Source organism: Scyliorhinus torazame, chromosome 8 (assembly GCF_047496885.1).
Source record: "Scyliorhinus torazame isolate Kashiwa2021f chromosome 8, sScyTor2.1, whole genome shotgun sequence".
Taxonomy (NCBI): domain Eukaryota; kingdom Metazoa; phylum Chordata; class Chondrichthyes; order Carcharhiniformes; family Scyliorhinidae; genus Scyliorhinus; species Scyliorhinus torazame.
Genome location: NC_092714.1, coordinates 69905554 through 69977642, shown reverse-complemented (window position 1 = coordinate 69977642; position 72089 = coordinate 69905554). Strand labels below are relative to the sequence as shown.

At 47.7% G+C, this 72089-nt stretch overlaps 1 long non-coding RNA gene across 1 annotated transcript; it reads left to right on the top strand.

Annotated features, from left to right (window-relative positions):
• The first annotated feature begins 30075 nt into the window (after positions 1-30075).
• Positions 30076-68686, top strand: LOC140428745 (uncharacterized). The gene is made up of 4 exons (XR_011948852.1): positions 30076-30258; positions 47861-48037; positions 65793-65901; positions 68453-68686. It is a non-coding gene; the product is annotated as an uncharacterized lncRNA (long non-coding RNA).
• Positions 68687-72089: the final 3403 nt, after the last annotated feature.

Genomic DNA, 72089 nt, shown 5'->3' with positions numbered 1-72089 from the left:
GTTTTATTACTGGGTGGCCAACGCAGACAGGTATTGGGATGGTGCAGGGATCCGGGGACTCTCTGGGTTCAGATAGACTCTGGGTCACGTGGAGGGGCAAGTTTGGGGGCATTGGTAACGGCGCCATTTCCGTTGGCGTCGGCAAGGTACTTGGCAAACCCAGTGGTGGTGTCCATGTTAAAAATATGGAGACGGCTCTGCCAGCATTTTAAATTGGGCAGCCTCAAGGCTGGCTCCCATTGATGCCATCCATCTGTTTGAGCCGGCAAGGCTGGATGCCACATTTGGTGCCTGGAAAGAGAAACGGCTGGAGAGTGAGTGATTTATTCCTGGAAGGGTGGTTTGCCAGCCTGGAGAAATTGAAGGAGAAATTTGGGCTGTCAGGCTTGGACATGATTAGGTACCTCCTGATGTAGAGCTTTGTTAAGAGGGTGTTCAGTGGATTTCCCTGTGGTGCCATCGTCGGTCTTATTGGAGAGGATTCTCTCCTGTTCAGGGTCGGAGGAGGGCATGTATGAACAGACTGTAGGGTGAAGAGTTAGATCGGTTGAAGGAGTAAAGGCTAAATGGATAGAGGAATTGGGGCCAATACTGGAGGAGTAAGCATGGACTGAGGCACTGCGGAGGGTGAACACCATGTCGCCGTGTATGAGATTGAACCTGATCCAGCTAAAGGTAGTGTGTCGAGCGTACCTCACTAAGGCTAGGATGAATCATTTTTTTGAGTGGGTGGAGAATGGGTGTGAACACTGCTGGAGAGGGCCCGCACACCACACACACGTGTTCTGGTCCTGTTCCAAGCTGGTGGGTTTCTGGAGGTCCCTTTTAGCACCATGTCGGCGACCTAAATATTGAGCTAGAGCCCTGGCCTTTGGGGGCTATCTTTGGGTTTCAGATGTGCTGGTGCTGCAGACGGGGGCAGGGGCTGATGTCATTGCCTTTGCGTAATTGGTGACGCGGAGGTGGATCCTGTTGGGCTGGAGGCTGGCAATGCCACTGAGTGCTTCAACATGGTTAGGGGATCTAATGGAGCTTTTGCACCTCGAGAAGGTGAAATACATAGTGAGGGGTCGATTGGAGGGTACTGCCAGAGATGGCGGCTGTTTATATTGTATTTCAGAGAGTTGTTCACTGTTAGCTGTTAGAGGGGGGGGGGTTGGAGGAGTGCAAACAGGGGTGGGGGTTTAGTTGGTGAGTGAGTAAGGGGGCTTGTTATGGGCCAGGGTTTAGAGAACCCCACAGTGTATCATGGAGTTCACCTGACACACGACTTTTACTAGATTGTGCTATGGGGAGCACACGGCCCACTCTACAGGTGTGGTACAGCATAAATCGAAAAGTATTTTTTTAATGCAAAATAATGTTTATTTTATGAAATCAAGTTACCCTTTTTAAAACATACAGTGAACATCTTAGCAACCATTAATTCAAATACAACCCCCAAAGAATACAACACTAAGTAATCCTTAATAAATTCCCAAACAACATCCAGATACAAAAGAAACACCTTTTAACGGAAGCACATCAGGTTTACATTCACTACTGAGAACATTTCTAATTCTGAATTCACCAAATGATCAAAAGATAGTCTTTTCATGGCAGAGAGAACAACAGTACACCTGCTTTGTCTGGCTTCAGCTCCAACACTGAAACAAAACCAAAAAAACACAGACACACCCAAGCTTTTCTCAAAGTGAAACTAAAAATCAGAGCCAGAGCTCAGCTCCACCCACACTCTGACATCACTGCAGTAACATGAGCAGACAAACATTTCTTAAAGTGACATTCTCATGACAGGCTTTTCTTACTTGGATTGATCGGTCGTTTTTGGGGGTTCTGCGTTTGGTCAAGGGTTATTCTTTGTATTTTTTGTAATTTTGTATAAAATGTTAAAACCTTAATAAAGACATTTTTAAAAAAAAACAAACAACTTTATATGCTGTGAAATCCAGATTTGACACATTCGCAGAAAGGTAGCAAAATACAAGAGATCGCTGACAGAATTTCACAAGTGACGTGCACGCATGGCAGATGGAACTGGATTCATTTCCCAGTCCCACGTGAGATCAATTAAAGATGATGATATTACGCTAGCTGTCCACCCAAGTGTCAGTCAGGGTCATTCGCATCTGCATTGGATCAGCGAGGTCGGCGGGCGCAAAGCGGCCCAGGGTATTTTGGCGGCCTGACGTGAAGGCGCCTCCCTGAGGCTTCCGAAGGCATTGGAGGAGCCAGAGGGAGCTATTAGCAGCAGCAGGAAGTCATACCAGGTGGGGAGGAAGCTCAGGCAGGCAGTAAGACCCGCATTTCTCCGACGATTGCCTGCGAACCATGATGGAGGCAGTGACAGCCGGGAAGGATGTCCTCATGCTCACGGATGGCAGGAGGAGGATACTCCACATAACTAAGAAGACCTGGGCAGAGGTGGCAGCCAAGGTTAGTGGGCATAACCTGATCCAGTGCACCTGGATCCAGTGCCGGAAACAGTTCAGTGAACATCTGCGCTCGGCAAAGGTGAGTTCTGAGTGGGCATTGTCTAGTGTGGGGGGGCTGAGAAAAAATGTCCGTCCATAGTTGCAATTAAGTGTCTGGAATTTAGGGAGTCTCAGAACACACATCTGCCAGTGCATCTCAAGGTTGGAGAGAAGATCTGAAGCCCTGGGATCATCAAAGGGTCAGGTGTCCAAAGGGGTGGGAACATTCACAAGTTCCCCTGGGGTGATCTGGGCTGGGGAAAAGTATGGTGCGTCACTGAAGATAGAGAGTTGGATATCCAATGGAGCTCTGAACTTACTGGAGAAACAGAGCTACATCATCAAGGAGAGATCTGTCACTGGTGGTTGGGTGCCTAACCTGCCGATCCTCACCACCCAAGAGCTGGGAGCACTGAGCTCAAATGCGAGCAGGGAGGGAGGTCATAGGTTGTTTTTTTAAAAATAATTTTTATTAAGGTTTTCATAAAATATCAATAACAAAATGAAAAAGGATCCCAACACGGTTAAGTACAAAACACGGTCTAGAAAAGCAACCCTCCCTCCCCCCTGTACATAAATAATAAATTAACATTAACACCCCGACTTTACACAACTGGTATATACACCCCCCTGGACCCTCCAGTGTAAATAACAGAAACAGAAATAAAGTAAAGTAACCCCCCCCCCCCCCCCCCAACCCCCGAGTTGCTGCTGCCATTGACCAATGTTTACCGTTCTGCCAGGCAGTCTAAGAACGGTTGCCACCGCCTAAAGAACCCTTGTACCGACCCTCTCAAGGCGAATTTCACCCTCTCCAATTTAATGAACCCCGCCATATCGTTGATCCAGGATTCCACGCTTGGGGGCCTCGCATCCTTCCACTGAAGAAGAATCCTTCGCCGAGCTACCAGGGACGCAAAGGCCAGAATACCGGCCTCTTTCGCCTCCTGCACTCCCGGCTCCTCTGCCACCCCAAATATTGCGAGCCCCCAGCCCGGTTTGACCCTGGATCCTATCACCCTCGACACCGCCCTCGCTACGCCCTTCCAAAATTCCTCCAGCGCTGGGCATGCCCAGAACATATGGGTGTGATTTGCTGGGCTCCCTGAGCACCTAACACACCTGTCCTCACCCCCAAAAAACCGGCTCATCCTTGTACCAGTCATGTGTGCCCTGTGCAGCACCTTAAACTGTATGAGGCTGAGCCTCGCGCACGATGAGGAAGTGTTCACCCTCCCTAGGGCATCTGCCCACGTCCCTTCCTCAATCTCCTCTCCCAACTCCTCCTCCCACTTACCTTTCACCTCCACCACCGAGGCCTCCTCCTCCTCCTGCATCACCTGTGAGGTACCCTCAATAATGACGCTTAGAGATTAAACTGTAAAAAAGGCTTTATTAGACTAATAACTATGCTACAGCTAGAGACGAGAGCTGACTGCTACACAGACCATGAGGCAGCCCTTTATGTATGGCTCCCAGATGGGCGGAGCCAGAGGCGGAGTCACCAGGGTTCCAAGCCCGGTCTTAAAGGGGACATCACCTTACATGATGATAAGGCAGTAACCGTTCATCACATTCACCCCCTGTTTAAAAAGGAGTCCAGCGGGGGTGAAGTGCCATCATAGTTCCATCCGTCTCGGTGGCCGGATCTTCCTCCTCGACCTCCTCAATTCGGGCGGTGGTGCGGCGGGCACGGACATCCCGGTTGAGGGCATATCCGGGAGCACAGCGGTCGGAGCTTCGGTCCGGGTCGGGGCAGAGGAGCTAGGCAGGGCCGGGGGTAGCGGAGCCGGCGCCGGTGGGGTGTGTAAAGGAGGGGCTCACCAACGGGTGGTAGGGCCAGAAGGGGGTGTGTTGTAGAGGGCAACGGGTCCTGCAGGGGAGCGGCGCGGGAAGGGGCGTCTGTGGTGGAGGATCCAGCGGGTGCCAGATCCCGGCGGGAAACCGTATCTTGCCTGCCGTCGGAGTACTCCACGTAGGCGTAACTGGGGTTGACGTGGAGCAGTCGGACCTTTTCAACTAGGGGGTCCGTTTTATGGCTCCTCGCGTGCCTCCGGAGAAGAACAGGTCCCGGAGCCATCAGCCAAGGTGGAAGCGAGACCCCGGAGGTAGACTTCCTGGGGAAGAGAAACAATCGGCCGTGAGGGGTCTCATTCGTGGCTGTGCAGAGGAGTGACCTAATGGAGTGTAGGGCATCGGGTAGGACTTCCTGCCAGCGGGTGGTTGGGAGATTTCTCGACCGCAGGGCCAGAAGGACAGCCTTCCACACGGTTGCGTTCTCCCTCTCCAACTGCCCGTTTCCCCGTGGGTTATAACTGGTCGTTCTGCTCGAGGCGATGCCTTTGCTGAGCAGATACTGATGCAGTTCATCGCTCATGAACGATGTACCCCGGTCGCTGAGGATATAAGCAGGGAAACCAAACAGGGTGAAGATGCTGTGCAGTGCCTTAATCACCGTGGCTGAGGTCATGTCGGTGCAGGGAATGGCGAATGGGAAACGGGAGAACTCATCGATCACGGTGAGGAAATAGGCATAACGGTTGGTGGACGGGAGGGGCCCCTTGAAGTCCACGCTCAGTCGCTCAAAGGGGCCCGAGGCCTTCACGAGCCGAACCTTGTCTGGCCGATAGAAGTGCGGTTTGCACTCCGCACAGACCTGGCAGGCCCTGACCATGGCCTTGACCTCCTTGGTTGAGTAAGGTAGGTTGCGGGACTTGATGAAATGGACGAGCCGGGTAACCCCGGGTGGCAGAGGTCATTGTGGATGGCTTGCAGGCGGTCCTCCTGCGCGTTGGCGCATGTGCCGCGGGACAGGGCATCTGGGGGCTCGTTGAGCTCCCCTGGCCGATACTTGATATCGTACGAGTAGGTGGGGAGTTCGATCCTCCACCTCAAAATTTTATCGTTTTTTATTTTGCCCCGTTGCGTGTTATCGAACATATAGGCGACCGACCGTTGGTCGGTGACGAGGGTAAACCTCCTACCGGCTAGGTAGTGTCTCCAGCGCCGCACAGCCTCCACAATGGCTTGTGCCTCCTTTTCGACTGCAGAGTGTCGAACCTCGGAGGCGGTGAGGGTTCGGGAGAAGAACGCGACTGGTCTGCCTCCTTGATTGAGGGTAGCAGCCAGGGCGATGTCTGATGCATCGCTCTCTACCTGGAAAGGGATGGTTTCGTCCACCGCGTGCATGGCGGCCTTGATGATGTCGGCCTTGATGCGGTTGAAGGCCAATTGAGCCTCAGCCAAGAGGGGAAAAGTGGTGGTCTTTAGGAGTGGGCGGGCTTTGTCCGCATACTTGGGGACCCACTGGACGTAATAGGAGAAAAGCCCCAAGCACCGTTTGAGGGCCTTGAGGCTGCGAGGAGGCGAGCATTAGCGTCTCCTGGAGGTCTTTTGCCCCGTTTTCGAGCAGCCGCTGCCGGATGTAGGTCGAGCGGATGCCGGACACGAAAACATCCCTGATGTGCAGGTTCATATGGACTTCCCCTGACACATCCTGATGGTCACAGTCCCTGGCAAGCGCGGTGAATTTTTCAACAAACACGTCGAGCGATTCCCCCGAGCGCTGCCGGCAGGTAGAGAGCAGATGCCGGGCGTGCGCCTCATTGACGGGTTTGACAAACCGCTTGCGGAGCAACTCAATCGCCGCATCATAAGTCGTCGCCTTTTCGAGCGTGGCGGAGATTCTGTGACTCACCCGGGCGTGGAGTAGACGCAGCTTGCAGCTTGACTCCAGGATGGGAGTCTCTGCGGAGTCCAGGTAGGCCTCGAAGCACCGCAGCCAGTATTTAAAAATCTCCTTTGCCTCCGGCGTTCATGCTTCCAGATTGAGCTTCTCTGGTTTTAGGCCTGCGTCCATCCTGAATCTAGTTTAGTCTAATAAATTGAGGTACCCTCAATAATGATGCTTAGAGATTAAACTGTAAAGAAGGCTTTATTAGACTAATAACTATGCTACAGCTAGTGACGAGAGCTGACTGCTACACAGACCATGAGGCAGCCCTTTATGTATGGCTCCCAGATGGGCGGAGCCAGAGGCGGAGTCCCCAGGGTTCCAAGCCCAGTCTTAAAGGGGACATCACCTTACATGATGATAAGGCAGTAACCGTTCATCACAACCTGGTAAGTTTCCGAGATCTTCCCCACTCCCACCCACCCCCCCGAGAGCACCCTGTCCTGTACTACATGTGGTACTTCTCCTCCAGCTCACCCAGGCTCGCGAACTCCCCGTCCACAAACAGGTCCCCCAACTTTCATATCCCTGCCCTGTGCCACCCCGAAAACCCTCCACCTGTTCTCCCTGGGGCGAACTGGTGGTTCCCCCGTATTGGGGTCCACGCCGAGGCCCCAACTTCCCCCCCATGCCGCCTCCACTGCCCCCAGATTTTGAGGGCAGCCGCCACCACCGGGCTCGTGGTATACCTCCTTGGAGGAGCGGCAGCGGCGCCGTTGCCAGCGCTCCCAGACTCGTACCCACACAAGACACCGTCTCCAGCCTCTTCCATGTGGCCCCGTCTCCCTCCATCACCCACTTGCGCACCATCGTCGCATTGGCGGCCCAGTAGTACCCCCAGAGGTTGGGCAGCGCCAGTCCCCCCCTATCTCTACTCTGCTCCAGGAACACTCTCGGAGTCCCTCGCGCCCACACAAACCCCATTATACTCCTGTTAACCCGCCTAAAAAAGCCTTCGGGATAAACACGGGGAGGCACTGGAACAGGAACAAAAACCTTGGGAGCACCGTCATTTTGATTGACTGCACCCTACCCGCCAGGGACAGCGGCAACGCGTCCCACCTCTTGAACTCCTCCTCCATTTGCTCCACCAGCCTTGTAAAATTAAGCCTATGCAGGGCCCCCCAGCTCCTGGCCACCTGGACCCCCAAATACCTGAAGCTCCTCTCCGCCCTTTTTAGTGGGAGCTCGCCAATCCCCCTCTCCTGGTCCCCTGGGTGAACCACGAACAGCTCGCTCTTCCCCATGTTGAGCTTGTACCCCGAAAAGTCCCTGAATTCCCTAAGAATCCTCATTACCTCCGGCATTCCCCCCACCGGGTCCGCCACATATAGCAGCAGGTCGTCCGCATAGAGCGACACCCTGTGCTCCTCCCCACCCCGCACCAACCCCCTCCAGTTCCTTGACTCCCTCAGTGCCATAGCCAGGGGTTCAATCGCCAGTGCGAAGAGCAGGGGGGACAGGGGACACCCCTGACTCGTCCCTTGGTGCAACCGAACGTACTCGGACCTCCTCCTGTTTGTGGCCACACTCGCCATCGGGACCTCATACAACAGCCTAACCCACCTGACAAACACCTCCCCAAACCTGAACCTCTTCAGCACCTCCCACAGGTACCCCCACTCTACAATATCGAAGGCTTTCTCAGCGTCCATCGCCACCACTATCTCCTCCTCCCCCTCCCTCACCGGCATCATGATAACGTTCAAATGTCTCCGCACATTCGCATTCAACTGCCTCTCCTTCACAAACCCTGTCTGGTCTTCATGGATGATCTGCGGCACACAATCCTCAATCCTCGTGGCTAAGACCTTCGCCAGCACCTTGGCATCTACATTTATCAAGGAAATCGATCTGTAAGACCCACTCTGCAGGGGATCCTTGTCCCGCTTCAGGATCAAGGAGATCAGTGCCCGGGACATCGTCGGGGGCAAAGCCCCCCCCTCCCTTGCCTCATTGAAGGTCCTGACTAGCAACGGGCCCAACAGGTCCATACATCTTTTATAGAATTTGACCGGGAAACCGTCCGGCCCCGGTACCTTCCCCGCCTGCATGCTTCCTATCCCTTTGGTCAGCTCCTCCAGCACAATCAGGGCCCCCAATCCCGCCACCAGTCCCTCTTCCACCTTTGGAAACCTCAATTAGTCCAGGAAGCGGCCCAACCCTCCCTCCTCCCGTGGGGGCTCGGATCGGTATAATTCCTCGTAAAAATCCCTGAAGACCCCATTGATGCCAACCCCTCTCCGCACCACACTCCCTCCCCTGACCTCCCTTGCTGCATCCCGCTTACGAAGCTGATGCGCCAGCATCCGGCTTGCCATTTCCCCATACTCGTAAATCGCCCCCTGGGCCTTCCTCCACTGCACCTCCGCCTTCCTGGTGGTCACCAGGTCGAATTCAGCCTGGCGGCTGCGCCTCTTCCTCAACAATCCTTCCTCCGGCACCTTCGCATACCTCCTGTCTACCCTCACCATCTCCCCCACCAGCCTCTCCCTCTCCCCCCGCTCCCTCCGCTCCTTGTGGGCCTTAATGGAGATCAGCTCTCCCCTCACCACCGCCTCCAGTGCCTCCCATACCATCCCCACTCGGACCTCCCCGTTGTCGTTGGTCTCCAAGTACCTCTCTATACTTCCTCGGACCCACTCGCTCACCTCCTCGTCCGCCAACAGCCCCGCCTCCAAGCGCCATGGCGGGCGCTGGTCCCTCTCCTCCCCATCTCCAAGTCCACCCAATGCGGGGCGTGGTCCGAACTGGCTATTGCCGAATACTCAGTATCCTCTACTCTCGCTATCAGCGCCCTACTCAAAATGAAAAAGTCGATTCGGGAATAAGCCTTATGGACATGTGAGAAAAATGAAAATTCCCTAGCCCCTGGCCTTGCAAATCTCCAAGGGTCCACCCCTCCCATCTGGTCCATAAACCCCCTCAGCACTCTAGCCGCCGCCGGCTTCCTACCCGTCCTAGACCTGGAGCGATCCAGTGCCGGATCCAGCACCGTGTTAAAGTCTCCCCCCATTATCAGGCCCCCCACTTCCAAGACTGCGATCCGACCCAACATACGCCGCATAAAACCCGCATCGTCCCAATTCGGGGCATACACATTGACCAGTACCACCCTCTCTCCCTGCAACTTACCATTACGTACCTACCGCTATTATCTGCCACAATAGTCGACGCCTTGAATGACACCTTCTTTCCCACCAAGATCGCCACCCCTCGATTTTTGGCATCCAGCCCCGAGTGAAACACCTGACCTACCCACCCTTTCCTCAGTCTTCCCTGGTCTGCCATCTTCAGGTGTGTCTCCTGGAGCATAACCACATCCGCCTTCAGCCCCTTCAGGTGTGCGAACACATGGGCCCGCTTAACCAGCCCATTCAGTCCCCTTACATTCCAGGTTATCAGCCGGATCAGGGGGCTACCCGCCCCCCCTCCCCCGCCGACTAGCCATGACCCCTCCTCGGCCAGCCACGCCTGCACCCCACACCCGGCCCGTTCCCCACGGCGGCACCCCCCCGTCTCGACCCCCCCCACTCGCTCCAGCTCCCCCTTGACCATAGCAGCAGCAACTCGATTTCCCCCCACCCACCCCCCCACCTCCCACCACCACCCCCCCCCCCCCCCCCCCCCCCACCCGGCTAGGACCCATCCTAGCTGATTTACTCCCCCCATTGCACTTCCGCAAGTCAGCTGACTCCGGCTGACCCCGGCCACTCCCGCCTCTCCTTCGACTCCTCCCATTGTGTGACACACCCCCCTCTCCCGTTCCCCATCCATAGGCTCTCCCCGCCCCCCCCTTCCATTCTAAGCACGGGAAACAACCCTCGCTTCCCCACCCCGGCCCCGCCCCCTCCAGTCTTCAGCACGGGAAAAAAAACACGCTTTCCACCTACCCGGCCCCGCCACCTCTGATGCAGCTCCTTTTACAGGCCCAGTCCCCTCCCCCGCGGGGCCCCATCTCACCGCCGGCCACCTCCCCTGTTCCGTTTACCTACCCCCCTCCAAGAGCCCCCCCGACCAACCCAACCAAAACAGTGCCCAACCAGCCCCAACCACCCTCACCGTCCCGAAAGAGAAAAACACAGAGAAAAAGAAACCAGGAGCAAAGCAAAGGCCCCCTTCTCAAAAAAAAATAACATATGAACCGCAGTCCCCAAACACCCATCCCGACCCTCAATCTGTGTCCAACTTCTCGGCCTGAACAAAGGCCCACGCCTCCTGCGGAGACTCAAAGTAATGGTGCTGGTCCTTGTAGGTGACCCACAGTCGCGCCGGCTGCAACATGCCAAACTTCACCCCCTTCCTGTGCAGCACCGCCTTCACTCGATTGTACCCGGCGCTCCTCTTCGCCACCTCCGCACTCCAGTCCTGGTATATTCGAACCTCCGCGTTCTCCCACCTGCTGCTCCTCTCCTTCTTGGCCCATCTGAGCACGCACTCCCGATCAATGAAGCGATGAAACCGCACCAGCACCGCCCGCGGCAGCTCGTTAGCCTTGGGCCTCCTCACCAGCACTCTATGGGCCCCTTCCAGCTCCAGGGGCCCCTGGAATGTCCCCGCTCCCATCAACGAGTTCAACATGGTGACCACATAGGCCCCCACGTCCGGCCCCTCCAGCCCCTCCGGGAGGCCCAGAATCCGCAGATTCTTCCGCCTCGACCAATTCTCCATCTCCTCGAACCGCTCCTACCATTTCCTGTGGAGCGCCTCGGGCGCCTCCACCTTTACCGCCAGGCCTAAGATCTCGTCCTCGTTGTCGGAGATCTTTTGTCGAGCCTCGTGGATCACCACCCCCTGGGCAGTCTGTGTCTCCAGCAGCTTATCAATAGAAGCCTTTATCGGCTCTAGCAGGTCCGTTTTAATCTCTCTGAAGCAGCGCTGGATACCCTCCTGCTGCTCTTCCGCCCACTGCATCCACGCTGCCTGGTCTCCGCCCACCGCCATTTTGTTCTTCTTCCCTCGCACCTTCTTCGGGTCCACCACCACCTTTTTAGTCGCCCCAGCTCCTAGTAGAAGCCATATACTATCAGGGAGCTGTTATAATCTCCTTCCCACACCGGGAAACATCAAAAAAGTGCAGTTGGGGGCCCTGAAAAGAGCCCAAAAGTCCGTTTTTGTGGGAGCCGCCGAATCTGCGACTTAGCTCCGCATAGCCGCAACCGGAAGTCGGGAGGTCATAGGTTGTAGAGAGGCTGCAGTCTCTGGGGAAGGTAAGAACCCAGCGGGCTGTAGTGGAACAGGCTGAGAATGAAAAGAATGTATCGGCGTCTCATCCCTCATTGGACTTCACTAATGCGCCAATCACTGAGGCACTGTGTACCATTGAAAGTAATTGCACTGGGCAGTGTGTTGTGGAAACTAACTCTGTATGAGATAACTAATAGTTATGACTGATTGTTTTCATCCCCACCTGAGCCATCCACCAGAGCCAGCCAGGAGCCGATGGCCCTCCATTGACACCGAAGCGGGCGACAATAGAAGATGCACCCGTGGCACACCCTCTCTCAGAACCAAGCACCAGGGCAGATGGTGGGCAATAGTCTGTTGGTTTGGATGGTAGTGCACAGTGCTGCCAGATCATGTTCGCTGGGGCAGGTGGTGGAGGCAGAAAGTGCCCAAGGTGCCGGCTGTTGGAAGACAGTTGGAGACCACGACCATGCTGAGTCCAAGGATGTTGATGAGCCTCTGGAGTTGTCAATCAGGCAGCTGGATGTCCTGTGGGATGTGTGGGAGACCTGCTTGAGATCCCCGAGGGTCTACATACCACAGTCTCTGTCATAGAGGAGTCCTTGTGGAACATGACCGCTGCATTGACCCTTATCTCTGAGCGCACAGCCTCATTCATTGAGAGAGGTGTGATTCTCATGGAGAGGCAGCGGCAGGAGCGGCTCCTGGGTTTGCGTCCAGCCCTGCAATCCCTCACACAGGCGCTGACCTCTGGGGTTCTGTGCTAGTGTGGTAGAAAGATGAGGCAACCAGTCTTGCAGATGGGTGCCTAATCATCACTGGTGAACAGGCAGGTGAAGATACACTTTACAATGGCGGACAAGCTGTCAGTTGTCTCTGGGGCAGTGGGATGCCGTCGTCACTTGTCGCACATACAGTGGGTAGAGCCTCAATGTCTTCTTGTTGTTCACTTGAGCTGGGTAGACTGTCAGAGTCTTCTTCTTGTTCACTGGAGCGTGGTAGGCTGTCATAGTCTGCTTGCTGTACAATTGAGGGTGGTAGACTATCATAATCTTTCTGTTGTTCACTTGAGCATGGCAGACTGGCATCGTCTGCTGCTGGTTGCTCAGAGGAGGTTGCTAGACCCTCATGGTCTTGTTCATGCAAGGACTGCGCTTTGGAGTCTTGCATTGCTTCTATCGTGGAGGCTGTCCACGAGCTCGCTGTGGAGGCTTGCGTCACTCCCTCTGTGGAGTCTTGCAGCGTTCCTTGTGTGGAATCGTGCATTGGTCTCACTGTGGAGACTGTCATCACTGCTTGTTCATGCAAGGACTGCGCTCTGGAGTCTTGCGTGGCTTCTATCGTGGAGGCTGTCCACGAGCTCGCTGTGGAGGCTTGTGTCACTGGAGTCACTTTCTGTGTGGAGACGTGCAGTTGTCTCGCTGTGGAGTCTTTGATTACTTTCTGTGTGGAGGCTGGGACCCTTCGTGGTGCGTGGACCACTGTCAGGCCGCAGCAGAATCCTGCACTCACGAGTCGGGATGTCATATATGCTGGGCTGAAGATCCTCAAATCCGAAGAACACATCCGCGTCTGTGTCGGATTCTTCACTGTAGAACACATCTCGGTTCGGATTTGGCACTGGGGTCGCCATCTCCAATGATGAAATCATCGTCTGAGTTGTAATCTTCGAGGACCATATCATCACGTTTTGTGTCGGAGCTGGCATTGGGCTCGCTTCCGTGATGTGCACTCTGACAAAGGAAGGTTCAGACTTGGAGATAGTTTTAACACATTTATTAAACTATTAACAATTCTCCTACTTGGATTCGACTCTCCTGTTAATCCTTCTATAGCTACTCAGACTGACTAACCAGTCTGCTAAAATCCACGTGGTGGGTGTGATGTTCCATCAACCCTGTGTTCTCACTAAGTGTCTACACTGGAAAGAGACTGAGCATGTGTGCTGTGTCCTTTTATATGGGTTGGTGTAATGCCCTCCTGTGGTAGTGTCACCTCTGTGTGTATCGTGAATGCCCATTGGTCGTGTCCTATCTTACTGACCTATTGATTGACTGTCTGTGTGTCATGTCTCTGGTGTCCCCTCTAGTGTCTATATAGACTACGTGTATTTACATGAACCCCTTGTGTACTTACAGTGATGCATATCACCACACCAGTCTCGCAGATGGGTGCCTAATCGTCACTGGTGAACAGGCAGGTGAAGATACACTTTACAATGGCGGACAAGCTGTCAGTTGTTTCTGGGGCCTCTTCTCACAGCACCTCCACCTCTCTGCCAGACACCGTGCCATCCTTCAAATTCACGGTGACTGAGGAGTGCCCGGTCATGTTGCCGAGTGCAACCTTCCAGGTGGTGCTGCTCAGGCCACGCCAGCCAGAGGATGATCGCCAAGGTCATCAACATCAACAGGGCAGACAAAGTCAACAACTGAGTGGGGGTACGGGGGAAGTCTTTTGGTCCGCTAGGAACCTGGAAGTTATGGACCATTGGTCATTTTATAATGCGCAAACCTGCTTCACAAGATGTAATAATTTCCATGAAAACCTGATTAATGAAAAATAGACCAATCATATATGACCAACTTTAATGTGGTGTTAAATGCTTTGCTTTAGACTCATGTATAAACTTTGCAGATTGACATGGGACAATTCAGTGAGTGGAAGGGGATAGATCAGGCCAACTTTCCTGGAACCAGCATTAGTGGAGCATCGTACTTTGGGCCATAGGAAATCTGACTTGGGACTGCAAATCCAGGTGGGTAGGAGGGCAGAAGGTGGTTCCCATCGTGTCCCCGTTGTGCTTTGCCTCTGTCAAAAAATGCAATGTCAGTGGAAGAAAACACAGAATTAGCCAAATTTCAAATGGGTATTCATATTATTCCACCTTACAGATGAGGGGAAGCATGACATGGCACATTTCTGACTCCATGTTCACTTGCAATGGAATATGTAATTGTTCTAGCTTTAGTGATTGGCCAGTTGTGTTGGCTGACATTCTGAAACTGATGTCAGTGTTGCAATGAAGATTGTGTTGAAATCTTTTGCACTAGAAAAGGTCTTTTCTTGATTGCAGGACTTCACTCAGCATTGTCAATTGTTGCCCAGATTATCAAAGCAGGTCTTTTGTTCATCGACATCAGAGTGGCTCAAGATTGAAATTCTCTTCATTTGCGAGCTGCCTGGAGATGCCCAGCAGGAGCCATGTAGGTCTATGTAATTCAGACCTAAGGGCCTTTTTGGATGTGCCTGGGGCCAATCCATTCAAGTTGTGCCAGCTAATTGTGTTCATGCCAGCCCAACTTTGCAAAAACGTTTTAGGACCCCAATTTGCACGTGCAAATTACTTAAAGCCTGTTTAAGATTGAACCTTGAACGCCTCTGTTCCTGCCTTTACAAACATGGCACACATCCAGCAGGCATTTGGGTGCATGTGCCAAGCCAACACATTAGATGTTTACTTGCACTTTTTGTGGCTGGATAATGGTTGTGTTGTCACTGAATTACAAACCTATGCTATTTCTATTTAAAATGGTTGTGAGAGCAGTTATCTTTCTGATGACATGCTGTGTTGCGGTATGTGGAATATTACCTCTGCCTTACAGTACTTTAAATTGTTAATAAATATTATAAGTAATCTCAGGCTGATCAGTGTTTTGAGATTCTTGTTCTCAGGTTGTGGGCGACACCTGGAAAGTGATATTTATTGCCCATCCCTAGTCGTCTAAATAACAATTGCTTGTACAACTGTGTGGTTGTGAGGCTCTTTCAGTGGGTACTGAATCACAGAGCAGGAAGGCGTGGCGACTATGTAGCTTTCTACGAAGGTCATTGGTGAGCCAGTTTGGATTAAATCACAATCCAGCAGCCTCCTTGAACATTTGTTCTGGTACTAGCTTTCAAAATTACTGGATTTGTTTCAATCAATTTTCAGAATTTGGCAAGGTGGGATTTAAACCTAATAAACATGATGTTACCAATCCAGCATCATAACCATTACATTACTCTACCCATTCCTGCAGTTTTAATATGCAATTTACTGTAGTTGGCATTGCTCACATTGAGCAGAATCTTCCTGACCCCACAGGGTGGTGGTAGGAGGAACCAGGAAGAAAATATTAGCATTGGGCCAGTGGGACAACACCTTTCCTTCTCTGGTCGATCTTCCCGATGGCAAACCCTCCCCCAGACGGAGGGCCAAACTGGATCACTGCTTGGAGGTGGCTTGTTGGTGGCTGGTGGAGGTGGGGAGGTAGTAGTCGGTTGCTTTGGGGCTTCGTCTTCTGAACTCTCCCACTGGGGCAGCATTGGAAATGAAAAAAATCAGCCAGGATCTCCACTTTTGATTGCGATCCAAAGATTCTTGCTGAAATCGCCACGTGTCTAGATATAGGGCAGGATTTTCCGCTCCCTGCCACCCCAGGATTGAAATTCCTGCCTGAGGTCAACGGATCTTTTGCTTGTATGTTGAGTTCTCCATCCCACCTGTGACGATTCCCGTGGTGGATGGTGTGATGATATGCATAAAGCAAGTTTGTACATAATGTTATGCATGACCTCTGGCTACTAGGTGGCAGTGTAAACCCACCACACCATCCTGTGGTCTGGGGTTGGGAGTAGGTCGTGCTGGAGGATAGACGTATTTTACAGTAGCTCGACAATATTTAATTAGTTGTAGTAGTTGATTATTTTATTTATCCTAGTTATCTTATCACGCAATTATTCCACAATAAATTATTTAAACTAGATGTTCTGCAGTTCATCATTCACTTCAGCCAGTCTACAGAACATGACAGGTGGGACTGGAGGATTCAGGCGATAGTTTCAGAATATTGAATTTGAATGTGATGCCCTCTGCAAGTGAATAGTCGGCCAGCATTCACTATTTAGGATTACTTTGTGTAAAAGTAAAGTCGCCATCATGCCAGATGACCACAGGCTGCTTTCCCCTTTGGTGGGGGTGGGGGTGGGTGGGGGGAAAGCTCACTGGTGGTGATTGAACCTGAGGATTACCACACCTCAGGCAAGGGGAAGGTTGAGAAGGCAGGGTGTTCATGAAAGACCTCAGCTGGTATGGGAATTGAAACCATGCTGTTGGCATTGGCTCTGCATCACAAACCAGCCGTCCAGCCAACTGAGCTAAACTGTGAGTCACGGCCAGGAGAAAATCTGCTTCCCATTTCGGGAAATGGCAATAGGCAATAGTTCAAGAAATTGACTCTCCCACTACCTTCCCAAGGGCAGTCAGGGATGGATGGTAAATATTGACCTTGCCTTGAACATCCCTGAATGAATTCTTAAAAATTAAAAGGGAACAGCCAATACAATGTAATTTTGGCTATCCCTAAAGCTATGGAGAAGTACATCATAATGCTGCAGGGAGTGCCTCTCTGAGCTTGAGCTAAAGGCACATTGTTGAAATGGTGTAGCTTTGCCCTTGATCTAACCTTTGCTATAAGCGACACAGGAATGCATGCCATCAACTCCAACATGGAAAGTTTTCCATTTCCTGGCATACGTATGATGCGCAAAATTCACTGAAACATGAGAACAGAAATGTAAATCTCTCCCGGAGGATTATGTGTAAGAGTAGCCTCTGTTGTAATCATGGTTGAGCAACACTGCTTTGCTTTACATCTGGGTTTAGTTGGTTTGTAATGGTGCAGTGAAGTGTATGATAAAGAGCCCTGTTTGATGTTGACAAGCTGCATTTTAACCTGCTGCAGACTAAAATATAGAAACCCTGAAATCCCTTTTATTTAAAGGAACTTTTGAGTATGAATAGATATTTGGCAAACATGTATCAGTTTCATTCTTGGTCACAATTGTTGTTATAGACAACTAATGTAGTGATGTAAAAACAGAGAAATCTATAAGTACTCAGCAGGTTTGGCAGCATTTGTGGCGAGAGAAATAAAGTTAACTTATTTCTCCCACCGCAGATGCTGCCAGACCTGCTGAGTTTATCCAGCATTTTCTGTTTTGATCTCAAATTTACAGCATCCACAGTATTTTGCTTTTGCAATGAAATGATGTGCTTAATTGTGATTTGTAATGTTGCATTTTGTATTTTTTCACAAAAAATGGTGTCTCTTTGAATAGAATTTTGTTTTGTCCCTTTTGTATACTAAGATTTTAAAATAATGTAAGATGTTGTTTAGCAAGCTCCTCTGATGGCACCACAGTTAAATGTATGGCTCAACGCACTACTGAGTCATAGAGATCAGGGAGGCCCCAGCTGTCATCCCATCTCTCTACTGACTTATCTGGAGTAACACGAAAAGGTCAAGTTTACAGATGCTGCTACTGTAAGAATGTAGAATTGTGGACTGCACACCAGAGATTTATTTCTCCACTTACACTGCCAGGTGGCGAAGCTCCTCACGGGGTAAGTATATCAGTAAGACCATTTCTCATAACTGGACTCCTCATGAGATGACAAAAGTTTCCACTTCTGTTCAGTATCTACCAATTTCTGCTGACATACGCGAGCAGGTGAGAACAGGATTGGCCTTGATTGTGTTGCCGTGTCAACACTTCAGTGCTCCAGGGACTCCACCTGAAAACTGCCCATCGTACTCAGGTGCCAGATGTCCACCTAACCATATCCCAGCATGGGGCACTGTCTTCACTAGAAGAGGAAGAGTAAGGTGGAGAGTGTTTCACAGTACATGGGCGCGATTCTCCACTCCCACGCCAGTTGGGAGAATCGCCTGGGCCGCCAAAATTTCCGGGGACGCCGGTCCAACGCCCTCCCGCGATTCTCCCAAGCGGCGGGAACGGCCCGGTCGAGTTTCGCGGGCCGCAGGCCGGAGAATCGGCGGAAACACTGAAAATGGCGATTCTCCGGCGCCCCCGCTATTCTGAGGCCCGGATGGGCCGAGCGGCCAGACCAAAACGGCGGGTTCCCCCCGGCGCCGTCCACACCTGGTCGCTGCAGTCGTGAGCGGTGCGTGAACGTTGGGGGGGGGTGGCCTGTGGGGGGGCGAGGGGGGATCCTGCACCGGGCTTTATCTGAAATGTGGGGTGGTACGTGATCGGTGCCCACCGATCGGCGGGCCGTCCTCTCTGAAGGAGGACCTCCTTCCTTCCGCGGCCCCGCAAGATCCGTCCCCCATCTTCTTGCGGGGCGGACTTAGAGAGGACGGCAACCGCGCATGCGCGGGTTGGCGCCGGCCAACCCACGCACACGCGGATGACGCCCGTTATGTGGCGCCGGCCGCGTCATCTATGCCGCGCCGCTTTTACGCGGGCGACAAGGCCTGGCGCGTGTAGATGATGCGGCCCCGATCCTGGCCCATTGTCGCCTCAACGGCGCGGCCACTTCGGCATGGGAGTGGAGAATCGCGCCCCATGTGTTTTAAATCTAACCTGCATATCAAACAGTTTGACCTGTTGGTGATTCAGCAGTAGGAATAATGCTTATCAGTGACCATATGTACGCATTTAGATGAATCATGCTGACTGGAGTTTTCATTGTGTGTATAATACTCACCTTCCCTGTAATTATCTGTTGCTCATTGCAATATAAATCTGCCATGATGACGTTTTAAGTAAATTTAGAATATTTCTGTGTGCAGAACATGACAACACTATCCACTGTAGGTTTACCACAGAAACCTCTTACTAAAAATACTGCAAAACTCAAAACACAATAGTATAAAAACAACTATTTAGTCAGCTAGCATATTACTGCTACCAGTGGGATATATTCTAGTCCACTAACATGACAGAAAATTAAAAAAAAGTTAAGGATACTACCAATAAACATGACTCAAACTTCCTCATTCCATCCAAGACAATGGTAAAATAGCAAAACTGTAAAGCTCCACAACAGAAACAAAAAGGTCCTGCTCAATAATGTCTACCTCGTTCTGTGAATCATTGAATAGCATCTGTTACATTCCATCTGTTATACTCCATCTGTTACATTCCATCCAGCACACTACCAGGCATATTGTACGCACCACACTCCAGGCATCACAGTCCATCCCACACATCTGAGATGGTACACTTTAAAGTGTGAAATGTCTCTCTCTCTCTCTTCTCTCTCTTGGGCAGTCTCTCAGCGTCGAAGATGACTTGCTTCCACTCCGGGGAGGTGGCTGAACAGTCCAGTCCTGGATCCACAGATTCTGCCACAGGTTTGGCAGATGGCGTTTGATGAGGTGGGTGGGTGGGACGCTCTGGATTCTGCATTCTCCTTCCACTTTTTACACTTGGTCTCCGCGTGCTCCACCCTACAACGCTCTAGGTGATTTGCGCCTTCGCAGTTACTTCTTCTCCAGTTTGTGTGTTCTAAGACAAGTGATTCCTACATGTCGGTGGGGATGTTGCATTTATTTAGGGAGGCTTCCAGAGTGTCCTTGCAGGATTTCCTCTGCTATCCTAATGATCAGTTGCCATTGCAGTAGAGCACTTGTTTTGGGAGTCTTGTGTCAGACATGCGTGGAGTGTCTAAAGAAGAAATAAGTGGTTACTCTGCTGTATTACTGTATTGTACTGTATCGTTCAGACCTAGACCTAGAAATGGTCAAGAATATGCCAATCTGCAGAACCCCTTTCACCAAACAGTAATTAAATGTGTGTGTGATGATCCTGACCAAACAGGGGTGCGGTATTGTGCTACTGAGTATGAGTTCAAACGTTCATACATCCTAATGAGGCAAGTGGGTAAGATTGTCCCCAGTTCCCCAACATCAAAAGAGGAAAATCTAGGCCACCGTGAGAATGAAATCCAATAGGCTCTTGTAAGACCCTAAATATGTTGAAGCTGGAATAGGGTGGCACAGTAGCACAGTGGTTAGCACAGTTGCTTCACAACTCCAGGGTCCCAGGTTTGATTCCCGGCTTGGGTCACTGTCTGTGTGGAGTCTGCACGTTCTCTCTGTGTCTGTGTGTGTTTCTTCCGGGTGCTCCGGTTTCCTCCCACAGTCCAAAGATGTGCAAATTAGGTGGATTGGCCATGATAAATTGCCCTTAGTGTCCAAAAAGATGAGATGGGGTTAGGAGGATAGGGTGGAGGCATGGGCTTAAGAAGTGTGCTCATTCCAAGGGCTGGTGCAGACTCGATGGCTGAATGGCCTCCTTCTGCTCTGTAAATTCTATGATTCCATGAGTTTATTGAGACCATATGAAAGACCCCTCAAGTTTCTCAGACAAATGTAGTCAATGTTGAAAGGTTGACCATTTTTGAAATGCAGTCTGAATTCCTTAGAAGCCAAAGAAATACTTTTGAACATTTTTCTCAAGTCTAATAATGGCTCTGGTAACCCCCATAATGATGCGGCTGAGGGCAACTCCACACTCTTTCACAACTGATTCTGGCCTGGGCTAGCCACCCTGATCAGTCTAAAGACAACACCTCAGGGATTTGGGACAAGGTGTAGGTTCTTCACTGTGGGTGTACTTGAGGCCCAATCCATCGCACATCTGCTGAATGGGCAATGATGTAAATTGCTCAGCCTTGACAGCTAATGTAAATGACCTTCTTCCATTTGGAAATTCGCTTTGTTTCCATCATGGGAAACACTATAATGTTGGTAGCACTGCGGTCAATTCAGTGCCAAATGCAGGAGTGGAGATCTGTGTTGTCACTTAACAGCAGTCTTGTAAAACATTAAAGCCTTAAAGTGATTGGCACTCATAGAATCCCTACAGTCCAGAAGGAGGCCATTCGGCCCATCGAGACTGCACCGACCCTCTGGAAGAGTACCCTACCTAGGCCCCACTCCCCTGTAACCTAACGTTTGAACAGTAAATGCAATTTTGCATGGCCAATCCATCTAACATGCACATCTTTGGACGGTGGGAGAAAACCAGAGCACCTGGAGGAAACCCATACAGACGAGGGGGTTGGAATCGAACCCAGGCCCCTGGCATTGTGCGATAGCAGTGCTAGCCATTGTGCCACCCTGGCTGAGTCTCTTAAAAATTAGGACATTAAAGGTAGTTGCTGGATTTTGCACAGAAGTGAAAAGGTAAAGTTTGTTTTAAGTGATAAATTTCCCACCTGGTCTGATAAGACCCTTAAGGAATTGCAGAGAATCGATGGGCTGAATGGCCTCCTTCTACACTGTACAGATTCTATGATTGTACAAATAGGCATAGCAGAGACACGGCAGGACAAAAACAATTGGCATAAGTATTCCTTGACTAATTAAATGAAAATAGGTGAAAGACAAATAAAGAGGTATTGAGAAAGAGCTTCAAAGTGCTGTTACAGTTAGGGTGGAACTCTTTAAATAGAATATTCCCAGCAGTCTAGCACTATTTCGGATAAAATATTAGGAAATTGAGTAATTGTCTAAATGACACTGTCAGACCTAATTTTAATATGAAAAGTGTTTGGAAAATCTAGCACCAATACAACAGCCAACCAGAAAATTCAATGGTACTAAATGGACAAATATTTGATATAATGGACTCTGTTCATCTTCCAACTGGTTACACCCTTTGTACAGCCATCCTCGTATACAAGGCAGTCATCTTCCCAGCTGTTCTATATGGCCAGAAACTTGGACTACATACAGATACCACCTCAAGGCCCTGGAGAGGTACTATCAATGCTGTCAGAGATGGATTCTCCACATCAGCAGGGAGGACAGGTGTACTAACATCAGCGTCCTTGAAGGAGCCAAGACTACCAGCATCAAGGCCAAGATCATCCGAAACCAACTCCGCTGAGCTGGCCACATGCTTAGGATGCCAGAGTCCGGACAGCCAAAGCAAATCTTCACCCAAACAAGAGGAGGACAAAGGAAACGTTACAAGGACACCCTGAAGACTTACATCAAGAAATTCAATATAGACGTCAATGCCTGGTAGTTTCTTGCTCAGAAGAGACCTATTTGGAGAAACCTCTCAATTGAAGGGACACATTCCTTTAAGTACTTCCAATGGCAAGAAGAGGCCTAGTAAGGGAGTCTGAGAAAGGAATACCAGCGGTCTAGACTCCAAGGACTGATCCCACCTCTCGGAAATACCTGTCAAGTGTGCAGTCAAAGATGCGGCTTTAGGATTGGGCTCACCAGCCATGCAAGGACCCACAGAACCAATGACCAGTGACATGGAGTTTCTTAGGTGGACAATCATCTTGTTAGCGAGTTATCGCTGAAGAAGAAGGGTCAGGGGAGGAGAATATCAGGTGTCACATTATTTTAAATGAGTAGCTGCATGTATTTTTTTAAAACTGTCATAAGTATGTATTTTCAATAGGTGTCACTGTTCATCATAAGAGAAATACTATACAACTCTATCAGAAACAACCCAGGTCTGTGCTGAAGCAGAATAAGGTGCGCAAAATCCCAACCCAGTTAAACCTGCAAAATCCTCTTTACTGACATTTAGGGACAAGTATTCAACCTGAGAGTGTTATCCCAAATCAAGTAATCAAGCAGCCTTATATAGTGTGCTCACAGAATCATGCCTATCAGCCAACACCCGAGACTCACCCATCATTATCCCTGGGTATGTCATGTTCCACTGCAAAAAAGATCAAACCCACCGATGTGGGGGTAAAATGATAAAATAGTGAGTGGGGGATGGTGGTGGGTTTGGGGGCAGGGAAAGAGTCTCTTAATATTGCAATGTTCCAACTTTGGGAAAGAAAGGTGAGCCAGAAGGGTTGAGAATATTCCTTCCCATCACATAGCTGTAGCTGCTCTTTTGCCTGTGCCTGCCGTGTGCACAAGTGGTCCAAACCGAGAAGTTCCAAACGTTTAAAGGTGGCAAAGAATAGCGTTGCGGAGCTCCAGGCCCTTTCCCTCACTCTGGCTGATAACTAACAGTTTACCTGAGGATTATTGTCCCAACTAGTGTCCACTTACTTGAGTTCACAGATACCACTCTCTGCTCTCCTCTCGCTTCCACTTCTGGCTTTCTCCTCAAGACCATTCCAAGCTCCTTTGTTCATGTTAATCCTGAATCCCACTTGCTGCCACTCCTCTGGGCACAGAGTGACTCTTGCAGCCCTTATTTGTTTTATAGGATGTGAGCATCGCTGGCTAGGTGACCATTTATTTCCATAATTGCCCTTGAGAAAGTGGTGGTGAGCTGTCTTCTTGAACCACTGCAGTCTGTGAGGTGTTCGGGAGGGAGTTCCAGGATTTTGGACCCAGCGACAGTGAAGGAACGGTGATATATTTCCAAGTCAAGATGCTGTATGGCTTGGAGGGGAATGTGCAGGTAGTGGGGTTCCTATGTATCTACTGCCCTTGTCCTTCTAGATGGCAGAGGTTGTGGGTTTGGAAGATGCTGTGGGCAATAAGTTTTGTGATGTGGAAGGTTTGGGAGTGGGGCAAGCTGAAGACCATTATTGACTCAAAGGGAGAGGTAGAAGAGCACAAACATGAACTGGGAGATGGAGTCGAGGATAGTCAGCTTGTGTTGAAGCAGGAAGTGCGAATATCAGCATGATCTGGTCGGTTGGTGCAAGGTGGAGGTGATCAAAATAAAATGAAGGATGAGAGAGAGGTATGCTAACATTAAAATGGGAATAGAGGTGAATGATCTCTGATAGAAGGGTAAGAAGAGTGCTCGTATATAGTGGCGAGGTAAGTGAGAGATGATATTGGACTACACAAGGTGTGCAGCACAGAAACAGGACATTCAGCTCAAGCTGTCCATGCCAGCACTTAGACTCAACTTAAGCCTCCTCCCATCTTTTCTCATCTCAATCTATCATCGTAACCCTCTATTCCCTCACCCTCATATGCTTTTCTTTTACCGTAAGTGCACCTAGACTTTAATCTGTATTCACTTCAACCACTCCTGTGGATTGAATTACTGCTCTTTGGCTAAAGACGTTTCTTCTGAATCCCCTATTGAATTTCTTGGTGACCATCTTAAATTCATGATCTCTAAATATTAGGGTGAATTGGATTGGTGGGGGTGAAGGAAGCAGGGGGTAGATGGATATAACAAACATATCAAAGATGAAACTATTTAAGCATGCTCTGATGCACAAGTACAATGGCAGATGATTTCTCTACAAACACAATGATTGAAATCCCTGACAATGTTTGCAACATTCTTCCCCTCCACAAATAACGGAATAAGAGTATATTGCATCTTAAGTTAGGTCTGCGCCACACTGCACTTTCAATGTTTCTAAAGACATATAAATTGTATTTATATAGTACTTTTAATGGAAAGACACATCTTGAGGTGTTTCGCAATAGGGAAAGGAGATAAACATTGAGGGAAGAGACCAGGAGTTGTGACTGGAAGTACGGTTGAAAAGATAGGTTTAAAGGAAAATTCTAAACATGGAGAGAGAATTGGAAGAGCAGAGGGGTTTAGGGAAGGAGTACATGTCACCAAAAGTAGAAACTAGGCAGTCAGTGGAAATTTCCATTCCCTAGCATTCACATTACGCATGCAAAGCTCACTACACCACTGAGGCAGAAAAAACAAAACTGCCTCTGGGAATTCAACTCTGCCCTGTGTAAGAGTAACCTCTGTTAGAATTATTTCAGATCACCACTGCTTTGTTTCATGCCCTGGTTTGTTCAGTTTTCAAATGGTTCAGTGGAGTGTACGGTGAAGGGCGTTGTTTGATGTTGCTGAGTGTAAATCCACTCCAGACTAAGATATAGAAATCTGTCTTTTATGTTGGTCATGCAGTCTAACAGCATTACATTCCCTGACTTCCTTTGATTCCTGGCTGTTCAATCAGTGCCAGAGCTAAATGAGAGTGTGTAATTTTCGAAAACACTGGAGGCTTACCTACCCTAACTGAGAGTCCAATGAGCAGCAGAATTTGCCTGCTTGTACATGAGGGGCAACTAACACAAGGGAGTCGATTTTGACTCCCTTTGCCTGGCGTTAAGGAGCGAGGAACAGCTTCAAAATGGGTTCGGTAGCCCTGCAATCCTTTGACATTGACCATGGAGAAGTAGCCATCGTTTTAAGAATAAATGTAGAGTATCCAATTCTTTTTTTTTCCAATTAAAGGTCAATTAAAGAGTGGCAAATCTACCTAGCCTGCACATCTGTGTGTTGTGGGGGCGAGACCCACGCAGACACAGGGAAAATGTGCAAACTCCACACGGAAAGTGACCCGGGGCCAGGATTGAACCCGGGTCCTCAGCGCCATGAGGCAGCAGTGCTAACCACTGCACCACCGTGCCACCCCAGAAGCTGCCATCTTAAAGGGTATCTCCCACTGGGTGTCAGATTCAGACAATCGGTCACTTTTAATATGGAAATAAGAGTCCTATGATGGGATTTTCTAAAAAAAATTTAGAGTATCCAATTCATTTTTTCAATTAGGGAGCAATTTAGCGTGGCCAATCCACCTACCCTGCACGTCTGTTGGGTTGTGGGGGCGAAACCCACGCAAACACGGGGCGAATGTGCAAACTCCACATGGACAGTGACCCAGAGCCGAACCTGGGACCTCGGCGCAGTGAGGCTGCAGTGTTACTCACTGCGCCACCGTGCTGCCCACCTATGATGGGATTTAATACAGGTTTTAACCAGTTTCTCGGATGATGAAAGAGGAGAGGTCTAGTAAAAGTAATCCTGGGCCTTGGAAGAGTAAGGATGCTGTGAATAAATAAAAAATAAAATATTTTCTTTTTCCACTCATACTCATTTAATGTTCCACATTAAAATGTTGAGTGATGGAAACAAGACCGTGCACCAATTGTTGGCCGGATAGGCTAATAATAAAATATATTTTTAGTCATTTGATCATACAGAACTTGAGTATTGCTGAAAATAGAGATATGCTGTCAAAGCTTTTCATCTTGCACTCACTAGGATAGCTCCTGATTTTCCAACAGTAGCAGGTGACCAACAATTTATACTGCATGATTAGAGAATGCTGATTGTGAACAGCATGGAACAGTTAACTGCTCAGCTTTGTTCAAATTCAAATTGGACAGGTTGACTCTGGATGGACAAGGCACTGCCCTCAGGAATGAACCTGGGAATGACTTATCCCTAAGCTTTTGTTTAGTTGAGAAAGGTGCAATGTGCAGACATGTTTCTTTTCAAAAGATCCTCTAAGAAGCTCATAAAACTGTCAATCAAAACAAATCTGACAGTCTCCTTCATGGCTGTATCAACAACACTTCACAGAATTGTTACAACACTGAAAGAGACCTTTCAGCCTGACCTGCAGCACTGGCTCTCAAATTGAGCAATTCGTCTAGTTCCATTCCCTTACCTACTTAACTTAGCCCCAAACATTCTTCCTTTTCAAATAACAGTTTAATCCCTTTTCAATGCCTTGATTTAACCTGTCCCCACAACACTCTAAGGTAATGCGTTCCATACCTTAAAAACTCACTACATGAAAAGTTTTTCCTCACATTGCTTTGGCTTCTTTTGCCATTTATTTCACATATGTGCCCCTCATTCTCAATCCTTTCACAAGTGATGAGTTCAATCCATTAATGGTATTTGGAGCTCAGCCAAACATTCAATATGAGATTCCATTGCACAACTGTGTCAACAAATCATCCAGAGATGAGTACATTAAAATCTTTGAACTGGCAGAACAGATGGTCCACTGCTTCAAAGTTAAGAAGATAATTGACATGTCAATCAATGTGAAGCTCAAAGCACAGGTTCCACTTGAAACATTGAAATCTGAATTTCAATACTGTTGAATTTTGAACAATACTTTATCCACGGGAGATTTTTCCAATTTCATATTGCTGGTCAATTTAATGGTCACTTATTTTTCCGAAACAAACCCAATCATCAATCACTGCATTAAAACTAAACTTATCAGACAACGTCTAGTTATAAAATGAGAAGTTTTGAACTTACCTGTCACATGATCCATGTTTCTAGACTAGATTTCACTCATTGTTCGCAGCACTGGACATGAACCGCATTGCCCGCCAAAATGGGCGCGACTTCATGCAATAGCGAAGGGTCTAAAATGCTCATTCCCTCAATGATGTAGACGAGGCCAGGATTGCTGCATGTGGGCTCACAGCCTGAACCCTATCCTGCACCTTGAACAATACCACATGATGGGAATGTGTTGGGAATCCCAGAATCAGGCTCCGTTCAACATTCTTAAATCAGCTGCCTCCATGCCAACACAGCGAGAGGCAAAAAGTTCAGGCCCAAAATGTTTGACACCATCAAGACTAAGCACCCCATTTGATTGGCGCCCCTTCTACTATTGTAAGCATTCACCCCCTCCAACACCAACACACAATGGCAGCAGTGTGTACTATATATAAGATGCACTGCAGAAACTCACCAAGGCTCCTTCGATAACACATTCCAAACTTGCGATCTCCAAGACCCTGAAAGAAAAGGGCAGCAGATTCATGGGAACACCACCACCTGAATGTTCCATTCCAAATCACACACCATCCTGGCTTGGAACTATATTGTTGTTTCTTCACCATGACTGGGTCAAAGTCATTGAACTCCCTGCCTAACAGCACTGTGGGTCGGTGTATCCACACCACATGGTCTGCAGCAGTTCATAGCCAACTTCTCAAGGGCAATTTGGAATGGAAAATAAATGCTTACCTTGCCAGTGATGCTCACATCCCATTAACCAATAAATACAGATAGATCCCACAGGAGAGAGGCTTGTATCTTACCTACGGGCGGCACGGTAGCACAGTGGGTAGCACTGTTGCTTCACATTTGTTTGTGTTGGTGGTTACATTTTGACATTACTTTGTTTCAGCTGACTTCAAGGGTGGACAATAGTTGCAGACAAAATAAAAACCGTGCATTGTGTCCACATTCATTGTTATCTCAGACCCACCTTTTACAAGCTGATATAGCTTTCACAAAGTGGTTTCCGCATGGTTATACTATCTCTTGGAGACTAACCTAAAGAAAACGGGTACCACAAAAATAGGTCTATACACGGGACATTCCTTGAACATTTCCATGATTGGATCTTTCAAGTCACCAATGATGATGTATACTGGCCGGCTAGGTTACACAAGTGGTCATTTGTGTTATTTATTTTACCTGTGGAAAGGGGACATCAACCCCGAGCAAGGCACAGAATATTTCCCAGTTAGAGAGCATTGGTGCTAAAAACTCAAAATCAAGCGTTCTTCCCTAAATCGGTGCCCTGAAGTGGCAAACAGGTGATGGAAACACCAACACCTGCAGTTACCCCTCCAAGCCACACACCATCCTGACTTGGAGCTATACTGTTGTTCCTGATCAAAATCCTGGAATTCCCTTCCTCATCCCCATCTCATGCAGCAATAAGTCCACTTTGACAGTAGACGAGGATGGAATTGGATGCTGATAACATTCTCTCACTTGGTTCTACTTTCACAGTTGGTTTGGCTTATACTTAGCATTGGATGAGAAATACACCCGTTTGTGGGTATTTCCCTTTAACTGCGTTCAATGCCTTAGATTTGAGATGCTGCTCAGAATTTGCATCTCCTCATTAGGCTAGCTGCTTGGTCAAGGAAGCAGCTGTGCTGGAAACTAATTATCCAAATCATCTAACCTTGAAAAATTGGATTTGTATGGGCCAGGCAGTCAGCCATTACCGACAGAGGATTTTATGAGTTCAACAAAACATGTCCCCTTGAACTATACCTCATTTTGGGCAAGGTCACATGATTGTTGGAGCCAGGTTGTTTACCTTGTCCTGAAATATGCTGGTTGGAGGCAAAAGCTGAGGAGAAGAAAGACAGGATGGGAGAAATATACCAGAAGAAAGATTGAGAAAAATATACAGAGAAAATATGTTGAGCGCGATCTACAGTCGACGTTGCGCTCGAGGAGAGTGCAATGCGGCTGGTAGATCCCAGGAGGTCCCAGGAGAGGCTTCTGGCGGGCTTCCAGGCAGCCTTTACACCTCACAGGATATACCTAAGTCCCGCGAGGAGTCAAAATCAGAATCCCGGGGCGTGACCAAACTGCACGTACCTAAGTAGGTTTCAAACCTCCTTCGGTAAGCTTACCCAGGTTCTACCGGCCTAAAGGCCTCAACCAACCTCCCCAGCGAGGCCGCAGCCGGGCGCCGTTCAGTACTGGTCCACACAAACGTGGTCCATCAGAGGCCCCTGGGTGTCCAGGGATAGTACAGAGTAGCTCCCTGGCCCTCCCCCTGGATGCTGGGCACCTTGACACTGTCACTCTGGCACTGTCAAACTCGGCCCAATGGAGGAGGAGAATCGCGGAGGCCCTGGAGAATACCTGGTCGGGCCTGCTAATGATATGCAAAAGGTGTTAACTGTATGTGCTTTCCGGGACGCATTGGCACCACTGTCGAGGTGATGGCGAATCACAATTTGGCGTCAAATCGGTGCCAGCCACAATTTTGGCGTCGGAACCTATTCTCCACCCAATCGCATTTCGCGATTTCGGCTTTGGCAAACGGAGAATCCCGCCCCATGTGTTCCAATGTCACTTTGAATAAACCAGCAGCAAATGTATGGACTTCACCCTGGTAATTTGCTGACAATCATTTTAGAATTCTGAATATTTAATCTTGCATCAATGAGTCGTTAACTCCTGCAGAGAGATTAAAATTAACCCAAGGCTCTAATTTAACTAGTTATTTATGCTGTTTGCCAAGAAGCATTTGAACAATAACCTGAGCTATGGTTCAGTGTACTCTGCACAGTGCTGGTGCAGAGTGCAAAATATGGGTTCATTTTTATGGCTTTGAGGCAGTTACGACACAAATTATATTACACTTCTTTGCTTTCATTTCTTTTAAATCTCTTTTACGAGAGTGACAAGGACAAAGTTTGGACTTGCGAGCACCTAACTTGAAATGACATTGGTGTTTTTTCCTGCTTGCCATTTAACATGTTCCCCTTTCATTTGATGCAATAGAGTTTCTTTTAAACGTGATTTTCAAATCAATCTGCTGCAGGTGTTTTTATCCAAGTGAAGAACGTGAGTACTAAAGAATTAAATATTTTTAACACTGGATTCATATTGAGAACATAAAGCAACTTGGATCCAATATAAAGCATATAATACAATTCAAGGGTGGCACGGCGGCACAGTGGTTAGCACTGCTGCCTCACAGCTCCAGGGACCCAGGTTCAATTCCAGCCTCGGGTGACTGTCTGTGTGGAGTTTGCACCTTCTCCCCGTGTTTTCGTGGGTTTCCTCCGGGTGCCCCAGTTTCCAACCATCGTCCAAAAATGTGCAGATTATGTGGATTGGCTATGCTAAATTATCACTTGGGTGTGTTCAAAGATGTGCAGGTTAGGTGGATTGGTCATGCTAAATTTCCCTGAGTGTCAAGATTGGGATTAGGGGTCAGGGAGTGGGACTATGTAGGGTGCTCTTTCAGGGGGTGAGTACAGACTTGATGGGCTGAATGACCTCCTTATGCACTGTCGGGATTCAATGGTGCTACAACATTCCTGCTACCTTAACCTGAGAGTCAGTTCCAAACCCAGTTTCTTCTATTTGCCTTGGACGGCATCAGCACATTTTCATTTTATATTTTGTTTTCTAGGCTTCAGTATTCAGATATTCAGTATTGGACAACATTCAGTTTCGGGCTGATAATTGGTTGGAAACATGAGCATCACACTCGTGGCATGACATTCAGTGGTATGAACATCGCTGAATCACCCACTATAAACATCCGGGGGGCGGGGTTACCATTGATTAGAAATTTAACTGGATCAGCCATTTAAATACTGTGGTTAAATGAGCAGGCCAGAGGAAGGTAATTCTGTGTGGAGTAACTCAGCACCTGACTTCCCAAAGTTTGTCCACCATCTACAAGGCCCAAGTCAGGCGTGTAATGGAATACTCTCCACTTGCTTGGATGAGTGCAGCTCCAACAACACATAGGAAACTCGACACTGTCCAGGACAAAGCAGTTGGCTTGATTGGCACCCCATCCACAACCTGAAACATTCATTCCCTCCAACCACCCATGCACAATGGCACAGGTGTGTACAATCTACAAGATACCCTGCAGCAACTCACCAATGTTCTTTTGATAACACACTCCAGCCATGTGACCTCTACCACCTTAAAAGATAATTGCAGCAGATATATGGGAACGTCAACACCTGGAGGTTCCCCTCCAAGCCACACACTATCTTAACTTGGAATTACATTGTTGTTTCTTCACCGTTGCTGGGTTAAAATCCTGGGACTCCTTCCCTAACAGCACAGTGGGCGTACCTACATCACATTGACTCTAGCGGTTCAAGAAGGCAGCTCACCGCCACCTTCTCAAGGGCAATTAGAGATGGGCAATAAATGCTGAACTTGCCAATGTTCACAATCCATGAACCAATAAATATAGAACCTAGGTCCCACAGGAGAGAGGCTAGTGTCTTGCCTATTGTTCTATCCCCATTACTTTTTATCAGCTGTCTTTAATGTTAAATTGTTCAAAGGTCATTTTTCTGAAGCCAGGAGCCTCACTTTGGATAAGAGATGTTTATAAAATCATGCCTGTGCAGCAGAGGGACAGCAGGCCACATTTAGTGACAAAGGAAAAGTGAGTTATGGGTAAGACTATGTTGTGAATCCACTAGAGATATTGAAACATAGAAAATAGATGCAGGAGGAGGTCATTTGGCCCTTCGAGCCTACTCCACATTCATTATGATCATGGCTGCTCATCCAACTCAGGAACCTGTTCCAGCTTTCCCCCATATCCTTTGATCACTTTATCCCCAAGAGTTATATCTAACTCCTTCTTGAAAACAGGGGCTGGTTTAGCACACTGGGCTAAATCGCTGGCTTTTAAAGCAGACCAAGGCAGGCCAGCAGCACGGTTCAATTCCCGTACCAGCCTCCCCGAACAGGCGCCGGAATGTGGCGACTAGGGGCTTTTCACAGTAACTTCATTTGAAGCCTACTTGTGACAATAAGCGATTTTCATTTTTCACATTCAGCAGTGGATTCAACATTGCCCGACACCAGTATCCAGATTCACGATTGGATGGAGAATTGATCAGGTTGCCTAAAAAAGGGAATCGGCGCTGGGCACCGGGCCCCGTTGCAAAGCTCTGCTGCCCCACATCGGCGGCACCATGGAAACCCACAAATTACTTGTATTTAAATCTGATTAATGGGCTGGAAGCCCGAATCCCCAGCCCCCAGTTAGGCTGCACACCTTACAGCTGGGAGTCTTGCGGACATGCTTTGGTGTCTGTATTTACAAGTGGAGCCCATGTGCCATGGCTGTTGAGAGAAAGCAAGGAAATCAGCAAGCTTTTGAAACTTTTTGTATTTTCTGGGACGTATATGCCTGGATCTCAGGGAGTAGCAAGGAATGACTTGGTGACAAGAGTATAGATTGGGGTGCCCCCTCAGAATAAGGGTACCCTGGCTGAGACCCCCCATTGATGCATAAATTCATTTAAACCCAACCTCTAGCTGCAACTTACAGGCTCCTGACTGTTGAAACTGCTGACTGCTGACAGTATCCTCCAAATGTTTATAAACACCCTTGCTATGATTGACAGTTCCTCACCACATCAAAAACAGTGAAGTGGTTTCATTTCCTCTTTTTCACAGCAGAAAGCATTGAGCTGCTTTTGAAGCGGCGAGGAGCTATCAATCATAGCAAGGGTGTTTATAAACATTGTTGCTAGCATCAAAACAGGGTAATGGAGATGCATTCAAGTGTGAAGGGAAAGATCAATTTAAAAAATCTACCAAGCAGCTGAGCCAGAACCTTAAAACTATCAATCACAGATGAGTGAAAGTTTTTCACAGTGGAATTGAATGGGAGGTATGTATTTCAAAGCTGTCAGGGGATTTGAAGCCCTTTCAAGTGTTCTGGGTTGTTACGGAATCCTCTGATACTTGTAAAAGTTGAAGCTTTAAAGACATTTGTCTGAGGCAGCAAATATTCGAAAAGTGTGAATGAAAATGCAATGATTTTTCACTGTACTGCTCTTAAGCTTTCAGGCAGGGTTGACTGATTGGAGGGGTCTGACAGAGGTCTCTGATTGGGAAGCCTGATGGGGGGTTTGATGGGGTGGTTGGTGAGGGGGGTCGAGGGGGGGGGAATCGGGTCATCCTCACGCATGCGTATTGTTCGGGTGGGTGGCATGTTATATCTGAGGTGGAGGGAGGATGCCACTCCTTGTTTGTGGGGGGGTGCAGATTAGCATTGTGAGGCGGAGGGTGGCCTGCTCAAAATGGTGGCTTGATACCAGGATTCCAATGGAATCCAGTGAACTATCCACCATGCATATATTTGAATGGTTAAGGAGTGAGACACGTATCTGCGCTCCGCTCCCTGCACCAGTGGAGAACAATCCCGGTTCTCCACTGGCAGGAGCACTTTGGCTCCAGAACAGAGAATCATGGCCACGATGATTTTGCCTCAACTACTTTCTGTGGTAATGAATTCCACAGGCTCACCAGTCTTTGGGTGAAATCATTTCTCCTCATCTCTGTCCTAAATGGTTTACTCCATATCCTTAGACTGTGACCCCTGGTTCTGGGCTCCCCCGTCATTGAGAACATTTTCCTGCATCGACTCTGTCTAGTCCTGTTAGAATGTTATAGGTTTATAAGGAATCGCCCCTCATTCTTCTGAACTCCAGCAAATATAACCGACTCAATACGAGAATCTTGCCTTCCCAGGAATCAGTGTGGTAAACCTTCGCTGCACTCCTTCTATATCCAGAATATCCTTCCTCTGATAAGGAGACCAAAACTGCACAGAATATTCCAGGTGTGGTCTCAGCAGGGCCCTGTATAACTGCGGCAAGGCATCCCTGCTCCTGTACTTGAATCCTCTTGTTATGAAGGCCAACATACCATTTGCTTTCTTCACTGCCTGCTGCACCTGCATGCTTACTTTCAGCAACTGATGTACAAGGACACTTAGATCTCATTGCACATTCCCCTCTCTCAATCTAAAGCCATTCATATTAGTTTAGTCTTCCTGTTTTAACCTCACATTTATCCACGTTATACTGCATCTGCCCACTCACTCAACTTGTCCAAATCACACTAAAGCATCTCTGCAACCTCCTCACAGCTCACCCTCTCTCCCAGCTTTCTATCATCTGCAAATTTGGAGATATTGGCTAGACTTCTCCAGCCATTCGCTGGTGGCGGGATTCTTTTGTCCTGCCAGCAATGTGGCCCCACACTCGAGTTTCCTGACGGCATTGGGTGGCTTCAATGGGAATTCCCATTGACAGCACCAGGAGTAGAGAATCCCGCCACCAAGGAATAGCACGCCGCCTTCCGCTGCTGAGAAACACATGGCTGGGAGGCCGGAGAATCCCACCTATGACATTTAGTTCCCTCATCTAAATCATTAATATACATTATGAATAGCTGGGGGCCTAGCACTGATCCCTGCATTACTCCACTAGTCGCTGCCTGCCACTTGGAAAAAGAACCATTTATTCCCACTCTCTGTTTCCTGTCTGTCAACCAATTTTCTATCCACCTGAAGACACTACCCCCAATGTTTGCCATTGCCTATTCAACATCATCCCTTTCAGTGCCATTCCCCAATACATCATAGCCAACTTGTGCCACATACCATCATAGTTTCCTTTATTTAGATTCAGGACACTAGTCCCAGAATCAATTATGTCACACTCCATCTTGTTGAAGAATTCTATCATATTAGGATTAATCATAATTATATTAGGAGACCCCAAAGGGTCTCGCACAACTAGATTGCCAATTATTTATTTTTCATTATACAGTACCCAGTCTAGGATGGCCTGTTCTCTAATTGGTTCCTCAACTTATTGGTCCAGAAAACTATCCCTCACATACTCCAGGTATTCATACTTTATGGTATTGTTGCTAATTTGATTTGCCCAATCTGTATGTGGATTAAAGTCACCATAATTACAGATGTTCCATTATCGTATGCATCTTACTCTGCCTGGTGGATACCCATTTCCTTCCTGCCTGTGGAGGTTTAGTCTGTGGTGTGACCAGCTCTCTATACATGCTAACCACCTCGCAGATACTCCAGTGTCCCCAGCCACCTCTCCAGCTCAAAACCCGGGCTTCCAGGATCTGCAGCTGGAGACACTTCCTGCACACATGCTAACCATGGGCACTGAAAATGTTCCTGGCTTCCCACATAAAGCAGGAGGAGCACACCACAGCTTTGAACATTCCTGCCATGATTTACCCCATTAAATTAAACCTTTTGGAAAATGCTTAAATTCAAAAAAGATCAATTACTCTAACCACAAAATAAAGACCTCACAAACTCTAAGCAATAAACGTAGTAAATACTTTCCCAACCGTACTCACCCAATTAGCCCTAACCGTACTCAGCCAATCAGCTTCTCCTACTTGCCCTGCATCACATTTGAATTCTGGCATCACCTCAGGAGCTCTTAACTCTAAGCTAGCAATCAGTTTTGAATCCCCCCACTGCCTCTCTTCTTGTGCTGTTGTCAATCTCCCAGCTTCGCTCTTAATCTCGTTCTATCTCATATACTTTTATCCTCTCAGCCCCCAACATGGGAATTATGCAAATGAACCCATAGTAGGGTTTGCTATTTTTTAGTAAGCTCACCTATATAAAATTACCACTTGATTAATCATATGACATGGCTGCTCGAGTCAAAATCATGAAGTGTGATTGCTGTTATAAAACTAGATCACACGTTTTCCACTCATCATCGTTAATTAATTACATTTTGTTCCTTGCATTGGGCTTTGACATGTCGCCATTCTTTCACTGTTGCCATGTCAAAATATTGGAATTTCCTCCCGAAAAGCTCTGTGGGTGTACCTACATCACATGGACTGCAGCAGTTCAAGAAGGCAACTCACCACCACCTTCTCGAGGGAAATTAGGGATGGGCAACAAATGGTGACCGAGCCAGCGAAGCCCACATCCTGTGAAATAATGAATAAAATTACAACACATCACAGAATGAATTTTCCTCTTTGTCACAAAGGGGAAAATCTTTAAAGGGGCAGAATCCCTTATCTATGATCCTGAATCGAGCTGATTCCCAGGGTCAAGGTAATTTAAATAGTTATGTCTACAATCAGGACCACTGATAGTGCTACTCAGGGTTCCCAGCTCAGTTGGGTAACAATAATGCTGTGGTGCCCAACTTTAGCCTGGCATTGCTGGCAATGTCAACCAAATATCCATACCTTGTCTACTTCTTTGTATTTGGAAATTGCTACTTTCACTGAGTTCAAGGAAAAAACTTGCATCCATACCAATTACCAGTATCTTTAAAGCACTCAGCATGTCCCAAAACAAAGCCAGTGAATTATTTTTAACATGTAGTCGCCCTTGTAATGGTGGGAAATGCAGCAGACAATTTTCTCACAGCAATGTCTCACAAACAGCAATGAGATAAATAACCAGGTAATTTGATCTGGTGATGTGGATTGCGGGATAAACATTGACCAGAATGGTCCTCATGCTCTTCTTCATAGAGTCTCATAAAATCTTCAACATCCACCAGAGCTGGTAGACAAGACCTTGGTGTGACATCTCAATCAAAAGACAGCACCTCTAATCACAAAGCATTCCTTCAGTACTGAAATGTCAGTCTAGATCATGGGCTGGATTCTTCGATTCTCGGGCTATGCCCCACTCCGGCGTGGGAACGGTGGCATTTTACAGCAGTACAAATGGCGCAAAACGGCCACCGATTCCCCATTTGCTGGGGGTTAGCATGCCAGCAGCGCAGAGCACCCGGCTCTAGCTGTCGATACACCTCAGAGAATTGCCAGGTCCATGGCATGTAGCGGCCGCACCGTGCTACATGACGGAGGTCGCATGCGGACCCTTCCCGTGAAATAGTCCCCCCCCTTTAGTAGTCTTGCGTGCCCCGGACCACCTCCCCCTCCCCCCCCCCCCCCCCCCACAGTGCCCCCAGCCCCGAATAATGTCCCCCTCTGCCCACGGATCTGCCCTCCTCCGACTGTGGCAGCGCTGGACTGAGTCCGCAGCTGCCATGCCGAGTTCCCGATGGGTGAGACCATGAGACACCGACGGCGTCGGGAATTTGGCCGATCGGGGGCGGAGCATCGGGGTCAGGACTCAGGCAATGTCCTCAGGCCGTCGGCACGTGGCGCAGCGTACTCTCCGGGTATGCCACATTGGAGGGGGTGGAGCATCGTGAAAGAGGCTCCGCCCCCAATTTGGGCGGGAGCTCGGATTCTCCGGCTGTTAGCCAAACGCAATTTCACCATCGGCGCTCAGAGAATCCAGCCCCATGTGTTCAAATTGATGAAGTGGAAGTAGGTAGGACCCAGGATCTTTGGGCACGGAGGGAAACACTGAGCGATGGCTGACACTTAAATGCAGTTAACTGCTCTGCAATTGTCATAGAATCATAGAATTTACAGTGCAGGAGGAGGCCATTCGGCCCATCGAGTCTGCACCGGCCTTTGGAAAACGCACCCCTCTTTAGTTCTCAACTCCACCCCATCTTCGTAACCCAGTAACCCCACCCAACCCTTTTGGACACTCAGGGCAATTTAGCATGACCAATCCACCTAACCTGTACATCAAAGTGAAACTTTATCAATTAACCTCCTCGCTCTCAAACCAAAAAGGAACCAGCATTCCTAGCTGTCCTTGTGTCCACTACCAGTAAGGTGCAAATGGTAGGAAATGCATTACACGATGCCATCACATCTTTCATGTCTTCATATAATGTGCCACCCATACTTTATCAGATATATTAAATGCCCAACTTAAATAGCATTGGACGATAAGTGTGTCAGTGTAATGCTGCCTGCCTATTTTATGCTCTTGAAAACCCAGGTTATAATTGTAGCTGAAGAGTAAAATCCACACCTGGGTTTCAAGCAACCCAGGTGGAAAACACTAATTGGTTTTGGCTGCGTTGAACAAGTATATAGGCAGTAAAGGTGAGAGAGCAGATGAAGAGCCCAAATTAAAACTGATGTCAATTTTTTTGAGCAATTTTAATTTGACTCAGTTGATATGTGCATTGTTCCCTGGATTAATCCACACACCCCATCAGGGTTCCAGGTTCAACTCCTAGGGGAGCAATTGAAGCGCGGTAATTGTTCTTAGCGCCTTAAAGAGGAGAAATCTCAGACAAACTTGCTTTGTTGTTTTCTTGTGGCTCCTACTAAAGAAGCGACTGAATACAGGATCAGACTGGGCTATGATGCTTTGCTACTAAGCCACGGCTGACACCTCCGTAGCTAAGGGGCAGACCCTAGTCAAGAATCTGGACACATGTGACAGGTGTATGAAGGTAATTGGACACCTGTGTTGCAATGGAGGTCTCTTTGCAACAGTTTTTGTGACAGAGTAGTCCTTTTTTTATATAAATTTAGAGTCCCCAATTATTTTTTTCCAATTTAGCATGGCCAATCCACCTAACCTGCACAATATTGGGTTGTGGGGGTGAAACCCACGCAGACACGGGGAGAATGAGCAAACCCCACACAGACAGTGACCAGGGGCCAGGATTGAACCCGGGTCCTCAGCGCCGTAGGCAGCAGTGCTAATCACTGTGCCAGAGCTGTCCTCTTCAGGATACCCTGTGGCCAGCCCAAATGGGAAATGGGCTAGAAAAGCTGGCATTTTCTAGCTGTCCCACTCTATCCTTGCATCGGACAAAGACCTGGCAGGATAATCATCTTATGGTCAAAGAACGAAAATGTGAAATTTTGCAACTTGGAATGTTAGAACACTCACGAATAATCTCACGAGTGATCATCCAAACAGAAGAACTGCAATCTTATCACATGAGTTATGAAGACTCTAAATTGATATCACCACCCTCAGTGAGACCCACCTTCCTGGGGAGGGACAGCTGAAATAAAATGCTGGGGGATAGACACTCTACAGGAAAGGAAGGAGAATCAATGACCCTCATGTCTACAGAGTTGCTTTTGCCATCCGGAAAAGGATCTTGTATGCACTGCCAAGACTCTCTTGTTGTATAAATGAAAGGCTTATGACACTTCACCTACAGTTCAGCCATAAATTGGGCACCACCATCATCCTGACCCTCGACTTTGATGAAAATGTTAAGGAAAACTTCTATACGGACCCTGATGATTTCCTCATACATCCCCAAAACAGAAAATATCATCCTTCTGAGGTTGGCCAGGCTCTGAGTCTAAAGAGGGAATATTGGGGAAAAGGGGTTGGGAAAAGTCAATGTAAATGATGACTTCCTGCTGGCGAAGTGTGCTCAGTATGGCCTCATTACAACAATACTTTCTTCTGCCAGAAGGACAAATACAAAGTCATATGGAGGCATTCTTGTTCAAAGCATTGGCACCTCCTGGATTATGTCAATGTTCAGGTCAAAGATCCAAGGGAAGTATCTATCTCTTGATCCATGCAGGGATCCATGCAACTGATTACTGCTGGACAGATCATCGACTTGTTTGATTGGTGATGGACATCCACCAACATCAACACAAGACTCAAAAGACCAAGAGGAAGAAGATACATGTCACACCTCTAAAGCAGTCCAATTCCTAAACAGTGGGATCAAATAAAGTCAGCCGTGTGAGATTTCAGTGCTCAGACCACTGGGTTCAAACATTTTCACCAACACTGATTCAATGAAAACAATACTGAATAAACGAGCTGAATATTACTTAAATGGAGAAAGACTGCAGAAAGCTGCAGTGCAGAGGGATTTGGGTTCTTGTGCATAAATCACAAAAAGCAGCATGTACGTTCAGCAGGTAATAGGGAAGGCAAATGTAATGTTGGCCTTTATTTCAAAGGGAAATGGAGTTTGAAAATAGTCCTGCTAAAGCTATACAAGGCACTAATTAGACCACACCTGGAATACTGTGAACAGTTTTGGTCCCTTTATCGAAGGAAAGATATACTGGCATTGGAGGCAGTCCAGGGAAGGTTCACAAGGTTGAGCCTGGGTATGGAGGGATTTTCTATTGAGAGGTTCAGTATATTGAGCCTATGCTCATTGGAGTTTAGAAGAATGAGAGGTGACCTTATTGAGACATAAAGGATTATCAGGGAGCTTGACAAGGTAGAGGGGATTCTCTGCCCGCCACGCTTCAGCTTCGACCCGCCGGCAGGATTCTCCGTTACGTTGGCCGGTCAATGGGGTTTCCCATTGTGGGGCAGCCCCACGCCGTTGAGAAACTCCCGGGCGCCGGCAAAGCGGAGAATCACACCGGCGGAGAATCCCGCCCATGCTGAGAAGATGTTTCCTCTTGTGGGAGAGTCTAGGACCAGGGGGCAAATCTCAGAGTAAGGGGTCGCCCATTTCAGACAGAGATGAGGAGGAATTTCTTCTCTCAGAGGGTAGTGAATCTGTGGAATTATTTGCCGTAGAGAGCTATAGAGGCTGAGTCGTTAAGTGTGCTCAAGGCTGAGATGGACAGCTTTTTAATCATTAAGGAAATCAAAGGTAATGGGGACAAGGCAGGAAAGTGGAGTTGAGGATTATATCAGATGAACCATGATCTCATTGAATGGCAGAGCAGACTCGATGGGCTGGGTGACTTACTTCTGTTCCTGTGTCTTATGGTCCGATAGATGCTGAAATATGTGACCTCCTGGAACAAAAGCAAGCAGTCTTCACTACATGGTAGAACAATCCAAGGATGCAATTCAAGAATGCAGCATTCCAACAGCTCAAGGCTGATACCTGAAGACAAATTTGTACAACAAAGATACATGTGGGAAGAGAAAGCCTAAGAGATCCAACAACAAGCTAACCATCTCAACATGCAAAGCTTTGTTGAAGCTATCAGAGCCATCTATAGACCAGGGTCAAAAGGACAAAAATATCTTCCCTCGCAGGCTGGTTTTTCTCATCATAAGGCTGACAATGCCATTTATCAATAGCTCCTCAACCGTGAATTCACCGTGACACCTAATAATCTTCAGGCAAGTACAACGAGGTGGATCATCATCAACCGGAGAGCTGCAACAACCAATCAAAAAGATGAAAAACAATCAAGCCTGAGGCCCCAATAGTATTCCAGCTGAAATCTCCAATCTTGTTGGCTTTTACTCACATCAAGGCTCCATATGCATTTGGGAGGAAAAAGACACCTACCAACCCCTCACCCCTCCCTGATTTCAGCAATATGACACTTATATCTAGTTTCAAGCAAGGGGATGAATCACCTTGGTTTAGGAGCTGGTTTAGCACACTGGGCTAAACAGCTGGCTTGTAATGCAGAATAAGGCAGCAGCGTGGGTTAAATCCCCGTACCGGCCTCCCCGAACAGGCGCCGGAATGTGGCTGTGGAAATGATTGAGGTATTGCCCTTACCGCACTTAGCATAATTTTCTGCCCTGAGGAGCTCCTCTCGCCGGAATTCCTCAGCAGGAAGAGATTGGGACAACAATTTTAAATGGCGTACGATATCCCGACCCCCTGACTCAGCCCTCGGGCCGCCCAACACCCCAACTCAAATATAAGGGGGTGTTCAAGCCCCCGACACCCACCTCACAGAGGCAGGGCACCCCCAGGCCCGATCCCAGCATAGGCATAATGCCAGCCTGGCATCTTGGCATCCTGTCAGTGCCAGGATAGCACATAGGTGGCACTGCCAGGATTCCAGTCACACTGCCAGGGTGACACTGACAAGATGCTGGCAGTGCCAAGGTTCCCAGGTAACACCAGCCGACCCTGCCCGGAGGTCGATCTCCCATGGGCCTCCGATCACCGCCCCCCCCCCCCCCAAGTGCCGTTCACCTGGTCCCCATTTGTGGGGCCCAGTACTGAACTGCGCTCGGTTGTGGTATCCTCAGCGAGGCCGTTAGATGCCGGCAGCCATTCCATACGGCGCGAGCACAGTTAAAAGTACTTTAAGCTCTTTTAACTATGCAAGTCTGGGTCCCGCCCATTGTGGACAGCATCCAGATTGTGATGACTCGCAGAATCGGGTTAGATCTAGCGAGGTAACTAGGGGCAAAATATGGGTTGGGGCAGGGGGGAGATGTTTAGGTATATGCAGTTCTGAGATTTCGCTAAGGAGATACAGAGCTTTCCACTGGTGCCGACCACCACACTGTTGGAGGAGGTGCTGACGACAGGGGGAGTGGAGATAGGGGTGGTGTCGGCGATTTATGGGGTGATTATGGGAGAAGAGAAGGCATCGCTGGATGGGATTAAGGCAAAGTGTGAGGAAGAGTTGGGGGGGGAGGGGCATGGAGGAGGGGTTGTGGTGTGAGGTGCTCCGGAGGGTGAATGCTTCAACTTCATGCGCGAGGTTGGGTCTGATACAGCTGAAGGTGGTGTATAGGGCGCCCCTCACAAAGACGAGGATGAGCCGACTCTTTGAGGGGGTAGAGGATGTTTATGAACGCTGTGGGAGGGGCCCGCAAACACATTCATATGTTTTGGTCCTGTCCAAAGCTGGAGGGTTATAGGAGGGAGGTGTTCAGGGTAATTTCTAAGGTGATACATGTGAGACTTGAGCCAGGTTCTCGGTAGGCCATATTCGGGGTATCGGATCAGCCGGGGTTGGAAGCAGGTGCAGCGGCAGATGTCTTAGCCTTCGCCTCGTTGATCGCCCAAAGGCGGGTCCTGTTTAGGTGGAGGTCAGCTTCTCTGCCCTGTGTCCTGGCGTGGCATCTGTTGGAGTTCTTCACACTTGAGAAAGTGAAGTTTGAGTTGAGGGGAAGGATGGAAGGTTTAATTCATGGGCTTTGTTTATTATGCACTTTCAAGAATTGGATGACATCGAACATTAGGGGGGGTTGAACTATGTATGTTGTTGGTGACTACGTATGCGGCAATAGTGGATTCCTGATTCTTTTTCTTTGATGTTTGTATTTGAAATGTTGGACGTTGTTTGGGGGTTGGTGGGAGGAAGGGTTGGATGGCCAGTGGATTGACATTGTATTAGTTACCATTGATTGTTGGTGGGTGTAGATTTGGATGAAAATGTGAAAAAGGAGGAGAATAAAAATATTTTTAAAAAAATATATCTTGCAAGGTGTAAGGACCATCGGATATCCTGGGAGGGTCCTCTCCCGGGAACTACCGGCTGTGTCCCACCCCAATTCTTGCAGGACGCTCTCTGGTGGATCACGCCCAGTGTTTAATCACCTCATCAAAGATCAACTTCCCTCAGGTAATGGTATGAAATACTGCCAAGATGATAATCTCTTTAAACTCAGTTGCTTCTGTGCTAAAACTAAACTGACCACCATAGATATTCATGAAACTAGTTTGTGGATGACTCTAGTGTTATTGCCCACTCTGCTCCAGATTTTCAAGCCATTTTCAATCTCTTCAATTCTACATACAAGAAAAATGACCTGTCCTCGAATGTAGCCAAAACAAAACTCATATCAACCCACACATGGTCAGCAAAATATTCCACCTCCTATATATTCTGAAGAAGAGATTCCAAAATATGTTGAGCATTCCCATAGTATATCTTACCAGGTATATATTCTCTCAAAAGGTCACCATTGACGAGATGATCGAACATTGAATCAATAGTGCCTGATATAATGTGAGTGTTTGACAACAAAGGCCTCCACAAGTCAACAAAAATCCTAGTGTACAGAGCAGGTTGTCGTTACCACGCTCCTGTCCAGTGAGACTGGACTGTGTCTCAGTGACACATAAGAGCGCTAGAGAAATTACAGCTGCCAAGCTTTCACCACATCATCTGGATACAATGGGAGAACCATTGAGCAACCGCTCGTGTTGTTCTTGAAGCCAGTTCCACAAACATTCAGGCAAAACCCCTACAAAATCAACTTGGATGGCCAAAAAACATCTCTCCGCTGTAGCCATCTGGGATGGCCACTCCCCGTTTACAAAATGGACACTTTGCAAAGATTGCAGGGAAAATGGACAATATTGAGAAAACAAGCAGGTTCAGGTTTTGTCTGCATATTGGAGCTGCAGCTCCCAGACAAGACCAAAACTGCAAACCCATTAGCATTACCAATGCAAATCCATTACTAATGGCCCATCTCCGGGAACAAAAGAGTAACATTTGAGTAACCGATGCTAAGGCAGACACCCCGGAGCCAGAGGAGACCAGAACAAAGCAGGCCGACGGCCATCTAGGACATGTCCAGCCAACAGGGCACCCACCCCTTTATTGGAGGAAATCGAAAGGAACGATCGAGAAACGGCCCAATTAATTGGGGCCAAGTTCAAGGCCCGCCCAAAAGCGCGCAAAGCCCCTTTTGGGTATAAGAAGGATCCCCCAAGAGACAATCGCTCTTTTGGCTCCGGCTCTCGCCGAGGAGAGACCTGCCCAACAGCTAAACCAGAACAAGTAAGTCCAAGGTCAACGCACGCTACCAGACAGGCGACCTTAGCTGTTCCCCTTCACCACTTCGACCCCAGCAGCCTCAGAACTGAACAACGGCCATTGTTCCTCTGACTGAGTGGGCGCCCGAAGCTAAGTATAGGCTTTAGCAGTAGTGATAGTTTAGTCTGTAGTATTTGTGCATGAATATATTTAACTGTGTGTGTAAATAAATAAGCATTTGACTTTGAACTAACTAATTGGTGTATCGAGTCTTTGATCAGTATTCGGTTTGAACCTTGTGGCGGTATCGAAAGATACCTGGCGACTCTAGAGCAAACGTAATTAGAATTAAGGAATCGACCATATTGACCGCCATAATCAGAGCCAAATAAAGAGAGAAAACAAATAGCAACACCACCAGGTATTGTTTTATCAACTCTCAAATTGCCATTGTTCCAGGGGAGGACAGAGAAAACACTTCGAAAACACTCAGAAGCTCTTCTTGAAGTGTGGCAGCATTGTGACTGGGAGGAGCTCGCTACCCATCGATCAAAATGGCGACAACTTGGCCATCAAGCCATTGTCATGCTTTGAGCCTCACCATCTTAATGATGAGGCAGGGCGGCAGCAGAGAAGGAAAGAAAGGGGGTCAAATCCTGCATTCCAGATCCCACTACTTTGTGGGATACTTTGCCCTGTGCACTCAAAGATCTGTGGGTTGAGAAATGGCCTGTTAGGACTCATGAATCCCCATGACAGAAACTCGCAACCCTGAGTAGACACCAACCTTGAGTCAAGGGATAGACTGTACAGATTTGCAGGTTTGCAAAAATGGCCACTTGGCCGATGAGTGCCTGGGAATTCAAAGTCATCATCATCATAGAATTTACAGTGCAGAAGGAGGCCATTCGGCCCATCAAGTCTGCACTGGCTCTTGGAAAGAGCACCCTACCCAAGGTCAACACCGCCACCCTATCCCCATAACCCAGTAACCCCACCCAACACTAAGGGCAATTTTGGACACTAAGGACAATTTATCATGGCCAATCCACCTAACCTGCACATCTTTGGACTGTGGGAGGAAACCGGAGCACCCGGAGGAAACCCACGCACACACGGGGAGGATGTGCAGACTCCGCACAGACAGTGACCCAAGCCGGAATCGAACCTGGGACCCTAGAGCTGTGAAGCAATTGTGCTATCCACAAGGCTACCGTGCTGCCCTCAAGTATGAGGCTATGCTTTATGAAAATATTGAAGGGAGTAATAATAATTTTAGTTTTGTTACTAATTTCTTTTGGTAATGCTCGTATGGTGTCACTGAGCTAGACAACTCCAGAATGCCATGGGGATTGAGTCATGCTGAATTATGGTATTAAAACTAACAACAGACTACTCAAGACAGGCAGGTAAAATATCAACTGGACTTCCTATTCACTCTTAGCCAATGAGCTCTCCCAGAAAGGACACGTGCATGGATATTTGAGAATCAGATCAGACTCTCGTGCAGATGCCCTTATAGCGAACAATCTTTTTTGTCTTCGCATCAAAAATGACTACTTAAGTGAGGTACTGAAGTGCTCATGAAAATGAAACTGTTCAGTCGGACGGCTGATGGAAAACCACGAGAAGGAGAACGGACTCCAGTTAGTAATTGTTTTTAATTTTTAGCACTCTGTGTGGAATCTAAACTGTATTAAATGGAGGTTAAACATTACCCAAAGTTGTGAGAACTTTTAAAATTAACCTAATGTAACTAGCCATTTATATTATGCACCAGAGGTAACTAAGACAGTTAACCATTAACCCGAGTCATAAGTAATACTGCGTCATGCTGAGGCAGAGTGCAAAATGCTGTTTTCTGGATATTTTACCATCTGGTTATTTTTGGCTCACTTATGGGCAGTTCTCCTCGCATGTTACTGATCACATTTATGGTTGTCACAGGACTCATTCCAAGAGTTTGACTTGTAGGGTGAAACTTTCATTACTTTTATTAATGAATTCCATGCATCACGGGGAATGGGTCAACGTATTACAGATGGACCTTCAGTCAGTTTTCCATACAGAATTATATTTCCGTTCTAATTCTGCATGTCTACATAAGTGAAGGGAAGGTATTGTATGTTAGGTGAAAAAATATTTTTAGTGTTTTGCATCTGGCATTTTGCACCAAGCAAGTCGAGCAAAGCATTAAATCAAGTGTAAAGTGGAGCTTTTCTGCCTTTCTGATGACAAAAGACCATTCCCAAATCAGCTCCAATTCCAAAACAATTTGCAGGAGCACCATATAAATGTGTCAGATAGTCACTTCCATAATGATTGAATTGTAATAACCAGAACTCACTTCAATTATAGTTCTTAAAACAAATATAAAATATTTTTTTCATGCTGCAAAGTATGAAGAGGAAAACCATAAACTCCAAGGACAAGTCTCCTATTTTCCTGTCCCAATGTGCATTGGTTTCATGTTGGAGGGGAAGTGAAAAAATGTGCAGCGGGATTCTCCGTCGGCAGGATCCTCCACTTCGCCGGCAGCACACTCACACCCTCGGATTTCCCGACAGCATGGGGCGGTGATGGTGGGAAACCCCATTGGCCAGTTGCTGGGTCGGACGGTCCCGCTGCTGGCGGGGGTGCGTCGCACCAGAAAATTGGTCTGGCGGGATGGAGAATCCCACCCCTGTTTTTTGTTCCTCTCGTCTGAGGAATCTGAGCTTCATTCACTATTTGAGGCATAGAGTTAACTTGCTGTATATCTGTTTTATTCCTTCTTGTGATGTGCGCGTCACTGGTGAGGACAGCATTTGTTGCTCATCCTTAATTGCGCTTGAGAAGCAGTGGTGAGCTGCCTCTTGAACTGCTGTAGGTACAAGGGTAGCAGGCACAAGGGAACACCACCACCTGCAAGTCCCCCTCCAAGTCTGACTCCATCCTGACTTGGAACTATATCACTGCTCCTTTACTGCCCCTGGGTCAAAATCCTGGAACTCCCTCCCTAACATACAGCAAGAGTAACCTCACTGTAAAAGTTCAAGAAGGTGGTTCACCCCCACTCTCTGAAGGGGGTGAATAATAAATGCTGGGTCTGCCAATGCTGTCCATCCCATGAATGAATGACAAAAGGAGAGGAACAGTGGCTGAGCATTTAATTCTAGAAACAAACAAAGCTGTAGAGATATAGGACAATGGGCATCATGTTGCATCAGCAATGAACCAACATATACAGAATGGGCCAATCCATGTTGCAAATTCTTATCTAAAAATGGAAGCAATAGTGCACACATTTTTTAAAACCTTTTTAAATATACATGAATTGCCCTCTTCTGATCCATACCAGAATTTTCCAGTCCACCAGTCGCATTTTCCTGAGTGGCGTGCTCCCACCGGCAGCCGAACAATGGGGTTTCCTTTTGTGGGCCACTCCACGCCGTTGGGAAACACGCAGGCGTGGGCGCATTGCCGGCGGACCGGAAGATCCGACTGGTGGAGAATTCCGCCGATGAACTCATCGAAGGTAAGTTCGATAATTCTCAACAACTACTTCTTGATTTATTGTACTTTGTGTCCTATTCTGTCCAGTCTTAGTGGTTTTCCGAACTATGGTCCTTGACTCCCCACCTAGAGCTCCCGGGCGGGATTCTGTGATCCTGAGGCTAAGTGTTGAAGCCGTCGGAAACGCCGTTGCGTTTCTCGACGGCGTCAACACGGCCTCAGGATCAGCAATTCCGGCCCCTACAGGGGGCCAGCACGGCACTGGAGCAGTTCATGTCGCTCCAGCTGCTGATTCTGGCGTCAACTGGGTGCCGCGGGATCAGCGCATGCGCAGTGGCTTCCTTCAATGCGCCGGCCCAGACACAACATGGCGCAGGACTACAGGGGCCGGCGCCGAAGAAAGGAGGCCCCCAGCCAGAGAGGCAGGCCCGCCAATCGGTGGGCCCCCCCCCCCCGGGGTCGGATCCCCCCCTCCCCCCCACCCCCCACAGGCCGCCCCCTGACCCTTCCACGCTGAGTTCCCGCCGGCTGAGAGCAGGTGTGGACGGTGCCGGCGCGACTCGGCTTTTTTACGACGGCCGCACGGCCCACACCGGGCCGAAAATCAGTGGGCCGGCCGAGTAGAGTGGCCCCCGACTGGCTCCTCGCCAGCCACGCCGGTGCCAATGGCGCCGATTCTCTGCTCTGCGGAGGATCGCGTGCCGGCGTTGGGGCGGCGTGGTGCGATTCGCGCCGGTCGCGGGGATTCTCCGGCCTGGTTCCGGGCTGAGAGAATCTCGCCCCATATGTTTGAAAAACAACTCATTGCCTTAAGTGAATATGGGCATCCTGTATGGGCAACCCCCGGTCTTTACAAAGAACAAAGAACAAAGAAATGTACAGCACAGGAACAGGCCCTTCGGCCCTCCAAGCCCGTGCCGACCATACTGCCCGACTAAACTACAATCTTCTACACTTCCTGGGTCCGTATCCTTCTATTCCCATCCTATTCATATATTTGTCAAGATGCCCCTTAAATGTCCCTATCGTCCCTGCCTCCACTACCTCCTCCGGTAGTGAGTTCCAGGCACCCACTACCCTCTGCGTAAAAAACTTGCCTCGTACATCTACTCTAAACTTTGCCCCTCTCACCTTAAACCTATGCCCCCTAGTAATTGACCCCTCTACCCTGGGGAAAAGCCTCTGACTATCCACTCTGTCTATGCCCCTCATAATTTTGTATACCTCTATCAGGTCGCCCCTCAACCTCCTTCGTTCCAGTGAGAACAAACCGAGTTTATTCAATCGCTCCTCATAGCTTATGCCCTCCATACCAGGCAACATTCTGGTAAATCTCTTCTGCACCCTCTCTAAAGCCTCCACATCCTTCTGGTAGTGTGGCGACCAGAATTGAACACTATACTCCAAGTGTGGCCTAACTAAGGTTCTATACAGCTGCAACATGACTTGCCAATTCTTATACTCAATGCCCCGGCCAATGAAGGCAAGCATGCCGTATGCCTTCTTGACTACCTTCTCCACCTGTGTAGCCCCTTTCAGTGATCTGTGGACCTGTACTCCTAGATCTCTTTGACTTTCAATACTCTTGAGGGTTCTACCATTCACTGTATATTCCCTACCTGCATTAGCCCTTCCAAAATGCATTACCTCACATTTGTCCAGGTTAAACTCCATCTGCCATCTCTCCGCCCAAGTCTCCAGACAATCTAAATCCTGCTGTATCCTCAGACAGTCCTCATCGCTATCCGCAATTCCACCAACCTTTGTGTCGTCTGCAAACTTACTAATCAGACCAGTTACATTTTCCTCCAAATCATTTATATATACTACAAAGAGCAAAGGTCCCAGCACTGATCCCTGTGGAACACCACTGGTCACAGCCCTCCAATTAGAAAAGCATCCCTCCATTGCTACCCTCTGCCTTCTATGGCCTAGCCAGTTCTGTATCCACCTTGCCAGTTCACCCCTGATCCCGTGTGACTTCACCTTTTGTACTAGTCTACCATGAGGGACCTTGTCAAAGGCCTTACTGAAGTCCATATAGACAACATCTACTGCCCTACCTGCATCAATCATCTTAGTGACCTCCTCGAAAAACTCTATCAAGTTAGTGAGACACGACCTCCCCTTCACAAAACCGTGCTGCCTCTCACTAATACGTCCATTTGCTTCCAAATGGGAGTAGATCCTGTCTCGAAGAATTCTCTCCAGTAATTTCCCTACCACTGAAGTAAGGCTCACCGGCCTGTAGTTCCCGGGATTATCCCTGCCACCCTTCTTAAACAGAGGAACAACATTGGCTATTCTCCAGTCCTCCGGGACATCCCCTGAAGACAGCGAGGATCCAAAGATTTCTGTCAAGGCCTCAGCAATTTCCTCTCCAGCCTCCTTCAGTATTCTGGGGTAGATCCCATCCGGCCCTGGGGACTTATCTACCTTAATATTTTTTAAGACACCCAACACCTCGTCTTTTTGGATCACAATGTGACCCAGGCTATCTACACCCCCTTCTCCAGACTCAACATCTACCAATTCCTTCTCTTTGGTGAAGCAACAAACTGTAGGTTATCATTGTGTATAATCTCACGTGAATAAATCCTGTTAAATATGTTAACAGGGCAACACATGGTCATGTGTTGGCATTGGATTGATAAGTCGTAAAATAATTTCAGTAAAAAGGCTTTTCTTTTTTTTTTTATAAATATTTTATTGAAAATTTTTGGTCAACCAACACAGTACATTGTGCATCCTTTACACAATATTATAACAACACAAATAACAATGACCTATTTTATAAACAAAAAATGAATAAATAATAAATAACAAAAATGAAAACTAACCCTAATTGGCAACTGCCTTATCACAAGTAACACTCTCCAAAAATATAATTTAACAGTCCAATATATAATTATCTGTCGCAACGACCTATACATATTATACAGTATATATTAACAACCCTGAGAGTCCTTCTGGTTCCTCCTCCCCCCCCCCCTCCCCCCCCCCCCCACCCCCCCCACCCCCTCCCCCCGATCCTGGGCTGCTGCTGCTGCCTTCTTTTTTCCATTCCATCTATCTTTCTGCGAGGTATTCGACGAACGGTTGCCACCGCCTGGTGAACCCTTGAGCCGATCCCCTTAGAACGAACTTAATCCGCTCTAGCTTTATAAACCCTGCCATGTCATTTATCCAGGTCTCCACTCCCGGGGGCTTGGCTTCTTTCCACATTAACAATATCCTGCGCCGGGCTACTAGGGACGCAAAGGCCAAAACATCGGCCTCTCTCGCCTCCTGCACTCCCGGCTCTTGTGCAACCCCAAATATAGCCAACCCCCAGCTTGGTTCGACCCGGACCCCCACTACTTTTGAAAGCACCTTTGTCACCCCCATCCAAAACCCCTGTAGTGCCGGGCATGAACAAAACATATGGGTATGATTCGCTGGGCTTCTCGAGCACCTCGCACACCTATCCTCCACCCCAAAAAATTTACTGAGCCGTGCTCCAGTCATATGCGCCCTGTGTAATACCTTAAACTGAATCAGGCTTAGCCTGGCACACGAGAACGACGAGTTTACCCTGCTTAGGGCATCCGCCCACAGCCCCTCCTCGATCTCCTCCCCCAGCTCTTCTTCCCATTTCCCTTTTAGTTCATCTACCATAGTCTCCCCTTCGTCCCTCATTTCCCTATATATATCTGACACCTTCCCATCCCCCACCCATGTCTTTGAGATCACTCTGTCCTGCACCTCTTGTGTCGGGAGCTGCGGGAATTCCCTCACCTGTTGCCTCGCAAAAGCCCTCAGTTGCATATACCTGAATGCATTCCCTTGGGGCAACCCATATTTCTCGGTCAGCGCTCCCAGACTCGCGAACTTCCCATCCACAAATAGATCTTTCAGTTGCGTTATTCCTGCTCTTTGCCACATTCCATATCCCCCATCCATTCCCCCCGGGGCAAACCTATGGTTGTTTCTTATCGGGGACCCCCCCAAGGCTCCAGTCTTTCCCCTATGCCATCTCCACTGTCCCCAAATCTTCAGTGTAGCCACCACCACCGGGCTTGTGGTTTAGTTCCTCGGTGAGAACGGCAATGGGGCTGTCACCATAGCCTGTAGGCTAGTCCCCCTACAGGACGCCCTCTCTAATCTCTTCCATGCCGCTCCCTCCTCCCCTCCCATCCACTTACTCACCATTGAAATATTAGCGGCCCAATAATACTCACTTAGGCTCGGTAGTGCCAGCCCCCACCTATCCCTGCTACGCTGTAAGAATCCCTTCCTCACTCTCGGGGTCTTCCCGGCCCACACAAAACCCATGATGCTCTTTTCAATCCTTTTAAAAAAAGCCTTCGTGATCACCACCGGGAGGCACTGAAACACAAAGAGGAATCTCGGGGGGACCACCATCTTAACCGCCTGCACCCTCCCTGCCAGTGACAGGGATACCATATCCCATCTCTTGAAATCCTCCTCCATTTGTTCCACCAACCGCGTTAAATTTAACCTATGCAATGTGCCCCAATTCTTGGCGATCTGGATCCCCAGGTAACGAAAGTCCCTTGTTACCTTCCTCAACGGTAGGTCCTCAACGGTAGGTCCTCTATTTCTCTACTCTGCTCCCCTGGATGCACCACAAACAACTCACTTTTCCCCATGTTCAATTTATACCCTGAAAAATCCCCAAACTCCCCAAGTATCTGCATTATTTCTGGCATCCCCTCCGCCGGGTCTGCCACGTATAGTAGCAAATCGTCCGCATACAAAGATACCCGGTGTTCTTCTCCTCCTCTAAGTACTCCCCTCCACTTCTTGGAACCCCTCAACGCTATCGCCTGGGGCTCAATCGCCAGTGCAAACAATAATGGGGACAGAGGGCATCCCTGCCTTGTCCCTCTATGGAGCCGAAAATATGCAGATCCCCGTCCATTCGTGACCACGCTCGCCATCGGGGCCCTATACAACAGCTGCACCCATCTAACATACCCCTCTCCAAAACCAAATCTCCTCAACACCTCCCACAAATAATCCCACTCCACTCTATCAAATGCTTTCTCGGCATCCATCGCCACTACTATCTCCGTTTCCCCCTCTGGTGGGGCCATCATCATTACCCCTAACAGCCTCCGTATATTCGTGTTCAGCTGTCTCCCCTTCACAAACCCAGTTTGGTCCTCGTGGACCACCCCCGGGACACATTCCTCTATTCTCATTGCCATTACCTTGGCCAGGATCTTGGCATCTACATTTAGGAGGGAAATAGGTCTATAGGACCCGCATTGTAGCGGGTCCTTTTCCTTCTTTAAGAGAAGCGATATCGTTGCTTCAGACATAGTCGGGGGCAGTTGTCCCCTTTCCTTTGCCTCATTAAAGGTCCTCGTCAATACCGGGGCGAGCAAGTCCACATATTTTCTATAGAATTTGACTGGGAATCCATCCGGTCCCGGGGCCTTTCCCGCCTGCATGCTCCTAATTCCTTTCACCACTTCTTCTACCTCGATCTGTGCTCCCAGTCCCACCCTTTCCTACTCTTCCACCTTGGGAAATTCCAGCCGATCCAAGAAGCCCATCATTCTCTCCCTCCCATCCGGGGGTTGAGCTTCATATAATTTTTTATAAAATGTCTTGAACACTCCATTCACTCTCTCCGCTCACCGCTCCATCTCTCCTTCCTCATCCCTCACTCCCCCTATTTCCCTCGCTGCTCCCTTTTTCCTCAATTGGTGTGCCAGCAACCTGCTCGCCTTCTCCCCATATTCGTACTGTACACCCTGTGCCTTCCTCCATTGTGCCTCTGCAGTGCCCGTAGTCAGCAAGTCAAATTCTACATGTAGCCTTTGCCTTTCCCTGTACAGTCCCTCCTCCGGTGCTTCCGCATATTGTCTGTCCACCCTCAAAAGTTCTTGCAGCAACCGCTCCCGTTCCTTACTCTCCTGCTTCCCTTTATGTGCCCTTATTGATATCAGCTCCCCTCTAACTACCGCCTTCAACGCCTCCCAGACCACTCCCACCTGGACCTCCCCGTTATCATTGAGTTCCAAGTACTTTTCAATGCACCCCCTCACCCTTAGACACACCCCCTCATCTGCCATTAGTCCCATGTCCATTCTCCAGGGTGGGCGCCCTCCTGTTTCCTCCCCTATCTCCAAGTCTACCCAGTGTGGAGCGTGATCCGAAATGGCTATAGCCGTATACTCCGTTCCCCTCACCTTCGGGATCAACGCCCTTCCCAGCACAAAAAAGTCTATTCGCGAGTAGACTTTATGGACATAGGAGAAAAACGAGAACTCCTTACTCCTAGGTCTGCTAAATCTCCACGGGTCTACACCTCCCATCTGCTCCATAAAATCTTTAAGTACCTTGGCTGCTGCCGGCCTCCTTCCAGTCCTGGACTTCGACCTATCCAGCCCTGGTTCCAACACCGTATTAAAATCTCCCCCCATTATCAGCTTTCCCATCTCTAGGTCCGGAATGCGTCCTAGCATCCGCCTCATAAAATTGGCATCATCCCAGTTCAGGGCATATACGTTTACCAAAACCACCGTCTCCCCCTGTAGTTTGCCACTCACCATCACGTATCTGCCCCCGTTATCCGCCACTATAGTCTTTGCCTCGAACATTACCCGCTACCCCACTAATATAGCCACCCCCCTGTTTTTTGCATCTAGCCCCGAATGGAACACTTGCCCCACCCATCCTTTGCGTAGCCTAACCTGGTCTATCAATTTCAGGTGCGTTTCCTGTAACATAACCACATCTGCTTTAAGTTTCTTAAGGTGTGCGAGTACCCGTGCCCTCTTTATCGGCCCGTTCAGCCCTCTCACGTTCCACGTGATCAGCCGGGTTGGGGGGCTTCATACGCCCCCCCCCCCCCCCCTTGTCGATTAGCCATCCCCTTTTTCCAGCTCTTCACCCGGTTCCCACGCAGCTGTATCTCCCCCAGGCGGTGCCCCCCCCGCCCATCCCCTCCCATACCAGCTCCCCCCTCTCCCCAGCAGCAGCAACCCAGTAATTCCCCCCTCCCACCCCCTCCCGCTAGATCCCCCGCTAGCGTAATTACTCCCCCCATGTTGCTCCCAGAAGTCAGCAAGCTCTGGCCGACCTCGGCTTCCCCCCGTGACCTCGGCTCGCACCGTGCGACGCCCCCTCCTTCCTGCTTCTCTATTCCCGCCATGATTATCATAGCGCGGGAACCAAGCCCGCGCTTCTCCCTTGGCCCCGCCCCCAATGGCCAACGCCCCATCTCCTCCACCTCCCCTCCTCCCCCCATCACCACCTGTGGAAGAGAGAAAAGTTACCACATCGCAGGATTAGTACATAAAACTCCTCTTTCCCCCCTTTTTAACCCCCCTCTTCGCCCCCCACATTCGCCCCACCACTTTGTTCAAACGTTCTTTTTAATAACCCGCTCATTCCAGTTTTTCTTCCACAATAAAAGTCCACGCTTCATCCGCCGTCTCAAAGTAGTGGTGCCTCCCTCGATATGTGACCCACAGTCTTGCCGGTTGCAGCATTCCAAATTTTATCTTCTTTTTATGAAGCACCGCCTTGGCCCGATTAAAGCTCGCCCTCCTTCTCGCCACCTCCGCACTCCAGTCTTGATAAACGCGGATCACCGCGTTCTCCCATTTACTGCTCCGAGTTTTCTTTGCCCATCTAAGGACCATTTCTCTATCCTTAAAACGGAGGAATCTCACCACTATGGCTCTGGGAATTTCTCCTGCTCTCGGTCCTCGCGCCATCACTCGGTATGCTCCCTCCACCTCCAACGGACCCGCCGGGGCCTCCGCTCCCATTAACGAGTGCAGCATTGTGCTCACATATGCCCCGACGTCCGCTCCCTCCGCACCTTCAGGAAGACCAAGAATCCTCAGGTTGTTCCTCCTTGCGTTGTTCTCCAGTGCCTCCAACCTTTCCACACATAGTTTCTGATGTGCCTCATGCGTCTCCGTCTTCACCACCAGGCCCTGTATGTCGTCCTCATTCTCGGCTGCCTTTGCCTTCACGACCCGAAGCTCCCGCTCCTGGGTCTTTTGTTCCTCCTTTAGCCCTTCGATCGCCTGTAGTATCGGGGCCAACAGCTCTTTCTTCATTTCCTTTTTGAGTTCTTCCACACAGCATTTCAAGAACTCTTGTGGTTCAGAGCCCCATGTTAAACTGCCACCTTCCGACGCCATCTTGGTTTTTGCTTGCCTTCCTTGCCGCTGTTCTAAAGGATCCACTGCAATCCGGCCACTTTCTCCTCCTTTTTTCATCCGTATCCAGGGGGGATTCCCTTCTGGTTTACCGCACAGTGTTTTTAGCCGTCAAAATTGCCGTTGGGGCTCCTATCAAGAGCCCAAAAGTCCGTTTCACCGGGAGCTGCCGAAACATGCGACTCAGCTGGTCATCGCCGCACGCGGAAGTCGTAAAAAGGCTTTTCTATTATAACATGACTCTTGAGCAATTTTTATTGATTATTTCATTGATTGTGGGTATCGCAGGTTAGGCCAGCATTTATTTCCTATCCCGACTATCCCTCGAGAATGTGATAGTGAGTCACCTTCTTGAAACGCTGCAGTCCATGTTGTGCAGATACACCCACAGTGCTATTAGGACACGTAGTTTTCCTGGATTTTGAATCGACGACAGTGAAGGAATGGCGATAAACACCCAAGTCGAGATGGTGTGTGGCTTGGAGGAGAACTTGCAGGCAGTGGTGTTCCCATGTGCCTGTTGCCCTTGTCTTTTGAGGTAGTAGAGGTTGTGGGTTTGGAAGAAATTGTCGAAGGAGCCTCGGTGAGTTGCTGCAGTGCATCTTGTAGATGGTATGCACTGTTGCCCCTGTTCATTAGTGGTGGAGGGAACAAACTTTTAAGTTGGCAGATGAGGTGCCAATCAAGTGGGCATCTTAGTCCTGGATGGTGTTGAACTTCTTGACTGTTGTTGGAGTTACACTCAAGTGGAGGGTATTCTACCACCCTCCTAACTTAAGCCTTGTAGATGATGGGCATGCTTTGGGGAGTCAGTAGGTGAGACAGTCCACGGAATTTCCAGCTTCTGATCTGTTCTTATGGTCACAGTAAGTATATGGCCAGTTCAGTTCAGTTTCCAGCCAATGGTAAACCCCAGGATGTTGATAGAGGGGGTTCAATGTTGTAATGCCAGTGAATGGCAAGGGCAGATGATGAGATTGTCTCTTGTTGGAGATGTTCATTGCCTTGCACTTGTGTGGTGTGAATGGCACTTGTCATTTGCCTCAGAAGTCAGGTCTCAAAGGTTATTTTCGTTGAAAAGCAGGATGCTTACAGAGCATCAAACAATGGTCACTGGGATTGATATGTACTGCAAATAGTGGCTGAATTGGAGGAGTCCACTAAACAATCGGCAATAATATGATGGTTGTGAACAGCTCCGAAGTGAACTACAGAGCATAAGGCAACTCCAGTCATATCTGTGATTGACAAATTAAGGGCTCGTGTGTTTTCTGTCATAGGAAGGTGTGTCTTCTCCGGTCTTTTGGAGACTGGAGGGGGTTGTCTTTTTTGAAGCTTCGATCCCGATAAGAATCTTTCGCAAATATTCCTCTGTATAATGTGTGAAGACTTTAAAAAAGAACTGCAGCCTCAGAGTATAAACAAGGCAGGAGATTTGAGGGAAACAGCACAAAAATAAATTGCTCTGTACAGTTGAAAAGCAAGGAATTTATAGCAGCTTAAAGGTACACACATCAACAATCCTTTCATTTTACTTATGCCTGTTAGCTGACAACTAAACGTTCCAAGGATAATTAGCCGTAGTCCACAAGGGACTGTAGACATCACTTCCTGTTTCAAATAGCGGCAAGTCACTCCACATCAAGCATGACTGACCAGGAATTGTTTCCACTTTCATCCCTGCCATTGGCTTGTTGAAAGGAGCAGGGGATTGAGCATCAAACTATTTGACGGCATCATGAACGCTCCTTGTGGCTAACAAATCCTGAAGTGGGGCTTGAACCTGGAGCTTCTAGCTCAGAGTCAGGTGCACTATTCGCTGAGCCGCATCCATTCACCTAATAGTTATCTGCCTAATATATGGTAGCATTAGCAGCTTCCCTTGCACCAAAGATAAAAATCACAGAATCACAACATTTCATAGAATTGTTACTGTGCAGAAAGGAGGCCATGCGATCCTTCATGTCTGCGCCGGCTCTCTGAATGAGCAATTCGCTTAGTGTCATTTTCCCACCTTCTCCACATAATCCTGCATATTCTTCATTTTCTGATAAGTCTAATTCCCTGTTGAATGTTTCTATTGAACCTGCACTAATCTTAAGGGAATGCATTCCAGTCTTTAACCACTTACTCCGTGAAAATGTTTTTTTTTTCATTTTACTTTTGATTCTATGTCAAATTACTTTTAAATCCTGCACTCTCGTTCTCAATCCTTTCACAAGTGGGAACAGTTTCTCTCTTCTGTCCAGGCATCTTCTCCCTGTGTCTGCGTGGGTATCCTCCGGGTGCTCTGGTTTCCTCACACAGTCCAAAGATGTGCAGGTTAGGTGGTTTAGTCATGCTAAATTGCCCCTTAGTGTCCAAAAAGGTGAAGTGGGGTTACTGGGTTGCAGGGATAGAGTGGGCTTAAACAAGGTGCTCTTCACAAGGACTGGTACAGACTCGATGGGCTGAAAGACCACCTTCTGCACTATAAATTCTATGATCCATGATTTTGAATACCTCTATCAAATCTCCTCTCAGCCTTCTCTTCTCCAAGAAAACAGTCCCAACTTCTGCAATCTGTCTTCAGAACCAAAGTTCCTCATCCCTGGAACCATTCCCATGAATCTTTTCTGCAGTCTCTCCAATGCATTCACATTTTACGGCACTGAGAACTGGATGCAATACTCCAGCTAAAGCTATATTAGTGTCTTCAAGAGGTTCAGCATAACCACCTTGCTTATTATACTCTATGCTCATATTAAATGAGCCGAGATCACTATATCTTTTATTAACTGGGCTCTCAACCTGCCCTGCCACTTTGAATGGTGTATGTACAAAACACCCAGGTCCTTTTGCTCCTGCACATCCTTTAGAATTTTACCCTTTATTTTATATTGTCTCTCTATCGTCTTCCAACAGAATGAATCACGTCACATTTAACTTTATCTGTCACCTGTCCATCCATTCTGCCAACTTGACTATGTCCCTTTGAGGTTCTACACCGTCCTCCTCACAGTTCACAATATTTTCAAGTTTTGTATTATCTGGAATCTTTGAAATTGTGCCCTGTAGACTTGAGTATTTAGGTCATTTACATACCCATATGGGCGGCACGATAGCACAGTGGTTAGCACTGATGCTTCGCAGCGCCAGGGTCCCAGGTTCGATTGCCGGCTTAGGTCACTGTATGTTCGGAGTCTGCACATTCTCCCTATGGCTACGTGGGTTTCCTCCAGGTGCTCCGGTCTCCTCCCACAAGTCCTGAAAGACGTGCTTGTTAGGTGAATTGGACATTCTGAATTCTCTCTCTGCACCTGAACAGGCGCTGGAGTGTGGCGACAAGGGGATTATCACAGTAACTTCATTGCAGTGTTAATGTAAGCCTACTTGTGATACTAATAAAGATTATTATTATATCAGGAAAAGCAAGGGTCGCAATACCTGTGTCTGGGGAAATCGACTACAAATCTTCCTTTGCCCGAAAATCATCCACAATCAACATCTTGGGGGTTACCATTGATCAGAAATTGAACTGGACTAGCAGCATTAATACGGTGGCTACTAGGGCAGGTCAAAGGCTCGGAGTAACTCACCTCCTGACCCACCAAAGCCTGTCCACCATCTACAAGGCGCAAGTCTGGAGTGTAATGGAATACACTCCACATGCCTGGATAAGTGCACCTCCAACAACACTCAAGAAGCTCAACACCATCCAGGACAAAGCAACCTGCTGATTGTTCCTCCTTCCACAAACATTCAAACCCACCACCACCGGCAAACAGTGGCAGCCATGTGCACCATCTACAAGATGCACTGCAGTAACTCGCCAAGGTTCCTTAGACAGCACCTTCCAAACCCACGACCACTACCATTTAGAAGGGCAAGAGCAGCAGATACCTGGGAATCCCACCACCTGGAGGTTCCACTCCAAGTCACTCATCACCCTCACTTGGAAATATATCACCGCTCCTTCGCTGTCACTGGGACAAAACCCTGGAATTCCCTCCCGAACAGCACAGTGGGTATGCCTACACCTCAAGGACTGCAGCGGTTCAAGAAAGCAACTCACCACAACCTTCTGAAGGACAACTAGGGATGGGCAATAAATGTTGACCTAACCAGCGATGCCCACATCCTGTAAATTATTATTTTTTAAAAATTAACCACTACTCTCTGTTTCCTGTCACTCGGCCAGTTCTGTATTCATGTTGCCACTGTCTCTTTTATTCCATGAGCTATACCTTTGCTCACAAGTCTGTTGAATGGCACTGTATTGAATGCCTTTTGAAAGTCCATGTACACATCAATAGCATTGCCTTCATCAACTCTCTCTTTTAACTCTTCAAAAAACACCAAAAAGTTAGTTAAATATAACTTGGCCGTAAGAAATCCAGGCTGGTTTTCCTTAACTCTCATTTGTCCACCTGACTGTTAATTTTGTCCCAGGTTATTGTTTCTAGATGTTGCCCCATCACCGAAGTTAAATAGCCTGGTCTGTCATTACTGGGTTTATCTTCACCCCCTTTTGGGCAATTTTGGGAAATTTGCTGGTGTTTGATACTATCCTGCAATGTAAACATTATTTTAATCCAGCCACCTCTATCTGGGCAGATGTTTATGGCCACTGCCATCACTTCCAGCAGAAAACCTTTGCGGTCGTGCTCTTGGTGGAAATACAACACTTCCTGTTCCCAGCTTATTTTCTGTTCCCACCACTTTTCAAAGAAACTAAAAATAAGCAGAAAAACATTGGACAGTTAGTGGCTGGAGTCTGGTGATCATGAACATTCATATATTCTTGTGAAGAAACCAACTTGTTACTCAGAGGGCTACATTGAATAGCATCCAAATTCAAGCACGGGATTACCTCATACCCGATCAAAATAATGCAGACAGCTCAAAAACCTCCTGCTGTTGATTCATTTCTATGATTATGGTGGGCAGCAGAGCACTGAGCATCCTGTGAAGTGGCTGTACCCCTCAGCGGGCGGTACGGCCATTCAAATGAGGCTGGCACTGTCTAAAGTTAGCCTGCACCACTTAAAGCCAGGCTGTAACGCTGAAGGATGAGATGCATTCTGGCTGCAGTTAGCCTGCACCACTTAAAGCCAGGCTGTAATGCTGAAGGATGAGATGCATTCTGGCTGCAGGCAGGGCAGGAGCCAATTGAGCAACATTGGAAAACTTTCAGGATGGACAGAAATGGCATAACAGGCCCCCCTTGGGCTATTGCTCTGGAGTCACTGGTGCAGGAGATTAGCTAGAGGAGAGAGGTTCTCTTCTCTTCTGTCAGGGAGCCTGAAGGCCCTCCAGACAAGTGCACAGAAGGGAGTGAAAGCAGCTGCCTCTAGCAGTCACTGCCATTAGCCTGGAGTCAAGGATTACAGTGTCACAAAACATTTAATGGCCTCACAAAAGTGTTCAAGGTCAATGAATGAATCCTTATATACCAATTCCTGTTGACTGCATCATTAGCCTCACAAGTGGCTCTAATCACCATTCCCACTTTGCTCACCGCCCAACAAGCTATATTAACCTTGCCTCAAACCTTACATTCATTGCAATTAGCATTGCTTCAAGTTGCACAATCGCATCTCAGAGCTTGCATATAATGCCAGCTATTCAGCTTTGGAAGGCACATCATCCACATGCATTGCAATATGCTCAGACTGCCCTCTCTTTAGCAAGACAAAGTCATCCATAATAGATCGTTTTCATGGATTTCATAGAATCCCTACAGTCAGAAGGTCATTCGGTACATCGAGTCTGCCCCGGCCCTTGGAAAGAGCACTCTATTTAAGCCCATGCCTCCACTCTATCTCTGTAACCCAGTAACCCCACCTAACCTTTTGAACACTAACGGGCAATTTTAGCATGGCCAATCCACCTAACCACATCTTTGGGCTGTGGGAGAAAACCGGAGCACCTGGGAGGAAACCCACGCAGACACAGGGAGAAAGTGCAAACTCCACACAGACAGTCACCCGAGGCCAGAATTGAACCCTGGAGCTGTGAGGCAGCAGTGCTATCCACTGTGTTACCATGCCACCCTCCCACACACAGTCCAAAGATGTGCAGGTTAGATGGATTGACAATATTAAATTTGCCCCTTAGTAGCCAAAAATGTCCAGGGGCGGTGTAGTTGCATGGATAGGACGGGGGAACGTGCCTAGGTAGGGGTTCTTTCAGAGGGTCGGTGCAGACTTGATGTACTAAATGGCCTCTGTCTACACTGTAAGAATTCTATGATTGCCTTGAATGACATCAAAAATATCAGGTTCAGCATGAAATCAACATTTCACTCTGACTCACATCATGATCTGCCTATTCTGTAAAGGTCAGGCGAGTGCACAAAATATGGTAATTGTCACAGATAGGGTCAGAATCAGCAATATGTTTTATCTCTATTGGCTCCCACAGTGCTGAAACCTGTATCAGTGTTTATAGAGAACTGGATATGAATTGATATGATATGAATTTTCAATTGTTGAAAATTCATATCATAGAATAGAATACCTACAGTACAGAAGGAGGCCATTTGGCCCATTGAATCTGTACCAACCCTCTGAAAGTGCACCCCACCCAGGCCCACTCCCCCGCCCCATCCCCTCAATCCAACCTAACCTTTGTACACTAAGGTGCAATTTAGCATATACAATCTACCTAACCTGCACATCTTTTGACTGAGGGGGAAAACCGGAGCACCCGAGGAAACCCACGCACACACCAGAAGAAGGTGCAAACTCCACACAGACAGTCGCCCAAGGCTGCAATTGAACCTGGGTCATTGGCACTGTGAGGCAGCAATGCTAACCACTGTGCCGCTCTTAAAATCAAAATGGAAAATTTGTGTTGGAACGGGAAAGAATAGTTAGTACTGCTGCCGTTTTTCAATATTTATGCCATAACTGAGCCAAACTTTACAAACAGGAAATGATCAGTTATATTTTAGGCACATGTCTTATGTTTAAAATGGTCTAAGCATTATGACACACTGCCAGGAATTACATGTGCTATTTATATATTTATGTGAATTAAAAGAAAGCATTCATTTGGCTAGCATTGAAGCCTATCATTTATTTTTGTGTATATTTTAAGATTATAATTTCAGAATTAAATAGTTTTAAAGGTTGTAATTTAGTTTAGGTATCTTTGAAGATTATAATAAGGAAAATAAGGCTGGAACATACGCATAAGGATGTGCGAAACGGTAGCACAGTGGGCGGCACAGTAGCACAATGGTTAGCACTGTTGCTTCACAGCGCCAGGATCCCAGGTTCGATTCCCGGCTTGGGTCACTGTCTGTGCGGAGTCTGCACGTTGTCTCTGTGTCTGCATGGGTTTCCTCCAGATGCTCCAATTTCCTCCCACAAGTCCCGAAAGACGTGCTGTTAGGAAATTTGGACATTCTGAATTCTCCCTCAGTCCACCCGAACAGGCGCCGGAATGTGACGACTAGGGGCTTTTCACAGTAACTTCATTGCAGTGACAATAAGCCTACTTGTGACAATAAAACGATTATCGTAATAATTCCAGGCATAATCGCATGAAAGATGCCAGAAGAAATGCTCCATAGAATCTAAATACATAAAAGGGGGGATATTCATTATCTGTGCTGGAGCATAATGATGAGTGTGATATGTAAAGGAAATTAACTCAAGAAAATAAATCGGATCGAAGAACAGGGTTTTATTTTTTAGACCAATTCCTATTAACCGGAGTGCTCTCATTTAGTCCCTGGCAGCATCTCTTTCTTTTCAAAGGATAAGGCTGTACATGAACATTAACTCTAGCATGCATCATTGTAGATCACACCTTTGATGTCTGAGCTATTGCAAAGTGCAGGTTCCCCATAAAATTAGGATGAAAGTTATCAAGGGATTAAACATTGCAGAGGTTTTTTTTTATCCCAACCCAGCAAAGTAACGGTTTTCTTCCACTTTGTATTCTTGCTTAACCTTACACTCAGGGAAATAACTTTGACATTGGGCGACAGTGTTTAATGGGTCTTTTCAATCCATTATAGATCTCTCCTAAATGTGAAGCTGAATCAACATCGTCCATTTTGCAGTATCATCTAAGTTAACCTAATTAAGTGGGTAACGTCTGCCTCTCTGCTGTAGGGAACTTGTTATTGTGTAGACGGTCATTGGCGTACAAGGTTCTCTTTCTGTGGGATTTCCGCAAGATGAGGAAGCTGGCACCATACAAAAGCCGGAATTAACTCAATGATGTCTACAGTGGTCCAGACCACTCAAGCACCAGCTCAGATACAGTCAGATCAGTGAAAATCATGAAGGAGCTCCAGGTGAAGCAAGGTAAAAAGGAGTAAGTGGAAGTGGTGACAGACAAACAACAACAAGAAGACAGGAGGGATTAGACCACATAGCAGCTGCTTTGGGAGCTACAGATGTGTACGTCACAAGGGCAGCATAGAGAGTTGCACTAATTAACCAGCAGAAGTTCATCATGCAATCCTTTGAGAACCTTCAAAGCTCCCTGCTTGGAATGTTGGAGAATAAACAGCAGTGTTGCTCTGACATCAGTGTAGCCATGCAAGAGGGCATGAGGAACCTGCAAATCACCATGGCGTGAGTGGTGACTCAAAAGCATTTTGTAGAGATGGAAAACTCAGTGATGATGGAGCACTGTGTCTGATACTATTCAGGCCAAGGTCACCAATTTACAGGATGCTTTTGCTTCTGCCTTCTATCATAGAATCCCTACAATGCAGAAAGAGGCGATTTGGCCTATTGAGTCTGCACCCACCCTCTGAAAGGCCCAATCCCCTGCCCTATCCCCGTAACCCCACCTAACAGTTGGACTCTAAGGGGCAATTTAGCATGGCCAATCAACCTAACCTGCACATCTTTGGACTGTGGGAAGAAACTAGAGCACCCGGAGGAAACACACACAGACACGGGGATAAAGTGCAAACTCCACACAGTCATCCAAGGTCGGAATCGAACCCGGGTCCTTGGCGCTGTGAGGCTGCAGTGCTAACCACTGTGCTACCATGCCACCATTGTCATCTGCAAAGGAGCAACCAACTACAGGAAAATGGCACCAAAGATTAACCTACCTATTACTTGGAGGACTCTGGCCACTTTTCTCTGGAGAAGCAGATATGGCACAGTAGCCTTCCAGCACAGATGCCAGAGTGCTGGGAATAATGACAGAGCCATCTCATGACCCAGTATAATTGGGTTGTTGTGGAGAGAATGTAGCAGGGTACATTATTTTTTTTTCTCCCACAGAGACAGTTTAGCACAGAGCGAGTACAAGTATTCTACATTTTCCCCAAGGCCAAACATTAGGAAAATGAGCAGGGGCAAACATGTGAGCAGAGAAATAAACTGATTGTACCTTCCAGGAGAAATCATGCCTTTTATAACTAGCTTGGAGGTGGGGGCAGAAACAGAACTTTCCAAAATTTGAGATGGTACCAAAAGGCACTGCAATAACACTGGGAACAGGCTGATAACATACAGCAGGACCTGAATAGATTAGGAAGCTGCACTGATGAGTGACAGGTATTATTTTATCTGTTAAGATGGAAAACCCATAAGTTTGGAATGAATAATAAATGCTATTATTTTACAGGTCCTCTCCCAGCTCCATTGACAATCCTGGCCTTGTGAGGGGAAGGTTCCAACTGACCTTTACATGGGCTAAATTTCCCATCTAATGTTGGGAATTGGTGTATTGGGAGGTAAATCCACATTTTTTTGCATTTTCCCAAAACAATTGCATCCAAAATTCATCTACTCCACAAGTTATGACTCCATCTAATTTAATTTTAAATGTAAAAATGAATGTCTGAGCATCTTGACCTAATCTCACCACTACAATCTTCTGTAATCATCTCTTCAAGTTCAAGCCTATTCTTGTCATTAATCATTTAATAGTACCCCTCAGACTCTGTGGGGCTTCTGCTGATCCTCTGCTCCAACTCTCAGTTTTCACTCCCTCCCATAAAACCATAAGACCATAAGACATAGGAGCAGAATTAGGTCACTTGGCCCATCGAGTCTGCTCCGCCATTCAATCATGGCTGATATTTTCTCATCCCCATTCTCCTGCTTTCTTCCCATAACCCCTGATCCCCTTATCAATCAAGAATATATCTATCTCTGTCATAAAGGCATTCAGTGAATTGGCCTCCACAGCCTTCTGCGGCAAGGAGTTCCATAGATTCACCACCCTCTGGCTGAAAAAAATCCTCCTCATCTCTGTTTTAAAGGATCATCCCTTTAATCTGAGATAGTGTCCTCTGGTTCTAGTTTCAATAATATCCCCTCTCATCCTTCTAAACTCCAACGAGTACAGACCCAGAGTCCTCAAACATTCCTCATACGACAAGTTCTTCATTTCAGGGATCATTCTTGTGAACCTCCTCTGGACCCTTTCGAAGGCCAGCACACCCTTCCTTAGATATGGGGCCCAAACTGCTCACAATACTCCAAATGAGGTCTGACCAGAGCCTTATACAGCCTCAGAAGTACATCCCTGGTCTTGTATTCTAGCCCTCTTGAATGTCCCAGTTTGGTATCATCTGCAAATCTGCAGTGAACTGCCGGAGGAACAGTGTGTGCGTGAGAACATAGAGCAGGGACTCTTCTCCCGAACTCTGAGGATTGCAGCAGACCAACTTTTTCCTAAAAATCACAAGCTCCATGGCTGGATTGCCAAAATCTAAATCAATTCTACTTGATAAGTGGCACTTAACTGGTTGTGAGGTTAGAAAGCTGGATTATTGCAGTTTGATCACATTTAGCTAGCTTTTCCCCGTTTCTGTAATGGATATGTATTGCATAAAGCATTCACAGCAAAATCCTGATCACTCAGTCTCTTTAAAAGGAGCAAAGAGGGGGCAATTAGTTTGTAGACTTTATTTCAGAAAGAATCACTTGCCTGTTAAGAGATACATGATCAAACACACCCAATAATTAAAGGCAGGTAGAAGCTTGTGATGCACCAGCTAGGACCTGCTATGAACAGCACTGAAAAGAGAATGATTCACATTCTTTTCATTCCTGGAAGCTAGTCTTGATCTGCCATTCAGTCGTTATTTCAGTCCTTGCTGGGCGCACATCCAGTCTCTACCATTTGAATGAGCCTCAGCTATGTGCCCTGGCAGAATGCATACTTGGTCAGGCGAATCAACTGTAGGCAATCTAGGAGCACAGTTAGTTAACACATGAGTTTATGCCAGGTTGATACACATCAAACAGACTACTGTTTTTAGTCCAGAATATACAATGTCGAAACTTGCTAATAATTTCTGTGAATGCCTGTAAGCCTGGTATTGATTGGTCAAGAGGCATGCAATATTTCTAAATATTCAGACTTCAGTAGCAAACGATTTAAATATCAGTAACTAGAAAGTCTGCTCCACTTGAACAGAGCAGTACCTTGACCCACCCTAGCCCTAGGCCCAAGGCTTCATGGTAAATCCCAAAGACTATAGAAAGTATTTAACTTGACAAATAAATCAGCACAGACTCAGCCTTATATCCAGCAGTACCACTGCCAGATAATGATTGAATTTGGGCCAATTTTCCTGAGGTTTACACCTGGGGACTGCCTGTTCTTCAAGCACAGAGGACAAGCACAAGCAAAGAAAGGAAACAGGGGTACATAATATTCGATACTCACTCCCTTTATACTATCCCCGTGGGAGCAGCTATGATATCCCTTCCAAACCTTTTTCATATTCCCTTTTTGCACCTCATTACTTTCTCTGTATCCTTTGGTCCACTTTTACCTGTATTTGTGTAACCCTTACCTCAGTTGTTGACCGTGATCACATAACTCAACAAGTGGAGAATTCACCATTTCGAAATCTGCACCGTTTTTGTATCATACCAAACAATTATGCTTGCCACTGCTTGGTTGTAGGATTACCCATTAACAGTTCCCTTCAGCTTTCTGGAGGTAATTCATTTCCCATCCTTTAAAGTTGGCTTTACTTAATATAACTTTGGCTTGTGACTTACCCTTATCTATCATATTCCTCATATAATGGTTATTATTCGCAAGACATTTCAGACAGATTGTTAATTAATTCTGGTTCATTTACACATCAATGGATCTAGTATGGACTATTCCCTTGTTGGTTCCAAGGTACAAAGTACATTATAGAAAAATTCATACCTTTCTACTTGAACTGTTCCATCTTTTCCAGTCTATGTGAAAATTGAAACCCCATAATAACCAAACTGATTTTACTAAATGCTTCCCAAATCTCTGTATTTACCCAGTGCCCCATTACAGGCAGACAGGAAGGATATTCCGGTTCCCCCAGCGGTCGGCATCGTGGCGGGAAGGAGCGGAAGAGTGCAGCCAAAAGTCAGTTTTCCACAATCGTAAATACGAGTTGCAATTTCCTACTCCTATCTTTCATGGAGGTCGGGTTGTCTGACATGCCATGTCTGGAACTATATTTGTATGCCTAGGCATCTCATGAACGCTCATTAAAAACCCAGCTTTCCAAAATCACCCCTCCACTCCAAGTCTAATGAACATGTCAGTGGCTAATTTGACTGGCGTGAATCACAACTGGATATAATTGATGTGCTCCTGGTAAATTGCATTTCAACTCGCGACTTTGAGGCTTGTGTGCGGAGCGAACACCTACCTTTCACTATGTTGCTCTCATTGCTGCTTTGGCTCCATAACAAGACAGCTCAGGCAAGACTAATGGGAAGGGTGGAAGGTCCCCCTTGCCTGGGGGAGGGGCAACTACACAGAGGCAAGGGAAGGGGCTGGAAGGCATATGCTTGGCTGGGGTGGGTGAGGATGGGATGAACAGAAACAGTGGGAGTTGCCAGGGTTACAGGTAGAGGGGACTTGGAGCAGCTTGAAAGCCCTGGGTGTCTTGCCCTCAGGTGCCCGGCTGACTCTTCTCCTTAAAAAATTTTTTTTTTAGAGTACGCAATTATTTTTTTTCCAATTAAGGGGCATTTTAGAGTGCCCAATCCACCTAACCTGCACATCTTTGGGTTGTACGGGTGAAACCCACGCAAACACGGGGAGAATGTGCAAACTTCACTCGGACAGTGACCCAGGTCCGAGATTCGAATCAGGGTCCTCAGCGCCGTAGGCAACAATGCTAACCATTGTGGCACGTGCCGCCCCAGACTCTCCTCCTCCTTGAGGGTGCCCTAACACCCCTCCCTGACTCCTTGCAGAGAAAGAATCCTGGAAGGGGGTCAAGGTGTTCTGTCCCCCTCACATAGCTACTGGTGGATCCCACTCATGGCTATAGCGATGGTGTGCAGGTCCAAGCACTTATCTGGCAGTGACTGAGCATGTTGCTGGACCAGGATCTCCCTGACAGCCGGCACCCTTCCAATGGTGACCGTAATGTGCTGGCACCTTGGAGAGCCAAACTCTCGGTAACAATTGATGGTGCTCTGCTGCCTTCTGAAATAAATAAACTGATGCAATAGTTATCAGAGATGTATTTCAGTAAATATGATGCACTGACTTAAATTCATAAAGCCTTCATGGTATCTGGATAGGGCCGGTGTCAAAAACATTTCAAAGCAAGGAAATATGGTCATCATTGGCGGTTCCTGGAAATCGAGGATGATGCCTGTCAGGTTTGGTGAGTCTACAGATGACCGAGGAGCCCAATTCAGGAGCCATTGGTTCTTCTGTACTGGGGACATGTTGTCGCGCGAGGGAATGGAATTCTCAGCCCTGGGTTGGCTTTCTCTCCTTCTTCTGCTGCCACTGTTGTGCCTCACTGACAAGTCTATTATGCTTTTTCCCTTGGCCACACTTAGAGTATTGGCCAGTGGAGAGTTGGAGAAAGAGAGCCTGTCGAGGGACACAGGTTCCTGGCATCTGGTTGCCATAGCCCATCCAATGTGGGATGAATGTAGCAATTAATTATATATTATACTTTATATTATGTTGTAGTAATGTTATCAAAAACCTTGGTTTAAAATATATATAGGCAGTATGTCTACTAAAACTGTAATTAAGGTGTCATTAAAGTGAGTTAATTATTGATTCTAACCATATACTTATTTACTTATAGTGAGCTAATGAAATATTGTTAATGTTTTTGTAGGTTCCATTGGATGTAAATAATTATTGAGGGAAGATGTTTAGTCGTAGCTAAGTTCATGGGTCATCTTAGTGGGATACAGATGATGTAATTAATGGGAGGAGCCAGATCTGTCTTGAGTTTTGTCAGTTTTGTCATAGGATATGAGTCTGACAAGACAGAAGGATTTTCAGGTTGTTCTTGAAAGGGCCTCTCTCCAAAGGTCTGCATAAGAACAGCAAGTGGCCCTGATTGATAACTTTATTTATGAGTGGAGTTTCAACACTATTGGGTTGTTTTATTCATATACATATAGTGGCAGGTGTAGATAGTGAGTTCAACTTTTTATTTTTATTTAAGAACTGATCAACTGTTAATTGTAAAGCTATTTCTTTGATGTTAATGTGGTTAATTCTGTGTTTAAATTCAAGTTCATTTTAACATAAAAGGTACCTATTGGTTAGGGTTATCGCTCTGGTGGGGTGAAGTATCCTTTCCTCACAGCTTTACAAATTGCAAATAATTTAGGGTTTCTCATCCAATATCCTAACAAAAAACTAGGGCCTGGTCTGGCATCCTAACAAAAATTGAAGTCTGGTCCGGTATCCTAACAATTGGAGTTGGTTCTGCAAGAGCAGGGCTTCAATGTTGGTAGACAGAGTTTCATGGAGGACCTTAACACTGGTCTGGTGGTCCTTTCATTTGGTCCACAGGACTCAACACAAGCACTGCTGATGGAAGCTCTCAAGGATCTCAAAGTGGCATTGATAGACAGTTCAGGTTTCACTATAGTAAAGGAGGCATGGGTTTAAGTGGAGTGCTCTTTCCAAAGGCCGGTGCAGACTTGACGGGCTGAATGACCTCCTTCTGCACTGTAAATTCTATGATTCTATGAACAGAAGGGCCTTATAAACCAGGATCCCTGTTGAATTCCAAAGTCCCTCTTGTCAAAGACACATTGGCTTGAATAAGGCAGCACTGGCACAGTTGGCTCATTGATTGTAGTCCCTTGGGAGAGGTGACCGCCGAGATATGGGAAGTGCTGCACAAACTCCGGAGCCACGCCGTCTATGTGGATGGTGCAGGGATTGCTCATCTGTGAAGGACCTTTGTCGTGAAAATGTTTAAAGATAGGCCTTGCCTCTTATCAGAAGTGTTGAAGAGATTAATCATCCTTGCATGTCCTGCACAGAGTGAGACGTTGGGCAGCAGTCATCCTCAATCTGAAGGTGGTGAATGTTCAAGGAGGTCAATTTAGTTTTTTCCGGAAGCGACCAAGGCTGAAAAGCTTCCTGTCCAGGTGATACTGGATGCTGCCACCAGCTGGTAGGTCATCTCGGATTAGATGAATGATGAAGGTCAGGTAAATGGTGAACAAGGTGGGGGCGATCGCTCAACTTTGTTAAACCTCATCGCGGATGTGAAAAGTATAAGATCCTCCATTCAGGACGGTGATGGTCTTCTTGTCTCGCAGAGGTCTCAGGATGGGGACAAACATCAACAGGCAGCCAAAGAGTTGGAGGATAATTCAAAGAGCTTCATGATTTAACGCTTGGGTCAGGTTAGTGAAGACGAGGAACAATTCTTGGTTTTGCTCCCAGCATTTTCCCTAGATCTGCCTAGATGCAAAAACCATGGGCTGGATTCTCTGATTTGCAGACTAAGTGCTGATGGTGGCGTGGGAACAGTGGCATTTTACGCTAGAATAAACGGCGCAATAGCTGCACTGATTCCAGGACTGCTGGGGGGCTTACAGCTGTGCCGGATAAAGTTCCCGGCTCCCACGCCAAAAACGGCTGGAGAATGGTCGGGTCCATGGCCGTGCAACATGGCACCGGCCA